The 70,514-nt window shown below is 37.6% G+C and overlaps 1 protein-coding gene across 1 annotated transcript; it reads left to right on the forward strand.

The window, feature by feature from the left end:
* The first annotated feature begins 12,757 nt into the window (after positions 1-12,757).
* On the forward strand, positions 12,758-60,747 carry LOC145769110 (myosin-binding protein C, cardiac-type-like). Its single transcript, XM_082580707.1, has 35 exons — positions 12,758-12,857; positions 18,563-18,711; positions 18,826-18,974; positions 19,286-19,411; positions 20,548-20,712; positions 22,350-22,522; positions 23,167-23,350; positions 26,320-26,411; positions 26,945-27,086; positions 28,232-28,356; positions 28,763-28,899; positions 33,036-33,171; positions 33,590-33,704; positions 34,619-34,800; positions 35,698-35,823; positions 36,091-36,287; positions 36,772-36,906; positions 37,435-37,579; positions 38,064-38,218; positions 38,443-38,590; positions 38,781-38,933; positions 39,654-39,806; positions 45,185-45,340; positions 46,048-46,194; positions 46,593-46,669; positions 47,062-47,181; positions 47,714-47,956; positions 48,190-48,364; positions 48,514-48,614; positions 51,149-51,341; positions 51,508-51,640; positions 52,772-52,932; positions 54,731-54,881; positions 55,692-55,809; positions 59,012-60,747. The coding sequence occupies exons 1-35, from the start codon at positions 12,758-12,760 to the stop codon at positions 59,072-59,074; spliced, it is 5,025 nt and encodes a 1,674-aa protein (XP_082436833.1). The 3' UTR covers positions 59,075-60,747.
* The last annotated feature ends 9,767 nt before the right edge of the window (positions 60,748-70,514 follow it).

Consider the following 70,514-nt stretch of genomic DNA (forward strand, 5'->3'; position numbering starts at 1 on the left):
CATTTTGATGCTTTTTATTTTCCCTGAAGAAGTTCAATACTCCTTTGTGATGTCATAGTCGTGTTTGTTTTCCCTTAATCACACCATTGTGCTGTCATAGACGTTTTTAAAAGAAGTATGGTTGCACTTATCCATCCAAATTGAACTACTGTAGTTTTCAGGACTTTGAGACTTTAGCACTTTTCTGTTTTTGCAAAACTTTTGCCAAACTTTTCATCAATCTTTCCTCTACCCAATAAAAAAAAAAAAAAAAAATTAAAGTTACTCATCATGGTTTTATTGGTGCGTAACGACAAGAGGTCAATTCTCACTCTTTTTTACTCCAGCGTAGTTCCCAAATAAAATAAGTTTTCATCTTTGATGTTTGTTTTGTATCTTTATCCTGCATTGCGGTAGCCTAATGTGGGTAAAACTTTATTCTTGTCAGGAAAAGTATTATGAAGCATTTATTCACTGTGTGAACACTGAGCAGTGCTGAAAAACTCCACTTTAAAGTGAAATGTTCTTCATTCATGGTTAGTAGTTACTAGCAATAGTTAACATGGGTGGTGGGCATTTGAAAGGAACATTAACCTAAACCTTTTCTGACAAATTCGCTTACTTTTGACAGCTAAAAATATCAGTGATAAGATCTCTTGCATTATGTCACAAATGATCTGCAGGAAGCCAGGGCCGGATTTAGCTGATGGGGGGCCCGGGGCACTTTTAGATCGGGGGGCCCCCCTGCAAAAAAATTTTTCGCGCCTACGGCGCGAAAAACTGCCTCTGCGTCTACAGTAGCATCAATCCAGCACTACACAGCATTTTGCAGAAACTTCAAAGGCTGAAAGGAAGAAAAAATAACACATAACACAACATTTTTTCCACGTAGGGGGGCCCTTCAAAAGTCGGGGGGCCCGGGGCACCTGCCCCCTCTGCCCCCCCCTAAATCCGGGCCTGCAGGAAGCATCAATGACAAAGTATCTAAGACCTTACAACACACGAAAAGAATACTTCTGTTTCAACATTTATAAAGCATATAGCCTACAATTTATACATCGTTGTTAAGCTATCAGTTAAAAAACATGTTTAAACAAGCTATTGGCAATAGCTTGCATTAGTAAATTAGGCTACCACAAACAAGGTAATGTGTGTTCTGAATACTGCCATCTTGTTTTTGCCAAAATTTCGTCAACCCATTGAGTGTGTACAAGAATAACCAGTAGGCCTACCGGTATACTAGCATCGTAGGCTACCTTCCATAAGGGCACTTCCATAAAAGGAAAAAAAATTAACTCATCTACATTATGTCATGTATCAAATTGCATTAATTCAATGTTTGTCAGGTCTACTGCCACAAACATGCCTGAGAATGAAAAAGAAAGTGAAACAACGTAGGCTATAGGGCTATGCAAAAAACATAGGCTATGCTGCTGCCAAGCACACACACTTTGGAATTTCAGCACACCAATAAAACCAATTTTACTAGTTTAATGTTTTTCAAGAGCACTATAATGAAACTAAGCTGCAAATTGCAAAAAATTTGCAACTTTTCCAGAAAAATATGAAAAAAAACAAAAAAAACAAAAAAAAACAAAAAACGCGTGTTTTTTTTGGCCCAAGTTTTTTTTGAAAAAAAACACGTTTTTTTAAAAAAAAACGGTTCGTTTTTTTTGCATTTACAACTCTAGTTATAATCCAGTGTTTGCAGTAGGGGAGACCCAGGAGAGTTGAGCCGATTTTTCTACTTTGGTAAATATCTATCGAAATTTATAGGTGACACAAATAATTTTGTTTGGTAAACTGAAGGGTAACCATTCACCTACATTCACAAAAAAGAAAATTAACTTAACATCATTGCATATATGTGTATTTTGTCAATGAAATAACAAAATCAGTTGGCTCAACTCTCCCGCCGATCGAGGAGAGTTGATCATAGTCTCAAGGTGAGTTGAGCCATTGCCTACCAAAACCATATAAACACAAAAGATCTAATACAAAATAAATTATCCAATATTATTCAGTACACAGTGTTACAATGTCACTTGTTAGATTTATTTTTTTCACTATTTAATTCAAAATGGTCGTGTTGCGGTAACATTATCCGCCATCAATGACGGACCCCAACAGTTTTTTGGTCTCAAAAGTAGTTTAACCCATTTCAAATTGCAACCCAAGCGCTTTTCCAGCCGTTTACGGTCATTCCAAGCGATAGGCTAGTGTAGAAGAGGAAGTGCCTCTTTGGAACATGTTTGACAGCAAAATGATTGAATCAATAATGATAATAAATACTGTTATCATTAATATCCAATTATCATGACGTCACACACGTTTCAAAAGGGAAATTTTGAGTTCACAATATTGCCCTCTGGCCCCCTGCTGTGAGCAAGTCTTTTGATCATTCACGATATTCTGGTCAATTGCAAGCTTTTAATAAATCTAATAACAAAAAACTGATTTTGATAATAAGTAAACCAATAGCCTAGTATTGAGGAGAGTTGAGCCATTGCCTACCTAAACTATGTAAAAGCCATGGCTCAACTCTCCTAGACACCAATGGCTCAACTCTCCTTATGTCACCTTGTTCGGTAAAACTTGCGAGTTTTATTAAAACAACGCTGCAAAGTTGATAATACTTATTATGATAAAAAGGCATCACATTGACAATATATTACACATCTTACAAGGAAACTATCTGCCACTACTTTGTGGCTATAAGCTGAAAGACTTGTAACTCAGCAATCCACTTTTAGATTTGATTTTCACATTGTACTACTTTAACAAGCTATACTAGATATAACTACAAAATTGATTGAGTCAAAATGGCAGTAATAATGCATATGTCACGCAGAGGAACCCAAATATTAGATTTTAATACTATAAATTGCATTTTTTGGGGGTGGATCAACCCTCCTTGCGGCTCAACTCTCCCGGGTCTCCCCTAATGGTTTTATACCGCCATCAAGGATTGACTGATTGATACATCGAAAAGTCGTGGTTTTCGATCTTAAATTTCGAAGAATTAACACCATAATTATTGTTAGTTTGGAATAACGAATCGGTTTTATCCAATCTATGTAAATTTGATAAACGTCGATCGCATCTCTTCAACTGGCAGTATGGAAACGTGATTGATTGATTGAATCTTTATCCTCGGACTGGGAAAGCTTCTTGCAGAGCTTAATCCTGGCAGTTTCGCATACTTGTAGAGGCTTTGAACCACTGGCGCAGGCCCAGTCACCGAGATTGACAGAGTGAAGTTTCTCATTGTTGAAGTCTTTGTTGCCGGGGAACTATTCCATAATTCCATCCATTAGATGCCGCTGAATGGAGAGCAGTCCTCGTGCGTTGCTCAAGCTCACACCCCGACAGTCGAACTAGCGCCGCTATTGATCTTGAAGTTTCTTCGTTCTAGAAGTTGACAATTAAGCCACAAGCGAGACATGTTTCAAAGTAAATCGAAGCTTAAAGGATGTTTAGGCCTATTGTTTACCAATAAACTATATTATGTATATGTGATCATTTTGCGATAACTGCATAACCTACTTTGTTGAATAATGTTGATTGCAAGTAGAGATGTAAATGCAAAAAAAACGAACCGTTTTTTTTTTAAAAAAACGTGTTTTTTTCAAAAAAAACTTGAGCCAAAAAAAACACTCGTTTTTTGGTTTTTTTTGTTTTTTTGTTTTTTTTCATATTTTTCTGGAAAAGTTGCAATTTTTTTGCAATTTACAGCTTAGTTTCATTATAGTGCTCTTGAAAAACATTAAATTACTAAAAATAGTTTTATTGGTGTGCTGAAATTCCTAAGTGTTTGTGTTTGGCAGCATATGTTCTTGCATAGTCCTATGAGGACCTATGTTGTTTCGCCTTCTTCTTCATTCTCTGGCATGTTTGTGGCAGTAGACCTGACAAACATTGAATTAATGAAATTTGATACATGACATAATGTAGATGAGTTAATTTCTTTTTCCTTTTATGGAAGTTAGCCTATGATGTTAGTATACTGTGGTACTGGTTATTCTTGTACACACTCAATGGGTTGACGAAATTTTGACAAAACAAGGTGGCAGTATTCAGTACACACATTTACCTTGTTTGTGGACGTGATAATTTACTAATGCAAGCTATTGCCAATAGCTTGTTTAAACATGTTTTGTAACTGATAGCTTGCCAACGATGTATATGCTTTATAAATGTTGAAACAGAAGTAGGCTATTCTTTTCGTGTGTTGTAAGATCTTGGATTGGACACTTCGTCATTGATGCTTCTTGCAGATTATTCGGGACATATAATGCAAGAGACCTTATCACTGATATTTTTAGCTGTCAAAAGTTAGTGCATTTGTCAGAAAAGGTTTAGGTTAATGTTCCTTTCAAATGCCCACCACCCATGTTGACTATTGCTAGTAACTACCATTCTACCAACCTTGAATGAAGAAGTTTTTCCTTTAAAGTGGAGTTTTTCAGCACTGCTCAGTGTTCACATAGTGAATAAATGCTTTATAATGCTTTTCCTGACAAGAATAAAGTTTTACCCATATTCCCACAATGCAGGATAAAGATACAAAACAAACATCAAAGATGAAAACTTATTTTATTTGAGAACTAGGCCTACTGTTTTTTGAGATAAAAAGAAATTGACCTCTTGTCGTTACGCACCAATAAAACCATGATGCAAACTTTAATTTTTTTTATTGGGCAGAGGAAAGATTGACGAAAAGTTAGGCAAAAACAAAAAAAGTGCTAAAGTCTCAAAGTTCTGCAAACTAGTTCAAATTGGATGGATTAAGTGCAACCAATAACCATACTTCTTTTAAACATGTCTATGACAGCACAATGGTGTGATTAAGGGAAAACAAACATGACTATGACGTCACAAAGGATTATTGAATCTCTTCAGGGAAAATAAAAAAACATCAAAACGTTTCCATCTTTCACTACATTTAAATGTGATTTGGGCTAAAAGTTGGGACTTTAGCACTACACTGCTTTTGCCAAACTTGTCATCAATCTTTCTTCTACCCAATTATTTTTTTTTTTAATTTACGCACCATGGTTTTATTGGTGCGTAACGACAAGAGGTTAATTTCTTTTTAGCTCAAAAAGTAGTAGCCAAAACTTGTTTTAATATTCATAAACAGATAGCCCACCCCATAAAACATGAGGGTAGAGCTAAAACTTATGTAAATATGTTGAGCGGTTCTTGAGATATGGCCGTTTTTCTATTGCTCCTTATCTATAAAGCCACTTAGTGGCTAAGGTTATTTCACTTATAACTCGAGAACCGCTTGTGTGATTTTCATCACGTTTGCACCAAATGCACATCAACTGGAACAATCTCTTGACGTTGTATTGGTAATGGTGTGGTGTGCTGGTGCAAAGTGCCTTTGTGAAGTAGAGAAACAGGACCCTGACCACCTGGTCTTAACGTAACATGCCCATTAACCAAAATCCCAGGTGGCTTCGAAACTGTACACGAGTGTGGTACTGCATTTAACAACTGGCTGAACCAAATTACAGACAATACTGGAGATGTGCCAACCATAGGACACTGTGTTACTATTTGAGACGATGAGAAACCTTTATGGCTCGTGTGTTGAGACTTGAGAGACATATTGTCTCATTTGAAAGATGTTATACGAGTTATGAGACTATTTTTTTGTTGAAAGAGACGCTATTGCAATGAGTTTACCCTAATTGCTGCATATTGTGACATTTAATAAAAAAATAGGTAAAAAAAACAAAAAAAACGAATAAAAAACAAAAAAAACGATAAAAAACAAAAAAAACCAGCTCGTTTTTTTTTAAAAACAAAAAAAACCGTTTTTTTACATCTCTAATTGCAAGTGACATTGTAATGTATTGTCTTTCTATTGTATTTTCTAAAAGTCAAATTGTTGTAAATTCTTATCAAGATGTCACTAAGGTTGTTGATTAGTTCTACATGAAATAACAATTAACTTTTTCATTCGAAACTACTTGTATTGCCAAAGTGTTGTAAACTTATTAAGATTTCAACATTAAATTTTTATAACACCATTGCAAAAATCGTTTAGTTAGGACACTTAAGGTACAATATGCCATGAGCTTCTTGCTTTTTATTTCCGCATATATTACCCCAAACAGGATAAGTTTTTAACCTCATAAGGCAATGGCCGTTTAATTCTTCCTCTTTCATACTCCCTCATAGCTCATTTCTTCCCTCTCATACGTTGTTATACTGAAACGAAATTTGATGTTTGATGCATGAATTTATAGCCCTCGTTCTCTGCCAATTCAATTATTTTATTAAACTATCGTTTAACTTTTTCATAAGCTTAACAGTTTTGGTGATGTAAGATGTGACAGTGTGACACTCTTGAGAAAAAGACTGCACTTTAGTTGTGCAGCGCCATCTACAGGTTGTAAAACTGCCTAAATTGTTACGTTTGGTTCCTTTTCTCTACTTACGATGTCGACTGCGTGGCCGATAAGAGTGACGTAGCTATTTTGCCATAGAAGGCATGGTGTTAGTGAAACAAACTGCAAATACTGAAAATCTATTTACAGTACTGTAGCCTATAGGATTGAGAATAGCCAACAGTAGCCTAGTTTAGTCAAACATAACCACAAAAAATGGAATTACACCATTTGGAATTTCAGCTACAGTAGGCTACTACTTTATGGGTAATTAGCCACAAGTTAAAGAACCACTAGCCTACTGCAGGCTGTATACTATAGTTTTTGCAATGCTGATTTAGCCTAAATCAATGGATTTCAAACAGAAAAAAAATGGTCAGGAACAAAATCATAGTGAACCACAACCTCAGTAATCTACAAGTTTGTGATATTTGATTATTTCTCTTAAAAGGTTATTAAAATATTCCGGCTTAATTCCTTAAGCGCTCAACTTTATGAATGAAAAAACGTTAGCTGAGGCTTTGGTTCGGCTCTTGGTGTGTGCGCTTGAGCAACGCATTTGAAAGACTACTCTCCATTCAACGGCAACTAGTGGATGGAATAATTCCACTGACAACAAGCGGAAGTCACTTTGTCAATCTTGGTAAATGGGCCTGCGTCAGTGATTCAAAATCTCTACAGAGATGCGAAACTGCGAAGAGTAACCGCTAAACGAAGTTTTCTCAGTCCGAAAATAAAATTCCTGCAAGCAACACTAAGCTATAAATTAAATTATAAAAAATGCACCATTTGTAGCAACAGTTATCGACGCGCCTTCATCCACAAATGGAAATAGGCCTACACGTAACGTGAGATGATCGATAAAACACGTAGGCTACACAAAAATTGCCTTCTCCTCAGCAGTAGTTAATCTAAAAAATATTTAAGGACACCAATTGTTTCAGACAAAACAGAAGATACGAAGAAAAAATAAACGGGATAAAAGTTTGTAAAGCAAAGATTTCCGTGTGAGGTCTAGGGGGGGGGGTGGATTTTTTCCAAGAAAATTTTAACTAATTTTATCACTGGTTTATTCTTTCGTATTTCATGAAGCTCAAGACGCACGGTTTGCATTTAACCATAATCATCAATCTAACTAGCCTACTACATTTATGTGGGTCTTACAGTGTTAGATTGGGGGATGATCGAGTAGCCTATTGAAACGTGGCTTGCTTCACCTCATACGATTACAAGAGACGAAAATAGCTTTGTTTAATTGTTTAGGCTTAATGTAGCCTACGAAAACTTAGCTGGATAGGCTAAGCATTATGTTTTTGTGTCAGGCATTTTTTAATTTTTAATAATCCCGCCATGAACAAATCCCTATCTTAAGAGGGTACCCTAAGCTGCGAATTTATAACATGGGTATGTTAAAATGTGTCTAGTAGGTGTTGCTGATGAAACTGCCTCCATTAAAAAATGTAGCATAGGCTAGCCCTAGATAGTTTTCTTTGCGACACGTAATACAATCAATAAGCAAAATTTATAATAAAATCTTCCAACTGTGCAAATTGATATACTGTACAGTAGGCTACGGTAAATAAAATCTGGAAAAACCTTTATAATCTTTATACTGTCAACCCCACTTTATCGGCCCACGGTTAATCGGACTACTCTCTTAATCACACCGTTTTTTCCTAGTCTAGAATTCAAATCGACTCTTCTATACAAATTCTCCCCTTAATCGGACCACCACCTCGCTGAAACGGACCACCTTCCCAGCAATAGGCTTTATGGTTAACATTCTTAGTTTTTGTGCAGGTGTTTTGCGAGATTACACGTCAAAAGTTGAGGTTGGGCATCTGCTTTGTTTTCACTAAGCTATATTAAGCTAGTCAGTGGCAAGATTGCTTGAAAGTGATATGTTTTACATTTCTAACCCAACCGCAATTAAAAAGTAGCCAATCTGTTTACAAGTTAAAACAAGCCCAAAATTATTCTAACATGTGAAGTTGTGCACAAATTAAAGTCAACAACGAAATTATTAGCCAGAAATGATATTTATTAGGTTTGTAAAATTTAGTTTGAAGTGAAACAAAAGGAAATCAAACACAACCCCCTCCTCGACAACGCCAAAAGACACTCCATCCTGGATTCATTATTGCAATGTCTATCGGTTCTTTACGGCATTTTGTTTTAATTGTAGATGGTGTTAGTTTAGTCTAACTCTAAAGCAGTGGCGTAGCCAGAAATTTTTTTTGGGGGGGGTAAATATTTCATAAATTCAAGAGAACAACAAAGTGTTTGATTTAAGACATCGCCACCTGATGTGCTGTGTCGTATCCTGGTGGGTTGAGCAAGGGAAGCAATAAAGCTGTTAGGGGCTTAGAGCGTGCCGAAGGCACGCGTATTCTAGGGGGTGCGGGGGTATGCTCCCCTGAATTTTTTTTTTGCAAAATTACACTCAAATAATGGATTATAGTGCTTTCTGGAAACACTTTTAGGGCAATATTTGCATGAAATTTATTAGCAGAAAAACAACTTTTAACTTATTAAAGGCAGCTCTTATACACAAACGGGCAAAAATTGCGTCTAAAATTAGAGAACACCAAAAACTCAGCTATACAAAAACTCAAAAACTACATAAAAACCCAACAGAGTAGGCTAAGCGATTCTGAAGTATTATCACATGACTCTGGAAAAGCGTAGGAACTCGTCGAAACGTCTTGAAGGCCTAAACTAAAAGTCACGTACGCCAAAAGCGAAGAAAACGTTTAAGATATGACCTTGAATTAATTGGAAAAACATAAACTAGCAATCTAACCCTAAATATAATTGTTTATCGTGACATGCAATTATATTTTAAGTCAAAATCGCAGGTTCCAGGAGTTAGGACCAATAGTGAAATGACACAATCGGCAAAAAGTCTGAATGTAACTTAGAATACTTCGTTCATTTATTTTTACAAAATTTATTAGTGTCTTTCTGTGTGTCTAGGATAAAACAAGTTCTAGGGGGTGTAAATTGCTAGGTGTTTTGGAAAACGATATAAATTTCTACAAATTTTATTATATTTTCAACAAAGGGCTAAACTTCGGAAAAATTTGGGGGAAGGGCCATGTCCCCTTTCGCCCCCCCCCCCCTCACCCCTCGGGCTACGCCAATGCTCTAAAGTAGCCTATGTTACTTTAGCCTAGTTTGTGCGGGTCAAGCAACGCAGTCACAAGGTCAGCTGCATTTGAAGGAGGAATGACAGCAAAACGAAAACGTTACAACACACAAAAATAGCAAAATTGGTTCACCCCACTTAATCGTATCAGTTGGCTTGGCCCCAATGTGGTTTGATTAAGTGGAGTAAACCAAATTCGCTATTTTTGTGTGTTGTAACGTTTTCGTTTTGCTGTCATCCCCCCTTCAAATACAGTTGACCTCCTTGTGTTTCTCTGTGACTGCGTTGCTTGACACACACAAAATAGGTTAAAGTAACATAGGCTACTTTAAAGCATTGGCGTAGCCAGGGGGAGCCAAGGGGGCCATGGCCCCTTTCGCCCCCAAACATAAAACATGACGTGGACAAAGGCTACAAACTGTTCAGCAAAACCTGCAAAAAACACTTTGTTAGTCAGTATGAAGAATTCAAGTCTTTACGAAACACAATACTGCAGAACTTAAAATAATAACTGTTGATAATCGACACACATGCCTGTAGAAATTTCAACTATCTGAAATAAATTTGTTTCTGTAAAAGTATGAGTAAAGGTAAAGGTCCCATTAGACTCAGTTATTGAGCTTTGGAGAAATAAGGTCTCGATTATAGGCTACTCTGCTTTCGGCATTAACGAAAGTAGGATGATCAGTTTCTTTATCTCGGCCGTCTTTCCTTCAGCAACTGTGCCCACTAAATTTATTACACCCTGTGCGGTATTTTTCAACAACCAGCTTGAGCCGAAAGTCGAATCAAGTTCGCATAATTGGAAAGCCAACACCTTATCCGCTGCGCCAACCCATCACTTTATACCGAACAGCATGAGTAAGCTAACCTACAAAAAATGTGAATTGTTGATTTTCATCGACTGGTATTTTTGACAGCCCATTCGCGCAATCTTACTGTCAACGAAAGAAAGCGAAATGCAATGTTGTTCAACATTTGTGCTGCATTGCAAACCACACAATCTGATTCAAAGAAAGAATATTATCTCTCATCTTTGGAACTTCTTTCTACAGAGCACATGCATCTGGCGCATAGTGATGACAAGGTCTCTAAATATAAAGATATATATCTCCAGAGATATTGGCGCATTGTATGAGCAGAATGCCACCGGGAAAGCATAGCCTACGACAAATGTTAAGGTTAGCCCAATGCCGCTGTCATCATCAGATATCAGCTTTGTGGGCCGAGTGAAATAGTTAGTTCAAGTAAGTTATAGGCTACTTAAACGTCTTCTTTTACAAAACAAAGTTTTCAATGCTTTGTGAGGAATAACTTCAAAAATAGATAACCGAAAAGCAGTTTTAGTGGTAACCAAAGGCTACTGCATTCACTTTTCACATAACCTTATTGAGGTAATGTTTTTTTTTCTTAAAAATGCAATATTGCTTCGATGCGCAATTTGTTTGATTTAAAATAACTTAATGACGTAAAAACGTTAGTTTTGCTTCCAAATTGTTAAAAGATTTGAGAAATTAAACGTAAGCTCATTCGTCAATGATACGAAAGCATGACGTCAACCAGACAAATGCGACCCTTGACTAATCGTAGCAAGCACCAAAGAAAGATTCCTTATTAGGGAGCAGAACGCCGGCTATCTCCTTTGGGATCGATCGTCGCGTCATGTTGGTGATGGCTTTGACGGGAGATGAAGCTATTGAGGCGTTTCAGAGTCAGGCAGGCCTCTCTTACCATTTGCTGGTTGAATGATTGGATTTATAAATAAATCCAAATTTTACCATTATTCAAGGCAACTTTTTTTGTGGAGACAGTTAGTTACTTGTTCTGACAGAAAGATAGTGTTGGATTCTTTACACAATAAAAGGATCTCAAACTCTAAGCTCTGTGCTCTTTTCTTTCAGGTTAAAATTGGATTGGTTTGAATCGTTATCCTCGAACTGACAAAGCTTTGATAGTTTATTCCTGGTAGTTTCGCTTACTTGTAGAGGCTTTTGACGCAGGGCCGGTTACCGCGATTGACAAAGTGAAGTTTCCGATTGTTAAAGTGTTGTTGCCAGGGAATTATTCCATCTATTAGGTGCTACTGAATGAAGAGCAGTCCTTAAAATGCGTTACTCAAGCGCACATCCCGAGAGTCGAACCAGCGCCGCTTGATCTTGAAGCTCCTTCGTGAAGCTTCACTAAATCACGCTCTAACCATCTGAGCTATCTGGGAAATTGTTTAGCAGAAACTCGTGAGCCCCGAGAGCCCAGCGGGTAAACATCCGCCGTTTTAAGAAAAAAGCGTCAAGACCAAGCAATTTGGTTCAACTTTTTGATTGTGCGCCTGAACAGTGGATTTCAAAGTCAATGGTTGAAAGCTTCTCAACTAAAGACAACAGCCAGAATAAAGCTTCAAAAAGTGTATTTGTTGGTCCAAGGATTACGATTCTCACAATCTTGTTATCAACACAAATCAACAACAAAGTTATAAGCATGTAGGCTATGTTTGGTAGGCATTTGCAGTCTAGAAAACCAAACAAAGTTAGCCTACATAATTGCTGCGATATTCAACTAAGAGTTCACGTATGGCTGGCTTGCTATGATTTTTAATGTAAAGTTTTGATTTGCAACTTCTATAGCAGGTAGCCTACAATATAAACTGCATTTTCTGCAACATCTTGATGTTTATCTAAAACTTTGGAGAATAGACCAAAATGATAAAGTCAAGTAGACAAAAATTAATGTTTGTCTTATCCAGGCTTACACCTGGTGGTTGAAGATTTAGAATAAGTGAACCGGAAGGCAAGGAAGCCAATCTTCGTGTCCACCTTCAGGCATGTCTTTAGGTGTCCTGCCACAGACACAACAGCATGCTCTGGAGCGGTGTCGAACCGGCGCCCTTTCGATTGCCTTTCCAGGGTTCTCACCACTCGGCTATGCAGCCGAGAAAAAAAAGTGTATGAACTAATGTTTCACTCAAACTCAACTGATAGTAACTTTTGTTTTTATGTTTTTGTGTAGCCTATCCAAATGTTTGCTTAATTGCATAGAACGAATAACGTAGCAGACTTAAATAAATTAAGGCCAATTAACCTGGAAGTCTTCTAAGAATTTTTTATTTGTTTACAATATGAGGAAACATTAACTTTGCTACATTTGTATTTTGTTGGCGATGACAGAGACCGAGCTTTAGGAAAAAAATTCATGGTTGAAAAGTGACTGAGCCGTTGAACACAGAAAATCAGAAATGACTGGAATATTAAAAGAATTCAAGAAGCCGAATGAAGCGGAAGGACAATCGTTTCCCAAGTTTTCCTCACCACCTAAGGATGGTGAAGGTAGTGAAGGTAAATGATCCAGTTGAGTTTAAGCTTTTGTGTCAGCGTAGCCTACCACTCAGTGGCGTATTCTCCAAGCATGCAAGGCATGCACTGTATGCCTTTCACTTGTACAAGTTTAATCAGGGGCTCCGAGAGTGGGGGAGGGAAGTTGGGCAACTTTCCTCCCTAGCATGTAGGGTAAAGGAAAAACGAGTTTTTGTCGTTTTGTCACTTTTGATAGGGGTCTATTTTTATTACTAGGCCTACAATAAAAATGTACCAACTTAAAAATAAACAAATTTTTGAATGAAATACGTAGTTCTAAGTATTTTTCGATTAATGTAGGTGCTACTTCAAATCAAAAACAAATCATTCTCGTATTAATTAAGGTAGGTTTATGTTAAACAGCTTCAAGACATAAAATCTGATTAAGCTATTACTGACTTTTGTATCACTGAACCGTTTCTATTGTTTTAATTTGAAAACTGGTGCTGCTTTGGCTACGTGTAGCCTGCTATTTTTTCTTGACCAACTTAACCTTGACTTCAAAAACTGCGTTGGCCAGGTAGCCTATATGATAATGGATAATGGATCTATATGATAGTGATAATGCTTTATGATAAGGGATCCAACATGTCTGGAAGAGGAAAGATGTTCATTGTTTATGCAAGATTAAAGGAAGTAAAATCTTCCTGTTTATTTTCTGTTTATGGATGTCACTGCGAAAATCTAGCTGGAGTTCATGGTGTGCAGTTGGGACTTGTGGAACAAATTTAGACAAGTTGTAGCCCACAATCATGATATTTTGGATGAGTCGGTACTTTTAAAAGAAAGCTAGACAGCAAATTTGAGCTGCAAACCGGAACGTACCACCCCATGATCTCTACTCAAAAAAATCATTGATTGCAACTTTCAAAACAATTTCCTAAAATATTTTCGTCGCTTTGAGAATTGTTTACGTAAATTGGTAGGCCTATCTCGAACGGCTGCGAGTTGAACACTTGGTTTTAGCACATAGAAATTTGTAAAAAATTGTTTACGCTCCAATATAACTCAAAACCTATCGAACAGCCTATGCACAACCTATTGTGCATCAAATCAGACTATGCAAAACCTTTAATTTTTGATGCTGTAATCCGTAATTTTGCATTGCAAAAAGCCCGGAATGGATTAAATGCTTTGTTGAGCTATTTTCATTGCCTGTAGACCTATTGTGTGCATACAATTGTTTCTCCATCTATGATAAAGTTACCAGCTACAACAATTTTGATTCGCATCTGAATGGAACCAATAGCCTAGTCTACTTGCACGCAAGTTTGTCATGGGAAGGAGACCATTGTCATCGACCCAACAACATTCAGGACGTCGATCACCTGATCAAGAATCGCCCAGCCACCAAAATCAGTGGCAGATATGGAGCAGTTGGCTACATGCATGAGGCAACATTTTTAAACACTGGTTGAAGCGCCAACTGCACCACATATGAGATGTGCACACCATAGCACTCTAGGCCTACAAGTTTTCTAGCTAAAATAGTGAGCAACAATGGCAATCTTGTCGTAAGTGTAGGCCTACTCGAGTGATCTTGGTTGATTTCATATAGATTATAGAAAGATGTTTTTTTCGTATGGAAACGTTTATTAAAATCTAAACTTTAAAGGAATTCAATTTTACGCTGAGGAAAGTCGGCCAAGTTCAGCGTAAGACACATGATGCAACGCAAGATAAAAATTTGTTGCTTTTCTTTTTGCTGAAAAAAAAAATTTTTTTTGGCGCCCATTTTTCGTAGGCTATTGTTTCCCGACTAGTCCTGATTTCTCCCGGAGGCCCTGATTATGATCAAAACAGAAATCTATGAGAAACAGCGAATTTATGCATGAAAATTGAAAATTTTAGTAGCAGAACCTCTTCGCTCTCTTAATTTCAATATTCAAAAACAACTGTTCGCTTTCAAAGTTTGACAACCATGCTGAAGCTCGCGGAGGAGAGCTTAGCATGGGTTGATTACAATTTGCCTATAAACCGCTCATTTACAACACTGTGGCGTAAATGGGATCAAAGCATGCGGATTTAAAATTGCATGCAAAACAAAAATCGCAATCTGGAGATATTCCCATTATGAAAGTTGTAAGTTATGGCTGACACTAGTAAGCTACCGTGTTTGTTCCTTTTTTGACAATGAAATTTTTAGACTATTCCAGTTTTAGGCTATAAACAAAAAACAGATAAAGGTGAGATTAAGTAAATAAAATAGTTAAATGTGGCGAAGATAGCCGGAAACAGAAAAATGCCCTCAGTTACAACGGGGATCAGGTGTGCTGAAGGGCATAGGCTACACCACGGCATAGCGCTTCATGTCCGCTTTCATGCAACGCAGGATAAAGATATAAAATCAAGACATTGGTTTCATGGTTTATTCCAAGCCTCATTTTTCGAAAAACGGCTCGAACAATTATATCACCTATCTGACTGCAATGCTTAGATTGCAAGAAAAGCTATAAAACCTAAGGCAATTTTTTATTTGGAACCATGACCCCAGACCTCCCTACAATGGGTATGATCGTATGACCCTCTTTCCATTGCATGACAATAAAAATCAACCCGGATACGCCACTACAGTACCACTGGTTTCCCCCGTATAAGCATATGATAAACTGTTTCTACAACCTATAGACCCGCTTGAATGTAAAACGGCTTATTTTGAAAGATTGTCATAGACTTAAAGGTGAAACGATAGCCCATTATTGCTTCATGGTGCGTTCATGCAACGTTACACCAGCTGCATAGGCTACTTATGGAGTTATAATTGGAAATTTTTTCAAGAATTGGAAAAGCTCCGCATTTCCACTAAGTTTTTGTACAATGTCTATAGTCTATGCAGGTCAGTAGCCTACATTGGTCAATGCGAATTTGTGACGTCCTTGCAACTTTAATGCGATTCTCGTAAAAGTGACAATCATCGTTTGAAAATCTTGTGTTGTATTATCAGTCAGTGCAATTAATAGAAAATTGAAACTTTTGATTATTCTAATGTTCAGCATTGTGGAGTCCACATAAGTTTACAAAGGTCTTTAAAAGACCAAACTCAGCCTCATTCAAGGGTGTCCAAACTCAAAATGCTTTGAGGGCCAAATATATAAGTTACGTGTGAAGTAACCCGAGGGCAGCAATTCCTAATTCGAAATCAATAAACAAAATAGCACTGTAAGAACGCAAAAAGAGATAGTAAGAATGTATAGATTGCAATAAAGGAAATAGTAGTAAAAATAAAAAGATAGAAAAACACTGGCCTAGACCTTGTAAGGTGGTTAAATTTACACGAACATGAAATCTTAAGATTATATGAATAGCAAACACTCAATGTAATTCTATATAGGATGCAGCATTATAACTACAGGAGGTACGGTATATTACAAAAATAATGTGTAATAACTACTGTAATACTACCTCCGGAAATAAATGGACAACTGCTCTTAAAATTAGTCTGTTGTCACCACTCAAGTTATTTATTCAATGTTACTCGTTTTCCAATCATACTCGTAGTTTGTCGAACTAAACAGAGGTTAATCAAAGTTCAAAACTTCCGTGCAGTGCAGTTGACTCTGGCGCATTGTCATTTAGGTTTTTAAGTGAAAAAGAGTGTACATTTTACAAAAATAACAATCCTCCTCTACTTGAAAAATGCTTAGACTTACTTTCGCAAGCGTGGACTACGATTGCCTGAGACCACCTTAATTTAAAGCTTATGCGTGACAGTGCGATTAAAGATCACATCACAATATCGTTTCAATAGGTCAATCGAAGTTGAAAGGCCTATCCAGAGGTACAGTAGGTCTTATTTAGTAGGCTACCAAACGAAAATCTTAGAAGTTCTGCATTCAGCGGATAATAGCCTAATCCCTCAAAACCAGACAAATGAATGCTTGGTGTTCGCTTGTTTGCTACTATACTCTGCTTATTCTAACTTCATTAATTTCTCGTATTTTGCTCATTTTTCACATCTAATGTGATCTGTTGTAATATTGAAATTGCAATGTCCAGAGGTATCGCTTGTCGCTTGTACACCTAACAGGCTGGGCCGGATTTAGAAAAGAAACGTCCTAGGCTATTTTCCATTTGAGGCCCCCAACCTCCACCCCAACAGCCATAGAGACGGTATTTCAAACAATGGTTCATACCATAGTTGAATCATCTGAATTAAATTAGTGATGGCAAAATATGCACGCAAGCAAAGATGTCGCTAGCATATTTTCGGGGGGTGGCAAATGAGCATAATTGCACATGTCAGTGAGCCCAGCAACGTGGGGGTCTGGAGGATCTCCCAGGAAGTTTTGAAAAAAAGGTCTAAAAATTGCACATTTTGAGAGTAGTCTACTTTCAACCCAAATCTATAGCAAAACTCTGTCAAATCATGCTGCAACAGAGGGTAAAAAGTTTATTTAGCCTAAGTTGCTGGTCACAGCGGTAAACCATAATCTCTTCGTGGGAAAATTGTAACATAAAGTTCCCGGATCCGTTTGTCTGCATGTAGTGACCGAAAAAGAAACACTCTTTGAAACGTCTATTCAATAAGTGTATTCTTGTAAAATTAGCCCGCGGCTATCGAAATCGAGATGCAACGCCTTACACCTCTAAAAACTGTCACTACGATACAGATTACTTGGATAAAAGACGGAAAATTTGTCCAGCTAGCAAGCACCAAATAAACCAGTTAAATGTGCGACCGACTTCCAACAAACAACTTCGAGAATGAATCAGAAAAATTTGTGATAACTCAAAGGCACGTCAGCAGTAGTGTGACGCAATATTTCATGTTTAAACAGGTTTCAAACTGAAACAAGTTTAAACAGGTTTGACACAAGTCTTACGAACGATGGTGCAATTTTGGCACATGTTTTAGGAATTTCCATGACGTAATATTCAGTAGACCTGAACGGTTTTTATATGACGTTTGATTAGGTGAACAATTGTCTGGAACAGTTGCATAAAACCAACACATCTGAAAAAATAAATAGTGGTACGGCAATTAGTTCAATATAGGCTAGGCTTCAATTTGTCAATAAATACCTTTGGCAAAAATACAGCAAGTAGGCTACTTTACTTATCCAATGTTCATATTAATTTAGAGGTGTAGGGTACTTGTTCGCTAGGGATTGCTGTTCTGTTTAGTTGCATCATTGCGAGACCTGACTCTCTATCAATCAATGGTTTATGCAAGTTGTTAATACAATGCAAAAGTGGCACATATTTTCATACTGACAGGAAGACAACGGAACGACCATATGATCTACAAGTCAATTGCCACCTGACAGAAGTGATAATTTTGTCATTTCAGATACACACAAAAATGTAACTGACACTGACAGTATATCAATATTTATTGGTTAATAGCCTAGCTTAAAAGTCTGTTGGTCGGTGCATATATGAAAATATTTTGATGAGGCAATTACTTCCTTTGACTACGCCCCTGCACGCAAGTGGTGAAATTAGATCACCAAAGGCTAACTAGCAAATTTAGAAAAACAAGTTTTGGTGGCACAAAGGCTCTCAACAATGCTTAGAGAGAATAAACAATGCAAAAGTTGTCTAAAGTATAAAAAGTTTAGTTGGGGCACCTTGAAACCTTATCTTGTAAGATCTACGTAGTGCTCTAGTTTAATCACTAAAGGGGGGTATGTGATGAGAAAGCTTTGTAACCACACCATAACTAGTAAAAAGTTTCTTGTTGACAGGTGTCCGGCTGGAGTTCCAGTGTACGATTGAGGGAGTACCTACTCCTAAGGTCGTTTGGAGAAAAGGTCAATGGCTTCAAATAGACGACGGGGGGCGCTATGACGTAAAGAGGGACCTGGAGACCGGTGTCTGCACCATGGCAATAAAAGTCGGTTGACAAATAAATTAAAAGTAATTACGGTATAAGGTTGTTGATTTGTTGTAGATGTAATCGAACGCAAGAAGTTAGCTGTAAAATTAGTTCTTGTTTCATTTGTCACAGACAACTCGGACCTCAGATCTCGGGAAGTACAAAGTTGTTGCAACTAACGACTTTGGTGAAGTGACCTGCCCATTTGCCGTCAAAATAAACAAATCCGACAAAAATCAAGCAGATAGTGTGAAGAATTTTAAAACCCAGCTCAAGCATCGGTATGTAAAGATTGTAAGCTAATTACTGTTGATCTATAATCACCAATCCGGTTTTTTAAATTGTTTTGTCTTGCTGACTATACATAGCCTAAATACATTAAAAAGTTGGTTTATTTTTAAAATAATGTTGAGGACCATAGTTAAAATATTTTTATTGCCGCACACTTTTCATTAAAATTTCAAAGAAGCACTTTTCAAATAAAATTATTTTTTTTTACTTTTACTCATACTATTGGACTCATAGCATTTGACTATAAATGCTTAATAAACTAATCTTCACAGCATGAAAGTGAAATAGAAATATTGTTTAGGGAAGTAAAGCAGAAACAAAAGAAAACACCAGAGGAATTGGAAAAAGAGGTCCTAGAAATTCTTAAGACCGCAGATCCTAAAGATTATGAGCGAATTTGCATGCAACACGGGTTTTATGATTTTAGGTACAGATCTCTTTTATTTTATCACTAAGAATATAAACCAGTTGAATAAATTAACTTGAATAATACTTAAACCATTTCCTTGTGTGCTAGCCTAGCCTACTGAGGCAATTCTCCCGGGACGAGTCGGGAAGAGTAAAACAAATGATTTTAAAGACTTTTTAAGTAATCGTATTTCTTCTTCTATTTTCCTTAAACCTCCAGACGTGTACGAAATAATAGAAGAAATACCTATATCATCTAAAATTGAATAAATCAACAGGGAGTAATGGTATCTCGCCTTATTTCCTTCGAATCTCTTCAAGCATCATAGCCTTGCCTCTACACATCCTTTTCGACCACACATTTTTGAATGGCATTTTTCAGATGTTCTCAAAATTGCTAAAGTCACTTCAATTTATAAATCTGGAAGCAAACTCTACAAACAAATCAAAAAATCACCTCTCTACCAAAATTGTAGTTTAGTTTTAATTCATTACTCGGCTCTTTTCAAAACTATAGCTTTAAAAAACGCAACGAAATTTACAACCTTACTACTCGAAACTCGACCAACCTAGATTACTATTATTATCGATACACAACCACTAAACTACAACGCTCTATGAAATACTCAGGTGCAAAAATTTGAGATAATATACCAGTTGAAATTCGCAAATTCTCCTTCACAACTTTTAAAGGAATACACAAAAAGAAAATTATTGACACATATCAGGCAAATGCTAAATTACAAATCAAATTTGCAATTGTAACATAGGCTACGTTGACCTACCTAAACTTTTAATTTCTTATCATCTTGGACAGCTGCTTCACTGTTATTCATTTATTTATCTCAATTAGCCAATTATAATTAATATCATTGATGAGTTTAGAGGTGGCTACTTGACTTGAAGACCTTGAATGGTCCCATCGAAGGCTCCGCTGCTGAGATGCTATTATCATTTTCTTTTCTTTTTTAATTGTAATCTTTTTAACAGTTTTACTGTAGCCTACATTGTGTTTTGATTTATTGTACATCTTTTTCGCAGCAGCCAATACACATCTATCTATCTAATTGGAGAGGCCGTAGCCCCTGCAGTCTTTATAGACAAGCCGCCATTGATTACAATATAGAACAGGACAAACAGATGATTTCATTTTAGATTGATTCTTCGTAAACTGGAGAAGCTGAAACGAGTCGACGCTCCCCAGGTTGAATTTGAGGCTGCGAGAGTCTTGAAGGAGCTGCGTCACGTGACCGTCAACGACGAAGGAACAGCTGTGTTTGAAATGCATATGGAAAACCTTTCTCCAGAGAAACATCTTATGTAAAACTTTTTATACTTTTTTTGCTTGATATTACTGCTTGTTATCTCGACCTGCTGGACATCACTGATTCTGCCAAAACACAGCATAAAATATTTGCATAAAAACTTCGTATTTGCAAATATAATAATAGCCTACCATAATCATCAATCATTTTATTTTTCTTCATTAACTCGTCCGGGACGAAAAAGATACTAACTACAAAAATTAATCTAAACCTACCAGTACGTTAATGAACGGGAAAAGGTGGCAAAACCTTGAAAGATTTAAAACGTGCCTAAATGAAAAATTATGTAGAAGGCTATATATCAGTAGGCTAGTTAGCACGGCCACAAAACCCAAAAAACAAATAGCAAAAAGTAAAACAAAAACAGAAAGAAGCACACATGTAGTAATGAATGACAGCCTAATGAAAAGTGTTGTGGATTGAATTTTCCAGTTCCAATATTGATGTGGATGAGCAGTCATAATAATAATAGGATGGAGAAAAAAAACGGACATAATAGAAACCCATCCTCAGGCAAAAGCCCCGTTTCGATGTGGCCCAGGAGAGCAGGTGTTGAGCTCTTTTTATGGTCAGACTGCACATCTCACAGTAGCCTAAGACGATTGAGGCTTGATATCCAGTTTCAGTTATTGTTTCTTGTCCTGGTGGGTGATGGAATGGATGAGCTGGTAGATGATGATATCCTGATGGTGTTACCGGTATTATCATCATAAATCAGTGCTTGCTGCTTATCTTGGCGAGACATGTTAAGGTCCGTACATTTGTTTACAAAAGCAAGGTTCTTCTTAGCGCAACAACTACTAAATATTGTTTTTGTTATGTATTATTTTAATCAGTGGTTGAATGCCTGTATAAATATGTAACATTGCAAAGATTAAGAAAAGGCATTCTTCGTCCGACTATAAAAATTTTCCAAAACCAAGATTTAGTCAGCATTCCAGCTTAAACAGTATTGATTTAACATAGATTTATGGGCTGTTCATTAATAATATCTTTGATTCACTGGTCATTAACCCTTAGGCGGTTGGGCTCTCTGGAGTCTTGCTCAGTTTGGGGGGGGGCTGTCGATTCTTCTTATGCTTTAGGAGTGATATCTCTGTTATTTTTTAAGGCACGGTTTCAAAATTTGGGATTCACTTTGTAAAACTATTCACGCAGAGCATATCGAAAAATTAAAACTATGTACATTTTAGAACTGCTTATATACGTTGAAATGTTGATGTGACTTATGACGTTTGAATTATTTGGTATTTTTTGATAGAGTAATGAAAAACATGCATTGCAATGTTGTGATTAAATTTTTTTTACATAATCTTTATTTAAATCATTTGATTAACGAGACATGGGCCAAATTAATTGCTTTCATCCAGCTGGTGGAAAAATTTTGAACAATAGAATATGAAATATTTCAGAGGATGTGCTGAGAAATGCCTTATATCTCTCAATTTATAACCTTTATTCGCTCAAAATTTGAGCTCAATAGAGGTGAATAAAAGTTAGGAAAAGTCAAGAAATCTCGTAGTCGCAGCCTCAGTGGTTTTAGAGATACAACTGTTGATACAAAAAAGTTGAATTGACAGCCCCCCCCCAACCTTCAAAGGGTTAAGTTTGATATTCACTCCAATCTTTCAGGTGGTTTAAAGATGGAGAGTTGCTCCCAATTCCAGGCAAAGAAAAGCGACATGAGCTCAGAAGAATAGGAAATGTCGTTCAATTGATCATTCGGAACGCAAACGCTGATGATGCAGGCACTTATACTCTTGACATTGGAGGCCAGAGATTTGATGCGATTCTTACGATTAAAGGTACGCCTTTCATCCTATCGTAAGTCAGGCATTATTAATATCTTAGTATTTTGAAATGGTTGACAAAAACAGGTAACCAATATGTTTGTAATTTTTAGCATTGTTTTAGCTAAATGTCCTCCAAAGGATTTCAATTAAAGTATCTTATTATAAACAAAATCTGTAATTTAAGAGATGAAAAGCTTTTTTCATCAAACCATAGTGAATGTTGTTCTTTTGCTTTAAAAATTTACCTAGAAGATTTAGAGTCCTATCTATTCTACAATGCAAGCTGTGTAGCCTACTGTATATTACGTGCCATCTTCTGTGGCTGTGTCTTTTATCCAATTGAAATGCTTGACTTGTAAACCACAAAAGTTACTTTACCCTAGCGAAGTTGTTATCGTACACTCATGAATTTCTTCAAACCCATACGACGGACCGTAGGCTACTTATATTTAACACTACAGTGTTTAAAGTTAACTTTTAGACCTTATGTCGCTGAAGAGCACAGCAGTGAAAGTAAAAGTGAAACCATGTAACTTGGTGGTCAGTTTTCAGCAAACATTATGAAGTTTTTATTATTTGAAATCTACAAAATCTGATTTTATAAATGTAAGCTTACAAATTCTTTCAACAGGTCTCACCAATCTTTCGTTTTTCAGAACAACTTTTAGAGTTTGGCACCAGACTTAAAAACCAAACAGGAAAAGTTAGAGGCCGTTGTGTTTTCGAGTGCTCAACCACCAGGCGAGGACAAAAAATTCAGTGGTTTAGGGATGGAAAACCTCTGCACCTTAGAGGTGGCACTGGACGGATGCAAGAAGTAACAGAGGCAAAATCACACAAGTACGACAAAACAGATGGCCTATCTTGTCCATGCATAATACTTTTAACTTGTTAATAAATTATACAGTACAAAGAGTTGATTGTAGAAGACAATTTGAATATTTAGAAGCAACACAGAAAACAACAATGAAACTTGCAAACATTGTTGCTTGATTATTTCTTTGTTGTTGATATTGCTCAATGCTCATCTTGCAAACAGTAAACTAAAACTGAGTGAGTCAGAAAACAACCACATAACATCAAAAATCCACCTATTCCACATTGATTGTAGTCAGAGCCGTGTTAACCACCCCCCGTAACCTACTCTCCGGCCGGGCGGCCACGTCTGATTAGGAGCCTTCTCATTTTAGTCTGTCTAATGTTTTTTTATTGTTTAAAAACTAAAAAATACTACAAAAGTTTGATGATTAATCAATAGCTAATTAAATCATGCAAGGCCGTATTTATTGCTTTTCAAACCATCGACTGAGGGCCTATTTCTAACTATGGCCCACTCATATTTAGTTTGTGCAGCGTTTTTCGACTTATAATTTTACACTTTTTTTTCAATTTTTGTAAATAAAGATTTCGCTTCCTTCGCTCGCTCAATCACATTTCGTTCATCTCGACGATATTGGGCAAGCAGTTGGGGATTAAAGGAGTGAAGAGTTTTTAGTGTTGGTCACAGCGGTAAACCATGATCTCTTCGTGGGAAAATTGTAACATAAGATTCTCGGATCCGTTCGTCTGTATGCAATGACCGAAAGAAACACTCTTCTGGTAACGTCTATTCAAGAACTGTATTTCTGTAAAAATAGCCTCAAAGCTGTCGAAATTGGGACGCCACACCGTACGCCTCTAAAAACTTGTCACTGCGATACAAACTACTTAAGTAAAAGACGGAAATTTTGTCCAGCTGGCAAGCACTAAGCAAAACAGTTAAATTTGCGACCAACTTCTTCAAGCAACAATTTTAAAATGAGAATAAATTACGATATTTCAAACGCACGTAAGCAGTTACTGTGACGTAATATTGATAGGCAATGATAAGTTATTCAAGCACCTGTTCAAGCCTGGCCCACACCTGCTCAAGTCTGGCTCACACCTGCTCAAGTTTGGCTTACACCTGTTCAAGTAATTAAAGATTTAACGATGATGTAATGTTATGCTGCAGCTAAAACGGTTGTGCAATTTAAGATTTAACAATGATGTAATCTTTGCTATTTTCTAGCAACAGTCCATGACGTAAGACGTCAGGTTTAGTAGACAACGGTTCTATGTGACGTTTGATATGAAAATTGTCCGTAACAAGTGTCTAAAAAAAGCTAACAAAATGATGCAATATTTCGAAGTTAACACTGCTCATTCAAATAGCCTAGTTAATTAGTAATAACTAAATGGAGAGATTTCAATGTGAATCGAGAAAGGTTATGAAGTAAAAATGTTATCTGTGAAGGTGGGCACACCTCCGGTAAAATTTTCGAAGCTTTTGCTTGCTGAAAGGCTACAACATACTAGGCTATACAAACTTTCATGAAATAAATTGTTGAAATTCTTTTGTTTTTTTTGAATAAAAAAATTTTTAAAATGACAGGCTAACTTCAATTTTAAACAAAACTGTTTCTCGGCAGCCGATTTGTAGCAAGAATTGACAGCGATAGACACCGTGTTTCGCCCATGAGGCTGGGCTCGTCAGTATCGCACCACTAATTCTGCCACAAAGGTATTCGACCACCGCTTTACCAGTCAGTTTAACTCTTATTTTTGTGGAAAGAAAAGAGCCAACAAAACCAGCAGGCGCCAGGGCAGAGGACATTGTAAAAGAAAGGGGCGTTCTTCCCGGCTATCAGCACAAGGCTGAGCACTCACTAGTACAGCGAGCAGTTGCGATTCGCTAACCATAACGGTGTGGCTTCCACGCTAGCCATTCAGACCATCCAATCAACAATATGTTTCTCGGCAGCCGATTTGTAGCAAGAAGCGGTGTCTATCGCTGTCAATTCTTGCTACAAATCGGCTGCCGAGAAACATATTGTTGATTGGATGGTCTGAATGGCTAGCGTGGAAGCTACACCGTTATGGTTAGCGAATCGCAACTGCTCGCTGTACTAGTGAGTGCTCAGCCTTGTGCTGATAGCCGGGAAGAACGCCCCTTTCTTCACAATTTAAACAAAACTTTTACCCTAATCCAATTTTAATTTGATGAATTCGGTTACATACAAATTGTGCATCTTGATAAAAAAAATATTGCTTCTAAAATGTGACCAATACAAGATTATATTTGTCAAAATTTGTTTGGAGGCAAGCCTCCCACACCCCTTTCCGTTTCATTTGTTTATACATTAAGTTTTGCACTACATTGTTCATTTATGTTATAAATTTTACTTTATTAAAATTTTGGTCCTTTTCTAACTTTTTTCTAGATTCCCTTCTGCATTGTCGGTATATAGTCCATTAACTATTTTTTTTTCTAGAAAATCGTAAAGTTGTTTACTCTTTGCTAAAAAGAAGATTGCAAATATTTTCTCACATTGAAAGAGCTTGCCTCCCTAAACGCTTTCTGGTCCTAATTTTAAGAACAATCACTAAACACAGAGGCCCACTAGTGAATTTCGGGGGGGGAATGGTGCTCACACGGCCCTGATTGCAGCCTATCCATGATTGGCTTAGTCCTCCATAGCCTTAGCCTATCGTCTCAAAATTTTTGTGTCATTTCTGGAAAGGTAGCCTACTGCATCGTCGTGAGGTTTTCCAATTCCTTGGACTTTGTATAAATTCCCAAAAAGGGAACATTCTTTTATCAATGTTATCAATCTGAAGTAGAGTGTTTTGGAATTAGTTGCAGCAATGTTTTATAAACGCAGTTAGGGAATTTTCTAGAATTTGATTTTCAAAACTATGAGATAATAAATCGGAAAAGGCTCAAAATAAAAGAAACTCCAGCATCCGTGATGGCAGAACTGTAACATTAATTTCTTTTTCTTTTGCAGGCTTATCATTTCGGAGCTAGATTTGAAAGATAGCGGAGTTTATTCAGCGCGTCTAGGAGATCTTGAAACATCCGCAGAACTTAAAGTTCAAAGTATGGTGTTGTAGAAACTTTTAAACAATATTAAGTAAGAAAATCAGGTCGAGATAACTTATGATCTCTGTTGTACTTGCAAACACTTTAGTAGCCTAAACTTTGACTATAATCAAAGAATATACCAATAAGTTACCTCATTGATGACATGTAGGCTACATCAATGATGTACAGTGACCATGTTTTGGGTATTCACTTTGTTTAGCAGGTTTTAAACACACACTAGGTTTGCAGTCTGCTCAGTAGCTATTCAGATCATAGCAAAGTAAACTGATGTGATATGACATAAAGAATCACAGTGCAAATCAGGCATGTGTTTAAATTTTTCTGAAAAATGTGAACTCTCAAAAAATACAGTCACTGCTGCACATAAAAGGCTACTTGTAAATTAATGTTTTGGTTATACCATGTATCGACAACTTTTTATTGTTTGTATGACTGTTGTATTAAGTAGTTGTGGCGCCGGGACCAGACAAGTTCAAACCTACAATCAATTTAGAATCTTCTCCGAGAGATAGTTTTTTCGTTTTTAGCTGCCCCCATTCGGTTTCGAAACCGACTTGTCAATACCGAGGTAAAAGAAAAGACATCGGCAACTTTTGAATGTTCCGTCAGTTCAAAAGACGTTCAACCCATATGGACAGTCAACGGAGAAAGAGTTTCTAGCACCGGACGGTAAAGCTCTACATAGGCTAATTGATTATTATGCTACAAGTCGGTAGCCTACCTAATTTCAACCGAGCAAATGGAAATTTGTTTTTAACTTGTGCCAACAGAGCTTGTAGCATTTCAGCGAATGACTGACGTTGACAAGCGAGAAAACTTTGCAGGTAGCCTAAGTACCAAATTTTTTTGAAACTTTTGATAAAACCCTTCTTAAAGTTTTGAATTGCTCAGTTTTGACCTGCTCAAACTGAACTTAGGCCTACCAAATGCTACAAACTTACTAAGTTGCGTTTTTCTGGCACTTTACTTCTGGACTCAAAGTTTGATGAGCTTTTGCTTGCCATGTTTCATCATTTGCTAAAGTTGTGGCAGCTGCATGATCTGATTGCTCACTTGATTTACGTGAAAAACGTAGGCCTACAGTGGGCTTTACTTGTTAAAGCATTCGATGCTGAGTAGTTTGACTTCATTCGTACGTAATTTCTGAGTTTTTTTACACTATATCAAACCGAATCCTGTACTGCCACGAGGCAGAACCGGAAGAGTTTTCCGAATTACTGTTGATTCACCGTGTTTAAGACCTACCCTACACAGGGATATCTAAAGAAGGGGATGCAAAGGCTCATAGTGATTGCCTTATTCTTATGACACTACCAGGGCTGTAATTTGTAGCGCGTGAAACGTAAAGGTTCTTTTCAAAATTGCAGAAAGTTTTGTAGTGCAGCTGGTACAATCAGCTACAGACGACAGTTATTAAATGTTATATAGAATATCTTTAAAGAATACCTGTTTGGAAAAACAGTTGAAAAGTTACTAGTAAGCTGCTTTTCTTAACAAAACCTTTGCAATAGGCTAGATGTAAAGCAAGTATACGGGTAGTTGAATTAACAAGTAGGCTGACCATGAGCATGTAATGAGTATCCAGTCCTATGCTAATAGCGCAATGCAGGTTATCATAACAAGATTTATTAAACTACTATCGCCGCCAATTGTCATTTTACGATAAAAAGACATTATTTACGATAAACAGAAGCCCTTTTACTGTCAGACGTATTAAAAGCCTTCGTATCCCCTTTTTTAATCCCTGCCCCTACCCTACCCTTCCTTAAGGATTTATCGTTTTCATTGAGATTGTATTTTTAAATTTTCCTAAGGTACATCATAAAGTCGGGAGATATTCACAGCCTTACAATAAAAAGAGTTGGACTTGCTGACAATAAAGCAGTTGTAAAAGTCAGTTTCGGGGAAACATTTTCGTCTGCTGATTTGCATGTAGTTGGTGAGTTGGTAAGAATTCGACAAGAAAATTAAGCAGAATTACCAAACTATTTTAAAACATGTTCCTGGTGAGACTTTATTTGTCTTACGCATAAAAGGGTTTGAAAAGAAAACACAGTTCTCGTAAGTTAGTTTTCAATTATTTTCATAAATATAATAATTTTAGTCTGCTGCAGAGCTCTGGTAAGCTACCATAGCCTACGTTCAAAGGGATATCGGTTCGACACGTATGTCCAATCAAGATAATTGCGGGTTTAGAAAAGAATTAAACACATGCTTGAACGTGGACATGAATATTGACTTTTTCTCCTCACAATCCATTTTTTCAAAATCTTCACCCACCGGGAATCAGGCTTGACACGACAAAAACCTTTGACTTTATTTCATTACAGCTGTTTCTGTTTCAGCAAAACCAATCAAGGTGGTCAGCAAGTTACATGATGTCAAATGTAGAGTTGGACAGCCGGTGAGCTTCACATGCGAGATCGATGATCCAGACGCAGATGCTACAGTTGAATGGTTCAAGGATGATAAACCAGTCAAGGTGGGTAGCCTACGGGTAAAGAGACATTTTAGGATCACCTGGCAATCTCTACGCGTATAAGCAATGTCATATTACATATCCCGCTATGATAGCTTAGTTGCATAGCGCATGACTTTGTGAACGAAGAAGCTTCAAGATCAAGCGGTGCTGGTTCGACTCTCGGGGTGTGCGCTTGAGCAACGCATTTCAGGACTGCTGTCCATTTAGCGGCACCTAATGGATGGAATAATTTCCCGGCAACAGCACTTCAACAATCGAAGAACTTCACTCTGTCAATCTCGGTAACCGGCCCAGCGTCAAAATCCTCTACAAGTATGCAAAACTATCAATAACCGGTCAAGGCTTTGTCAGTCCAAAGATAAAGATTCAAAACCAACCAAACCAACCATATTTTGCGTTACTAATTGAACAATTAAAGCCTGTATTTTGTTGCAAAAGAAGATATTTGTTTGGTTGCAGTTAAGAACAACCTTTGATAGTGTCAAGTTGCAACCTTAAACAAAATTCATTTCAAAAAAATAAACCCAAAAGCCATCTTCAATATTTAAATAGCAAAAAATAAATGCAAACATCCGATTTACGTTTTAGATTTTTTAAATAGCCTATATTTTACAGAGAATTTATTTTTTGAGTAGTTCTTGTGATTATACACCACAGGTTACAAAATTACAACCTGCCGATCAGATACGGCTGGACGCTTCGCACACCCGGCCTAGGGTGCATCATCTGACCTTTTTCGTTTAAATTTTGTTCTACAGTTGTCAGAAGTGTTCCTTTTGTCAAAGTAAACACACTTGTGAAGTTTTATGCGAAATGATTTGGATCTAGGGGTACCACATCGCAAATGAATTTTTGACATATAGACGTCAAGCGAAAAATGCGAAAAGCCTAGTTTCAGATGGCATGTCTGTGGTGCACATATGTACCGTTAGTCCAAAAGCGTCAAATCATTAATTTTAGGGTTTTTCTCTCTAAACTGCACACCTTTTGATCATTTTATTGCAAAAAAATATTCGCTGAACTTTATCTAAACTTTAACATTCACTGTTTTGGTCACAAAACACCAATAAATGCACATTGTTTTGCTGAATTTGCAAAATTCTGTATTTTCCGAATTGAAATAACACAGTTAAAAAAGGCACAGTTTCCTGCTCAACATAATATGCAGTATCCATTAAACATTGTTGTTCATTTCCTTCTTCCGTAAATTCGGACACTGCCGATAGCTGCATTCAACAGTCTGCAGAACAGTTGGGAATCTCTGTTCAGACTTTGCCGATGAAAGATAGTCGCATCCAAGCTTGACGCCGCCCCGTTCAGCTGCATCATTCACTACTCTCAGCTGCCTTACAACTGTGTAGCAAGCTGCATATGAAGGACAGCTGTCTCACTGAAGAACATCTTCGTCCATGAAACTTGTACAATGGCCAAGCTTTAGTGCTGCAAAAAGGAACCAGGAATCTTCATTGATTAGATCAGCCAACTTGGTGGCTGACAACATTGGAATCAACCTTGGTTTTCCAAAACCTTCTACAAATCTTTTTGATGGCTGTCTGAAACTTTTCATTTTCTTTAGTATTGCTCTTGCCATTGCTGCTTTCTCAGCTGGCAGTGTCTTGGTGCTGAAAAGGGCAGAGGGAGCAAGTTCTCCAGACAAGTACCATGTGTGTAGCACGAAATATTTGAGCGCTACCTCTGCTACCAGCTTGTCTTCTTCTTTGTATTGGTGTAAGACTTTAATAAAGCGCAAGTTGTTTGTTGGTGCGTTGACTTGGCACGGTGCTAAAAACCAGTACCAGCCATAGCACGACAAGATAAATTTGACAAGACGCTGAAACTTTGCAATTTGAATGTAATACACCATTTGCACGTCATGAACCAGTATGTCTGATAGAATGCAAAGGGATGAGTGATCAACCATGTCGAAGTCGGTGTTTTTGTGATAGCAAAATACTGGATGCACAGTTGCTTGGGCATGTGTCCAGTGAAAGCCCTGGATTTCATTTTGCACATGAAAAGAATAATTCTCTGAAAAGTCCATTGCAATCAAAACTTCACCTTCTTGCAAATTTTCTTTTCTGGACTTGTAATAATTTGATTGTGCTTTGGACACACAACTATGTGAAAGCAGTTAGACCAGCTTCTCAATCAAGGTTTCTATGAAATCTGAAACACTCGTGATCAACTGATCATCGTAACAATTTCTGCTCTATCAACTGTTGTCCACTGTTTAAAAGTGATGTCTTCATCATGATCCTCAAACAGCGAGTTAAGGTGGCTTCTCAAAACTTCTGAAGATGGACAGTGGTCACACTTGCAAAACATGCATTCTCTTGAGGTAATATCACAGACCATTAAAGAATGCAAGTCTGTAAGATTCTGCCAAATTTCCCGCCTCTATCAGTAACTTTGGGATTCTCATGAATTAGACAAACACAAACTGAATGGGTTCCGGAAGCTCCTGCCAAAACGCACCATTTTGGCCTTAATGTGCAAAATTTTGACAAACCAATCTTCATATCTGGTTGTCTCTTTTTAAACTCCTGATACAATTCACTTAGTGTCACCAAAACCAATCTGTTTTGTTGATAGCATTTTTTGCCCACAGACACTTTATCCTTTTGACCTGGAAGTAACCTACTAAATTCATCATTTTCATAGAACTTCAACACAGAATCCATAATCTCTTGAGGGAAAGCCCTTTGTCGACGTGGTTGAGGTTTTGGAAGATTGGTTTTGGTGACACTAAATGAGTTGTATCAGGAGTTGAAAAAGAGACAACCAGATATGAAGATTGGTTTGTCAAAATTTTGCACATTAAGGCCAAAATGGTGCGTTTTGGCAGGAGCTTCCAGAACCCATTCAGTTTGTGTTTGTCTAATTCATGAGAATCCCAATTTAACGTTGTAACTGTTGTATAAGACGTTGTAACCGGCCACGGAATTGGTTTTAACGTCTCCCCTCAGTCAGTTGTTTAAACTGTGCTACCCATCCTTCTTTCACTTTTAAAAATGCATGGTACACTTACTACAGCAAACTACCTCATTTCTACTCGATTATCCCACTTCATATTTGGAAGCTAGAAAGCCAAGGAAATTATCTTTCATTTAAGCCAAGTTGCAGAAAAATCGAAGTAGAGAGTTTTTTGCTATAAGCGATCAAAGTTTCGTCATGCATGACTGATCACAAAGAGTCATGTGTGAAACTAGCCACTTGGTGGCCTATAGTGATATAACAACAAACAAAAAATATATCTTTTCAGAACCTCCTTACTTTGGATAACTCATATGCATTGGAATTTTCAAGTTACCATTTGAAACACCTTCATAATAGCCTAATAGGTCAAACAAAATTTGCAGTTAATTTTTACGCATGAGCGATCACGAAAAGGGCCAATTTTCAATCATCGATATCTCAAAAAGTACTGAGCCGATTTTGGTAAAATTGGTATCACTTTTCTCAGAATTGCACAGAGTTTCTACATATGAAATTTTATAAAAATCTACGACATATGGTTCCACAACTGTACCAGTAGCCATGAAATGACCCCAAAATAACAAAAAATGACATAATTTAATCCAATTGTGGTACCCCTAGATGTTAATGAATTTTTCTGAAAAGTTGCACATCTTCAACAATCATAAAAAGGAACATTTTAATCCACTGCAGAAAATCAAAGAAAAAAATGAGGGGCAGATGATGCACCCTAACCCGGCCAGTCGAACTGTGCGAAGAAGTGTGATACACACTCATGCAGTATAATCCTGAATAAAAATCCAGTCAAAAGTTAACGCTGTGTGAAGTGTTTAACTATTGAAATTGCTGTGAAAGATTAAATACGTGTGACTTTGGAAGTAGCCTTCGTCGCATGTGATAAAATAATGATATTTTTCACAACGCATTTACCTGCAACAACCAAGCATGTTATTTGTGGCGTAGGCTACTGCTGAATAATTCACGCCCTCTTCTGAATCCCCCCGACAAGTTGCAGACTGTTCAATAAAATGGTTATTCGGCTGGCGAGTAAGCTATCTTTTCCCAGTCACCAGGCCCTTTCTCGAAAAAGTTTGGGCGACCTTTGCTGTCGGTTAATAAGTTTCTTATCTGCATCAACAACTTTCAGTTTATGATTTCAGGCTTCTTCTAAATACGAAATGACAAAAGTAAAAGGCAAATACACATTGAAACTGAAAAGCAGTTCGGTTGCGGATGAGGGAATTTACCAGTTCCAAATCAGGGGTGTCAGATCGGAAGCGACACTGGCATGCAGTGGTATGAAAGCTGTGTGGTTGTAGACATGCTTATGCAATTAGGTTTGCTCTTCAACGACACGTAGCCTATCGTGTGACGCAAACTTTATGTTTCTAGAATTTATGCATTGTATCTTACAATTTATAGTAGGCTACCATTAGACTATTCTGACCGGATAACAACATAACTTCAACAAACTTTCGAAAACACAATTTCTCAGCAACCGGATGCAGCAATGACAGCAATAAACAGACATTTCTGCCATTAAGCCGCCCTCTTCAGTATCGCACCACCATTGTTTGAGAAACGCAAACATCCCTGTATTAGTGGTGAGCCTACTAAGTCTAGTGCTGACAACCAAAATAAATTTTCCGCTTCTATATTCTGCAAGCAATGTTGATACGGTACTTAACTGAGCTTTTGTATTGTTTATTGTTAGATCCTCCTGTAGTTGACAAGGAATTCATGGAGAAATTGAAGAAAAATCCACTAAAATTTAAGGCAGGAACTAAAGCTAAAATCGAGGTTCCTTTCACTGGAAAAATGCCACATTCGTAAGATTATGAGTTTTTGGCTATAAATTACATCATTGCTTACATTACAGATCCTATTTTATCAATAAAAGTTGTCATAATAGTAGGCTAAAGCTTTTCAACATAGAAAGAACATGTAAGCTTTTGTAATGACAGGAGCTTCTTGTATTATTACCAAACGAAACGAATACATTGCATAAGTTTTCAATATATCTAAAATTTGCTTGATTTCAAATAAGTGTAGCCTTCTAACCTCACTTGAAGTGTTGTGCCGACTTCAGCGTAGGACTAATCAGTTTACGTGATTAACATGCTTCATCAATGTAAATTTATTGTGTTGTCTCTTGGGATATCAGACAGCTTGGAAGCTGGTTTTGCGTCCAGAAAATGAACAGCCAGAAGGTAAAAAAACGTCTTCCAAAAATGCTTTGTTCTTCGTATATACATTTGCTTTTAAAGCTTTGGTAGAAAGTTTGCTTTATTGAACCATCATACACAAACAAAACAAAGTAACCTTAGCAGGTTTAACATGTTGTATTACACAGAGATATGACATAATTAAAAAAAATCAACTCAAACGTTTTCGTTGTCGACACGTACGAGTGTCCTTATCAGGAATTACTTAAACTTGCAATATACCGTACATAAAATGAAGATTATAAGATAAATCTGACTATGCACTATGACTGTTACGACACTGCGGACTGAAAAGCGCCAACTGAACATTTGTATTTATGAAAACTTTGTTGTTAGTGACCACTCTAATAAGGTAGAATGGGTAAAGGAGAATGCACTTAGATTAAACTTTTTGCTTTTACAATACTCATCAAACGAACTTACATTCAAGTAAGTTAGGCTAATGTGTCTGTTCTTGTACAGTAGATTTTCTGGTCTCTCGCACCTTACTTATACAGATATTTCGATAATCTTTGCAGTGTTTGTTGGACAAATGGCAGAGTAACATTGGAAGAGCGAGGGCGGTTTGCTATGAGCAACACAGACAAGGTTGCCATATTGACGGTCGATGCTTGTAAAGTTACAGATGCAGGAACTTATGAACTGAAGATAATCAACGAAAACGGAGAAATGGATATCGAGCTTCCTGTACAAATTATGGGTTGGTTGTTTATGAGAATATAATTAAGTTAATTACGGCACCGTTCAGTGCAGGGATATGAAAGCAGTTGTTTCTGTGAATGCTTCTATGCTTCACTTTTATGTTTTCAAATCAAATTACATTAAAATTGCACCAGTTAGCGCAATTACAATCAAAGTCAGTTAGAAATTCCATAGAATATCAAATATAACTACCTCAATACAGTGCCATTATCAACTTATTATCCATGGTAAACATTGCATCAGCTTAAGCTAGTTTGATTGATTGTGAGAACTTTTAAGTTATCTTCAGACTGAGAAAGCTTCTTTGAGAGCTCAATCCTGGCAGTTTCGTTTACCGTACTCCAAAATGCTTTTGACGCAAGGCCAGTCACCGAGTTTGACAGAGTGAAGGTTTCGATAGTTATTGAAGTGTTGTGTGTACATTTTTCCATCCACTAGGTGCAGCTGAATGAAGAGCACTTCTGAACATGAGTTGCTAAAGCGCTCACCCCAAAACTGAACCAGCGCTGCTTGATATCGCCCTTTTTCGTGCGCAAAGTTAGGCAATGAACCAACTGAGCTATTGTAGGGCGGACGGAGATTGAAACGGAAGCCGTTTTTTCTATTGCTTCAACTTGCACATTCTTGGTCCAGTGGCACCACTATCTTCTGTTCTTTTCTCTTTTGCTACATGGACTCGACTTGAACTCGAAAGAAATTGAATGTTTTTTTATTGGCTAACCAAGATCTTTGCTATAATGACCTGACTGCCAACAAGGCGACAACATAATAAGCATTTGAACTTTGTGTTTGTTGGTAGGCTACTTTTTTTCAGCTGTAGTATTCAATCAGTCAGCTTACCGACATCTTTTACTCATTTCACCAGAAGTAAATTGTATTTGTTTGTATTTTTTAGCTAAGCCTCCTGCACCATCCGGTGAAATAGCAATCAGCGATATTGGGAAAGATTGTGCTAAATTGTCCTGGAATCCTCCAATCGACCATCATATTCCAGTAGAAGATTATCTAATTGAGGTCAAAGGTCAGAATGCAATTACAAGTTGTCTAAAAACGGAATATCACCTAAACAATTTTTGATCATAACTCTAGTTATTTAATGATCATCTTTAAGATAGCAAGCATATTAATGGATTGGGTTACTGACAACCAAGAGATTCGTGTTAAAATAGAATTACCTTGAACTTTCAAAGTTTAATATTTTGCATATGCGTAGTTATATTACAATACAAGCTACTTTGCTGTTTGTTAAATATATGATAGAAATGTTTTGTGATTAATTTTGTTGCAGATGACAAATCGGGAAAATGGAAGCCTCTCGCCAAAGTTCCCAGCAGCGCGACATCTTATGAAGTAAAAGGATTAAAAGAAGGCGAAAAATATCAGTTTAGAGTTAAATCTATGAATGAAGAAGGAACGAGTGAACCATTGGAATCTAAAGTCGTCACTCCTTTATCTCCAGACGAACCACCGGTAATAGATCCCAAGGTAAATCTATGAGATTATTATTGAAATAAGTCGCGTACATTTACATGAATTTTCATGTAAATCGGCTTTCCGAAAAAATACAGTTTATTGTTAAGTTATTGTTGAAGAAAGTAGCTAAATAGCTTTTTTTATTTATTTTTTTATTTCATTTCTGTTGGTTCGTCAGCTCAATGGGTTAGCAATAGCAAAAACTCTGTAGCCACGTTTATCACAAAATAGCTCTCGTCCTCATTTTTGCTTGGTATTTAGCATTGAGGAGATGGACTCAGCCAGGAATTTGGATTTAGCACAGCAATGTGGGTTAATTGGTTGCGCTTCTACGCCCGCAACTGCGCGGAAACTAGCCTATCTTTTGCAAGTGCTGAGAGCAAACTGTAGGCTATTTACAATAGATGACGAGAGACATCGTAAGAAAGCACACATCATTGTTATTGTTATCATTAAAGTCAAAAGAATGGTAAGCCATGTATTTTTTCACTTCAAGGTCATAGAAGAATTGGAAAAAAATCCTATTGTTGTAAAAGCAGGAGAAACAGCTAGAATCCGAGTACCGTGTAAGGGAAGTCCCCCTCCAAGCGCAACTTGGCATCATGATGGCGAGGAAGTGTTACCAGTCAAAGTGAGTTTGCTTAAGAGTAACTCCAACTTTCGTGTTCCATCAAAATTCACACTAGCTACGTTGACACAATGCATGTAGACGTTGAATCAATGTAAAAAAGACAAGTTTTTGCTGGCTGGTCAATCTTCCAAAAAAGTAATCTAAACTTATGTTGCCAGTAATGTATTTGCGGAAATGCAAAGTTGTACAATTAAACAACGAAAACTCCAAACTATTTTAAAACAATACTTAAAATTACAATTTTGGTTGAGAAAAGCCTGTTAAATCTACAGCAAACTGGTCCGCCCTATTAGCTCAGTTGGTAATAAGCGCTTAACTCCACGAACGAAGAAACTGCAAGATCAAGCAGAACTTGCTCGACTTTCGGGATATGTGCGCTTGGGCAAAACATTTCAAGGATTGCTCTCCATTCATTGGCTATCAAACAAACAAAACAATTTAAACAGCACCACGGCACTTAGCCTATCGTGGAGTAAAGGAACATTTGAAATCTATACTTAATGCAAATACATTGATATAAATTTCTAGCATCACAGAGCAACAAAGACTTCAAGCACAAACGAAGTTGTCTTAGAAATAAGGAAGTGTCAACTTTCTGACAGCGGCAACTACGAGGCTAGAATATTCAACAACGTTGGTGGTGTCGTCATAAATACAAAGATAGTTGTAAAAGGTATCATTGTTTCAAACCGATCATTGTTTGTTTGTTTTACTTTCAACAGTGTTTCAAATGATGCAGCTTAATTTCTGTTTATAACGTCTGTCAAATAAGTTTAACTAAACCACTCAGACAAAGAGTTACTTTACATTTGGATGTGTTTACTTTATAACCAACTTACAATAGATTTAGCATCCATCAATTAAGCATTAGCCTAAGTAGTAAGATATAATACCCAAGTAACAGAATTTCTAATAATTTGCATTCACTACTTTAGTTTCAAAAATGGTCGTATTTTCGAAACAATCTAATTTCTTAACATTGTATATTAAAACAAGCATCAATTTTTCTATATAATCAACATCTTGAACTTCTTTAGATATATAACGATAGGCTCTGTGCTGTACATATTTCTTCTTATTAGTTTAGGCATAGATTTACTTAACATACAAATAACCAATCAAAATGAAAACATTGAAGTGATGCATTTGGGTTTTAGACGTTTGCGACTTTAGTAAGACCTCCATCGTCTTTGATAACGTTACTCCCAATGAAGTGGGCATGTCTTGGTCGGCTCCGGAGCAAGATGGTGGAAGTCCAGTAGAAGAATACATCATTGAACGATCACTGGCTGGAAAAAATAAATGGGAAAAGGTGAAGAATTTTAAAAAATGTTTAAAAAATATCTTAGCTTTTTTTCACTATCGCCCTGTAAGCTCAAAGTAGCCTACAGGATACTATGTGAAAGCGCTATTCAGTGACACAATGGCTTGCCATGTGTCCCATTATCTTATATTGTAAACTGTCCATGAACATTGGACAAGTCAATTCTGAAGCAGTTCTCAAAAACAAAAAAACACCATGTATGCATTGACCAGGTGGGTGAATGTAAATCCGATGCAACCAAATTTACTTGCAAGAATTGTCAACCTGACATGACCTACACTTTCCGAGTAAAAGCGTTGAACAAGCAAGGTGCCAGTGAACCGGCAATTTCCGCCCCGATCAAGTGTGGTGCTGAAATGGGTGAGTTTTACATTTTTTTTAAAGATTTAGTTAGGAAAAAAGAGAATTCAGTTTTTGTGTCAAATTTTACCTTGTTAAAACTAAATAAATTTTTAAACTTTGTTTCAACTAATTTTGATATGAATCATGTCTTTGGACGCAAAACCGTTCTTATTAAAAAATATTTGTAAGCTGCATATTTTGGATTCAGTGAAACCTTCAATTGATCCAAAACTTCTGAAAGAATTGATTGATCATCCGATTCGGGTAAAAGCGGGTCAAACTGGAAGACTAAAGGTTCCAATTCAAGGGGGACAACCTCCCCCGACTATAACGTGGGTAAAAGACGGAGAGCCACTGAAAGGTAAGCTAAAATTCAACTTGGCTTTACAGGTATTGTTTTTTTGCTGTTGCTCAAGTTCTACCGATTAACTCAATTTATTTAATTCTAGAACGTTAATAATATTTTAAATCTAACTGAAACGCTTGTGTGCAATTGTGCATTCAATCGAAGTGCAGTAACATTTTCATTGTCACAATATGTCAGGCCTAGATCCCATAGATCGTAATGTTGATAAAACTTTGTTCCAGAATTTTACAATCCCATTTGCAGTTTGCACCCACAAAAATCTCTATTCTTTCCTTACATTCTCATTATTGATACTGTGATAATGACCACCTGGATGGTTTGTCACAATAGAATCAAAGTGCAAAATCCTCTTTCTTATTGTTAATAGTGTTAGATTTCACTTTCAAAAGCAGCCTTGCCCATCTTCACTTAATAACTTGCACACAGGCCTTCCTGCTTCGAGCCATCTTTTTCGAACTATCAGACTTTCAAGTTGCAATGAAATGTTTGTAATTCTAACCGCAAGCTTCTTCCATCTCCCAAGCGATCTAAGATAGCCTATATCTATCAGGTTATTCAGCTACCGGCCTATTGTTTTCGCTGTCATATCAGCTGACGGAAGTCTTGTTTTTCTACGTTCGCAACACATGTTGCATTGTATTGACTGAATATCTGGTTCCTTTAGTTGGATAAGTATTTGAATTTATTAGACAAAACTTATAAGTTTTTTCTCAGCTGACGGGAAACGCATCGTATGCAATCATAACGACGTTAAGAATGCAACTGCCATTTTGCATAAATGCCAAAAATCCGATAGTGGATTGTACAAGTGTAAAATTAAGAATGAAGCTGGAGAAATCGAGGTGCCACTTCAAGTTCAAGTTGTTGGTGAGTGATTTTGCGGTCGTTGTGCAGTTGTTATAAACCTGGCAAATGGCATATGGCCTCATGAGACCAATTCCATAGCTTACTGAAGTCTTAATTACACTGTCTGTTATTGTCGTTTAGTGCAGTGGTTCCCAACTCATGGGTCGCGACCCAAAGTTGGGTCGCTTGATAATTTTTTTGGGTCGCTTGTTTTTGAGACATATTGTATCTTGGGCGAAAAAAAATAACAATAAAAAAAATTTAAAACGTAAAGAGATCGATCACAAAACTGGAAAATATAAACACAAGTCATGAAGCGTTTCATGTCGAGACATCGGAAAGCTTTGTAGCATGATCGTAATGCAAGAAGTTTTAACAATTTTCGCTTTTATTATTGTTATTATTATTATTAAATGTAAACCCAACAAAAATTTCAGTCTCAAACACAAATTAACTTGACAAAGTTATGTGATATATATTGTAACGTGCACTATAGGGGAAGGTCTAGTTAGTTGAGCCAGAAATCGATTTTTCTGCAATAAAAATTTAACGACAAACTTTACCAAAAATCCGAATCCATCATGATAAATTTCAGTCTTATGCGGTTCTTGTGAACATGTTTGTGTTTGCGACTGACCCCGATTTATATCATTTATCGGCATTTTAAAATTGAAATTTAGCCGGCTCAAATGATACCCTAAATTTCACGGTTGAGCCACCCATTGTTCACGGTTGATCCACCATTATTTCACTTCCAAAAGATATCCCAAAACAGAGCTCAATCTGCATCAAACACAATAAACTCTCTCTTGAACATCTTGCAAATAAACAATCAAAAAAACTTTAAACTGTGTATTGTGTCTAGTGTCTTAAAATGAAAGAACAGTGAACACTGAACGAACAGAAATTTATATTTCTGAAAACACTGAGAATCATTGAATAGGAAACTTTGCACGAAGGTGTTTTTACCTTTCTGAAGCGATTTCGCGAGGTTTGTGAAGAAAACGAACATTAGCAACCAGTGGCGTTGCAATCGAGAAAAATATAAGGGGGGTAGTGCTAAAAAAAATACCCTCAAACTGGCGCATTACAAAAAAAACTACTCTTATGGAAGTTTAAGGGGGGCAGTGGACCGCCCCCGGCTAGGACACCAGTTTTACGCATCAATTACAGTACGGTACAACAAAATTAGGGCAGTACGTAAGGACCATCGGCTCATAAACTACATTCCTTATGATAAAGGCATGGCTCAACCGTGAACATTGCAAGTGGCTCAACTGTTAACATCGCCGCCATTTTCAAAATTCATGAAAAATTGCCAAGAACCAACTGGCTAATCAAGCAACGAGAACTACTAAAACAAAGAGTAAGTTACCCTCACCTATCCCAGTATTTCCATTAAGACAACGATGAAACATCGTAGGAAAACATAACACATTTCTTATTTTTTTCAAAACTACTTTTACCTACCATTTTACATTTAACTGCTTCACAATTTTTCTGCTTGTAGAAAATCCCTAAAACTACATGTGCTGATGGACTTCAAGTTTTTCCATATTTTTGGTATGAAACGGTTGACTAATCATGCACGACGTTGCGATAAAACCGGATGGATCAACCGTTACCCGGCTCAACCAACCAAACCTTCCCCTATGTCACGAACGCTATGTCGGACAAACTATGACAAAGTTTTCCACACGTTGGACCACGCATAGTCTGGTGTGGTAAAACCGGTAAAACGCATCAAAGATAAAGCCCCAAGTGCTGTATGGACTTATTGCTTTCTCCACAGAGAGGCCTTTGCTGCAAAAAAGCTGTCTCAAGAGCTGCACGAAGTGTTGAATGATGTGAAGTGTGTAAACTTCATCAAAACAAGTCCACTAAATCGGCATTTGTTTTCGTCTTTGTGGATTCTGATTATTATCAAGCATTGCTGTTGCACACAGAAGTGCGATAGTTGTCACGAGGTCGTGTCCTGAAGCGAGTTTGTAATTTGCGGGAGGAGATTGCTATCTTCCTGAGGCAACAGAACTGTGTGAGATTAGCCGAGAAGTTTTTGCAAGAAGATTTCAAGGCAAAAGTTGCTTACCTTGCCGATATATTTGACTCTCTGAATTCTCTAAATTTATATATGCAAGGCAACGGTTTTACGGTGATTGATCGCGCCTCAAAAGTTTCTGCTTAACACAAAAAACTCATATTCTGGAAAAGTTATGTCACCAGAGATGAGTAGGCCTACGATATATTTCCTCAGCTAACGCAATATATCTGTGGCAATGAAGTTGATATTAAGCAAACGATAATAATTAGACACCTGGAACAGTTTGCCAAAACGTTTGTGCACTACTATGGAGAATCTCTAGCACTTAATAACCAAAATGATTGGATAATTGATCTATTTTTGGAAAAGATCCGCCTCAACTTTCCATCCATGCTGCAGAACAGTTTATGGACATAACGACAGAACTAGCAAACCGTATTTCTTTTGCGTCCTTCAAAGTCAAATACTTCAAAGATTCTGCAAACATCCACTTTTGGGCTTCCATGTGCAAAGTGTATCCCACAGTTTCACAATTAGGGATTCAAAAACAGATTCCATTTGCAACAACTTGGCTTTGTAAGATTGGATTTAGCGCCATGTGTGTAGTGAAAACTGAACAGCGAAACCGGCTGGACGTTAAAGCCGACATGCGGCTATGCCTAAGCAAAATAACGCCTCGATTTCAAAAGCTCACTGACAGCAAGCCAGCACAGCTATCTCATTAGTGATTTGATAAACATATTATTTTCGGAAAAAGTTACTGCTTTTGTAGTGCTGTTTGTTTGCAACACAATCTTGTATGGCTTTTAAAATATTACGACAATTTGCTTGGGTCGCAAGACTTTACCGAACCGAATTTTTTTTTTAAATGGGTCGCCTTAAAAACGAGTTGGGAACCACTGGTTTAGTGAATTTATATTCAGTCTACACTTAAAGCATCAATCTCAAAGTAGATTAGCCACACCGGCTGCTAATACCATGAAGAAAATCAAATGTTTTATAATTGAAGTACCGCAAATGTTGTTTTTGAAGCTACAGTATTTATCTAACAAATAAAACCAATCAACAACACAATATTTCTAAGGTTTGCTGCAAAAAAATAAACAATAAATATTTCCGTTATGAAAAAAAAAACTACTCTTTTTAAGCATTTACAAGTAGGTTTTTTTTTGAAGCATAATAAATGCCTTCTTGTCGTTTGGTTTCATTTGCTTCAATGATTTAAAAAAATAACTCTCTACCGCAGTTGTTGGCTATATTTATCAAGTTGACATTTGATATTACAATAGACCTTTCCCGCAGCCAACCAATGAAGCGTGACGTTGAAAACAAACCACTTCAATAACTGAAATCGTAGCAGTAAAGCACAGTTTTTGAACGTTTTGATGGAACCATCGCTCATTTCAATCGTACATTTTGTACTAAAAGTACTTTTTTGACTGAGTATTACATTTAAGTTATTTGTTTTCAGAAAAAAATTGAATTTACTACAGGGCCTTAGCCCATGGGCCTAACTACCGCCGGCACAGCGCTATAGCCTACTGCACGGGACCACTAAACGAAAGGACCTCGCATTGATAAATTTTATTTCAAAAATATTTGAGTTAACAACTAAAGTAGGTAGCCTAAACGTATTATCATTTCATTTAGAATCTACACTTATATTTTTTTCGTGCAGCATTTCCGTTTATTAATTGACGTTTTTGTCCTAGCTTACCCTATGCTTTTGGTCACTCCAGGTTTCTGGCCACTTAATGTTTGGTTCGGCTTCTTTTATTCTTATGGAACTAATATATTGACACAGAATGAGACAGCATAGGCCTATGTATTTTTCGTAATTATTACTTTCTGTCGAAATAGGAATAATCACATCACAAGTTTGCAACACACACGCATTCATTTTAAATTGGACTACAGCGCAAGTGGAATCCCCAATACCATACTTTTTGGTTAGGCTAGAACAATTTTATTAAATTATTAGCCTTGTTGTCTAAAATTTTAGTAAACTTTTTAACATTATAAAACTCTAATTAAGTACAAACAATTTATAGTAATGTAGCAGCTGCATGGTTGAGTGGTGAAAACGTTTGCGCGACGTTCGCAAAGGACATCGGTTCGACACCGCTCCAGAGTTTGCGGCTGTGTCTCGGCAAAGACACTTAATGGCATGCTAAAATAAGGATAGCAGCTGACTCGACACTTAGGCTATTATCTCTTCGTTGCTTCTTATTGTGTTGCATTTGTGATCGCAGTGAAGGCTACGTACTCTATATGTTGTTGCAATGGAAGCAAAAAAACGTGATTAGGCTAGCTTATTATTGGACTTCATGTCAACTTTACTGGGTGGCTGATATGAAACTATGGGTAGGCTAAACAAACAAATAATTGAAATCTTCTGTGGTCGGAAAAAAAGATTAAAACGTAGCTTCGATTTCATATCTAAAGTAATCACCAAACTTCTGCGGAAATCCAGCTTTTATTGGATGAGTTTGGGCAAATGCTAAGTGTGTGCCCTTACGTCTTCATCAATAGGTTGACCCGTTGGGCAATTGAGCCAAAAAGCCGCCAAAACAAGGCATAAGCTTATAGTAACAATAAAGGTTTGTCAACAGCTGATTGTAGCAAGAATTGACAGCAATAGACAGTTAGACACCGGTGTTTCTGGTCTGCAGCTCGTACGAGCTTTATTACATAGGCTATGTCGTTTCTACGTTCTATAATTGCCAAAGCACAGAACCAAATGGAGGCCTCATAATTGGATCGGAGCTCCAACTGACGAAGTTGGGCTACGGCCTTGATTGAATGGCAGTCCAGCTTATTAGCCTACTTCAGTTGATTCATATTCAGTGCAAGTAGGCCATAAGTGAGTATGCTGCATTGCGTTCACAAGTAAAGAAGCAAAAAAGCTACAAACTGAAACCCACTTAGCCTACTTATTGTAGCAAATAAGACAATAATTTTCGCTTATTATTATAAAGACTTAGCTAAAGCAGAAAGAAATTTTAAGCCTATCAGAATTGCAGACCAACAGCGTTTTGCTTAGAGATTAACACACTACCGTACCAGCAGTTCCTTCAAGCGCCATAGCTTATGCGCAGTTACAAAAGCCCATTAAATAATTGGCTTATCATTTTGCTTGTTTTTCATATAAAAGTAACTTGAATAAAATTTAACAGTCAAATCCTTGTTTTTTAACGTTGATTCCATGTTTTTACGAAAATTCTGCTAACTACGCAACAAGTTATCAAGCATTCACAAGCAATTTGGTGCTTGCCAATGAAGCAGCCAACGTGATTGTTTTCAACGTCACGCTTCATTGCACAGAGCTGCGGGAAAGGTCTAATTGTTTTACAACCAGACGCACCTGAAGCACCGAAGGGACCAATTGAGATTTCTGAAGTGTCAGCCAAGGGTGTGACTTTGTCCTGGTCTCCGACGCAAGATGACGGTGGTAGTCCTGTAACTCACTACGTCGTTGAAAAAAAAGAAGAAGGGCGCAAAATATGGAGCTCAGGTAAGTCAATGCGCCACGGGCCTACAGTTTTACTTATTCCAGATATTTGTTTTTATAAAAACTCTTTGAACTAAAAACTGTAGCAATGCATTATTGCACAACTCTAGTTATGATAAAATTTACTAGGAAGTCAACAGTTGAGAATATATCTATTTTTGACGAACGCGATTCGTCCAAAAGTACAAATCCTCGTAGTTAACTGCATTCACCAGAATGTGCAAAAAAGGCCACAATTTTCAACGGTTTATTTCAGGGATATCTATAACTACCGGATTGGAAACTCTGTGGAACTGAAACTTTGTTAATCCTTCTGTAGTTGTTGTAGTTATGTGATGACCCTACTGATGTATAGCATTGAATAGAGGTTCCAATCCCATAGTGATAGATATCCTTGGTTTATTTAAATAAATTCTTGAACTGTATGGTCGAGTGGTCAGAAAGCTAATACTACGTTCGAAAGGACATTGGTTTTACATCAATCGAAAGCAGGCGCGTTTTGAAAAAAAAAACGTTTACTGACAGTTCTTGAAGGTGGGTGCATAAATAGACTTCTTTGTCTATCCGTCCACTTATTCTAAATCTTGACTGGTTATGCGTTAGCTTGGAGAGGGTACCACAAAAATTTATGATCTATGAAGCTGAAGTAGGCTAAGTAACAACTACGATTCTACAAGTGGATAAATTTCAAAACCTGATTTTGATTTTAGTTGGAAAAACTGCCAGTGGCAATGCAACAAATTATCGGGCACACGTACCTGCCGGAAAAACATACGAGTTTCGTGTCCGTGCTGTGTCCGAAATTGGAGAAAGTGAATCCAATGTGTCCAAAGCCGTTCTTGTGAAAGATCCTTACGGTATCACTAATGGTGTCCGACGTTTTTTTCGTAAACAGTTTTTCGTAAAATCAATTCTTCGTAAAGCAATTCTTCGTAAAGCAATTCTTCGGGCATGCACTAATAGTAATAGGCTACTATACGTTAAATACACTCTTCTACATATACTTCATGTGTACATCACACATTTAATCTGAAGAGCCAAAATAAAGTAAGACACAAGATACTATATAAAAGAAAGCCCTGGTAGGTATTGCTTAAACATGAAAACATGGACGTTATAAGGTAAAAAAAATTATTTCTCATAATCCCACGAGAAATCTAATCTTGGGTGTTCTAATTTTGAAATTGAAAAAGAAGTCTTTGGACTTGTATGTTATACAGATAGGCGATGTTTAAATTTTGATATCGCATTTTAGATCCACCTTCGCCTATCAGTGGAAACATAGAGATGGACTCAACTACGAACGACTCTATTAGCATCTGTTGGGACAAGGTAAGTTGTCAATGCGAGACTCCAAACTTCCCTTCAATAGATAATCACAAGAACGCTGTAGCTTACCCAGACACCGATTTAATCGATGTTTTTATCCAAGTTCCATTGGTTTTATTTACTTTTTTTTTTCTATCCAGCAAAGGAACAAAACGACTTCGTTGAACTTTGCGGAACAATCGCAACGTAAACAATATAATTATACCACATCTATCAACGGTGAAAACTAGACTTTGCGGTCATAAAATTACAAATGTTGAAATGAGCTTTTATGTTCCTGTGTGTTTTAATTCAGGAAAGGTTTTTTGTAATATTCCAAAGCTATAGACAATTAGTGAGATGGTCAGAATTAATCAAATCTTTAGCGATCCCTTCGAATATTTTTGTTCACTCAGGTAAACTCTGACGGAGGAAGTCCAGTTTTGGGATATATCATTGAGAAAAGAAAAAAAGGAACATCTACTTGGTCAAGATGCAATAACGCGGGAAACTTGTGCACGGATCTGAAATACAAGGTGACTTCTTGTTTTGTCTAGTCTTTGTGCGGCGACAATTGAAGGCAAAAAATAAATACAAGTTAATCATTTGTGCTGATAGCGAAGTAGTAGAAATTCTTTCCACATTCAAGTAGGGCGATTGCAGGTTTCCCTGTTTCTTGGAGAAAAATACACTAGTTTGGTCAAATAGGATACCGTATCTTTTTTGTCGCATTCAGGTTAATGCTGAGAATTTGAAATTTAAATTAAGTAGACGGAGAGGATTATAGGAAGCCAACAGTCGCGTACGATGACCATTTTTTGGGTGTTCACTTTTTTCAGCAGGCTTTAAACACACACTAGGTTTGTGAGTTCCTCAATGGCTGTTAATCATGTCAAAATATTATGATGTGATATTATTTGAAGAGTCATTGTGCAAATCAAGCATGTTTTTGAAACTTTCTAAAACAAGTGACCACTCAAAAAATGGTCACCGCACGCCACTGGAAGCCACTCTTCTTAAGTTTTATCGGTGGCAACAGACTGAAAAACTAACCATCGTTTTGTGCAGGCGAATAATCTACGAACAGACATCGAGTACGAGTTCCGCGTAATTGCTGTAAATGCTGCAGGGGAAAGTGATCCATCACGCCCTTCCAAGCCCATTCTGGCTTGCGATCCCGTAGCTCCTCCTGGAGATGTGAGCGGTTTAGAACTTATTGATTCCACGAATTCGACAATGACTTTCCAATGGAAAGGAACCGACCATCATGGAGGAGCAGATTTCCTTGGATACGACATAGAATTGCAAAAGGTTTGGAAATAACTAAAGCTACATTTCATTTAACTTCTTTGCTTTATTCTTTTCGTGAACACCACATTTAAGGACATTCACTTCTGATGAAAACGATATCATATGCTAAATGTTAGTTTTTCAAAGCATCTTTGCTCCTTGAATCTGATGTTAACTATCTGCATAGACAAGACGTAGCTTCTTTTGCATAAAATCTTTCAAGAAAAACGAAAAAATACTTTGCTTTTATTCAGGAGGGAAGTGACAAATGGATCAAATACAATGATAACCACATTACGGGGACTTCGTACACTGTTCGTGGACTAGAAAAAGGAGGGTCGTATTCTGTAAGAATGCGATCTGTCAATATGAGATCGTATAGCAGATGGTACAGATACAATGGAACTTTTATAGCTCAAGAATTCAATGGTAAATCATCAGTAAGAAATTTTTCCAAAAAGTATATTATACTGTACTTTCTTACATAGCCAGCTCAATATAGAAACTCAATGATTTCTCAAAAAAAGAAACTGAAGCGTTGCATAATACTGCTAATAGCCTACCTAATTACTTTTCAGTTGCTCCAGTCTTCAAGATGACATCAGAACTAGAAGCTGTAGTACGCGACGGATTTAACATCAATGCTGGAGGCACAATAAGAATCCATGTTCCATATCATGTAAGCATAATTCAATGAACTTCTTTTCCATTATCGTAGAATTGAATTTTACAAAGCTCTGGATTAACACTGTCACGTTGTATATAATAGGCAAGGCTGCAATCACAAATAGCGAACATTGGCTCCTATGTGTCCAGTCTTTTACTAACATAGTAAACTTCTCTAATGCTTTGTTATGATTGTTTCCAATGTCTTGTATCAGTGAGCCTTAGTCCTTCTCGTTGTTCATGTGACAGTGACTTTAGAAGTAATGCAGCAAAAAATTAATTGTTTAAGTATTATGCAAGCAGACGTTACCTGATGGTCAACCTTTTGAATACAACTTCTTAATTTGTGTCTTGGACCCAGGAATACGTAAAGAAGGGGATACGAAGGCTCACAGTGGTTGCCTTATTCTCACGACACTGTCAGGGCCGTAGTTTGTAACGAGTTAAAGATGGGCTGAAGTTTTTTTTGAATTGCAGAAAGCTTTGTAGTGCAGCTGGTATAGTCAGTTACAAAATAAGTTTGCAAATGTTACGTAGAGCATAGTTAAAGAATAATTGCGGCTGGCTGGCGGCGGCTGGAGGCGGCTGGCGGGTTCCGGCTGGGGAGCTGATGCGAAAACCCTTCGCACAGCTACCTTGGCCCTCGTCCATTCTACCGCTGAGTACTGCGCACCAGTGTGGTGCCGCAGCTCTCACACCCGCCACATTGACACCGCCATCAATGACGCACTACGCACTGTGACTGGATGCCTGCGTCCCACTCCAACGGACTGCCTTCCCATCCTTGCAGGCATCCAACCTGCTGAGATTCGCCGTAAAGGAGCCATGATTTCGATTGCTCGTCGCGCACTGGACCCCGACCACCTCCTCCACAGTACTTTCCAGCGCCTGCCTGGAGGGCAGCAGCGACTGAAATCAAGACGCCCGTTTGTGCCCGCCGCACGACAGCTTCTGAACAGCGTTGAAGATCTTGGAATAAGTGCGGCACACTGGACGGGCTACACATGGAGCATGGAGTGGCAAAGCAACACCTCCCGACTCCGTGATTTCCTACCCGACGTCGATCCCCACCCTCCGGGAATGTCCCTCGCAAGACTTGCGTGGGTCCGGCTTAACCGCCTACGAACCGGCGTCGGTCGCTTTCGTTCAGACATGTGCAAATGGGGCCTGGCTCCCTCACCGGGATGCGAGTGTGGCGCCACAGACCAGACAGTAGATCATGTCGTCCATGACTGCCCAATCCATCAACCACCACATGGAGCGCTTGGACTGAAGGCCCTGGATGACGAGACTGTCGAGTGGCTGATGACATCATGCCCAAACATATAGTCCAGAAGAACAGCTCATACGACGAAGAAGAAAGAATAATTGTTTCGAAAAACAGTTGAAAAGTTACCAGAAAGCTGTTTTTCGAAACAAATCCTTTGCAGTAGGCTAGATGTAAAGCAAGTATACCGGTAGTTGAATTAACAAATAACCATGAGCATGCAGTGAATATCCAGGTCGGATTCTACTAGCGCAATGCAGGTTATCATTACAAGATTCATTAAACTAGTATCGGTGCCAATTGTCATTTTACGATAAACAGAAGCCCTTCTATTGTCAGATGTAATAAAGCCCTTCGTATCCCATTCTTTAGATATCCCTGCTTGTGCCCACTTTTTATGACCACTCCAGGTCATCGATGTTTGTCAGGAATACACTTACTTGTTAGTAGAGAGCAGACGATCCACATTTTACCGGATTGTCTCGTCATCGGACAGCACTCATGCAGAAGGCAGAATGTGCGCCAGGCCTGACAGTTTTGTACCTTGACTTGTTTATCATGATCAAATTGAAGGGATTCGAAATGACAGAAAAAGGGCATTTTTATAATGACTTTGTTGAGCAAAGATATATTTATGTTACCTGTAGTTGTATTTGGTTTCATGTCCATTTTTGTTAAAACATAAACTTGAGTATGAGTTCTAATGTGTTAACATCCTCTGACAAGCCAGCAGATTTACAGGAGGCGACAAGCAATCAATCAAAACGAGTTGGAAGCAATGCAGTAACGACTAAGATTGTGCCATGGGTAAATGAGTTCACTATGGCAATATTTTGATGCAAACGCGGTACTGTATATCTGACGCGAAATGTAAGCAGGAGGCATATTTTTGACATGTAAATAACGGTACGAGAAACAAACAAAATGCAGACCAAGAATGATTTGGACAACAAACATCACTAAATGAACAATATTAAGTTATGAAAGTGCAGTACAAACAGCTTATGGTCGAGAACAATGGCGCATTGTACCCAATCCTCAATACGAGGAAAGAACTTGATGATGATGATGATGATGACGAGAAAGTGACTTTAGCGTTTTCTGTCAGTTCTGAAGGAGCTATTTACAACTACTGCATATTTTCTAAATGTTGTCAAGTCTTTTCCACCGACCAAAATTTTGAGAACAACGTTGATAAATTATCATAATTGTTAATCGTATTTGATTAAACAATGAAACACTGGAAGTGATAGTATTGTTTATTTGTCGTTCTTTTGTAGGCTCGCCCCAGGCCAACAATTTTATGGAGTAAAAATGGTCATGAACTTGAAGAGAGCGTAAATATAATTGAAGCTGACGGTGTGTCTCAACTCTTCATACGAAATGCAAGAGGATGTCACTCCGGAATGTACAAAGTTGTTCTTAAAAATGCATCGGGCGAGCAGTCGCTTTCTGTGAGGGTCAACGTGATAGGTAAGCTGATCAGCAGTGCTGCATTATTAGGCTTTTGCACTATATTCAGAGAATCGTCGCACGCTAAATAGGCCCACCTGCTTAATAATCCAAAATTCGTTGGTTCCCGAAGTTGGCTCAATAAGCGTGATATTCTCTATCACAAAAAATCTGCATTATTCTGCAGACGTCCCCTCACCACCCAAAGGTCCCCTCCAAGTGATTGTCAACGAGAACGACGTTGTTCTTCGATGGCAACCAGCTTCATGCGACCATGGAGACGTCGGTTATACAATACAAAAGCGAGAAGCTCGTGGAAGGTATTGTGATTGTAGCTGATTCAAAAATGTAGCTTTACATGTTGTTTTGGGAAAATTTTCGCTTGTTTTTGTACTCAGAAAATTCAATGGTAGATTTTGACCAAAGTCAATCTAAAGGTGTTGTCTGTTATGTGATGTGAACAAATACCTTCAATACATAAAGAACAATTTTTTTACACAAATTTAACGAGCAAAATAACGATCTGGAATATATAGCATGCAGTAGCCTGTACTTTCAAATCACAGGTAGCCTACGTCAGGTAATCGTAAATCCACGATTTCACATTCAAGATGTCAAACTAGAATTCAAGGTGCTTTGACCAACAACAAAATAAAGGACTTTATGATAGCTGTTTTCCACCAAAATCAAAAGTCTTTTCATATACAGTATAAGAATTTTCAAAGGGTTACATCGCTGTGACAGTACAGAAACGTGATCCACAATTAAGCGGGCAATACAGGGGCTGGAAGTTGAAATGATGAAGACTTTGCGATGGAGAGCCGGAGTCATGGATTTTAATGAAATCAATAATGAATGGTGTTTCCGTAGAATGCAACACATTTCATGGCTGGCAAAGAAAACAAATAAAGAAATTTTACACCAGGTGAACCAAACCAGAACTCTGTTAAAAAGTATGAAAACCAGACAATATAAATTTCTCGGTCATATAATAAGAAAGCAAAAAGTGGAGCATCTCTCTTTAACTGGTAAAATTTTTAGAAAGCGAGCACCTGTCAGACAAAGACAAACACATTTGAAGCAATTTAACGACAAGGCAGAAACAATCATCCATGCAACATACAATAGGAACATTTGGTCTAATTATTCATCTGAGGCCGTCGATGCCTGGTTCAGGCAAGGCAATTGAAGAAGAAGAATGAATACATTTGAGGGTCTTTTAAAACACTTGGATGTAACGAAAGTATAGTGTTCAAAACAGGTTGCGATGGTTTGGGCATGTTCACAGAAAGGAAAAGGAGCGTGGGGCAAGACATGGTGATTATAGGCATGACCAAAGGACTAGCTTGACCCAGAGTATTGAAATTAGTTCTGTCAGTTGCCACAAAAGGAACCCCTTGCTTACAAAGAAGAATTGTAGGCCTCATTTCATTCCTCATAATTTGTTTCAGAGATTGGTCTACAATTGCTCAAAATGTACGCCAGTGCTCGTATAAAATCACCGACCTTCACAAGCAACGTTCTTACTACCTTCGTGTTCAAGCCGAAAACAGCATCGGTAAGAGTGAACCGTTGCAGACCAAGGAAGTGGTTTACATCAAGCAACATGTTGGTAAGACATTGGATTTTCTGGTATCTTGGCAGCCTATTAGTTTTCTTAAAGCCGATACGTTTGCGTATGTGACGATATTTTCTTACCGCAAGACTTATTTTTATTTTTTATTTCCCACTGCCTTAGATTGCGTTCATGCTTCTACTTTAGTTGTTAACGTAATGGATGGTACATTTATTTCGAAGCCTGTAATAAACCCAAAGTGACAGGACATTTCAACTTCTGTAGCAGGGCTGCTCAACTAGCGGACCGCGGTCCGAATTCGAAACGTTTGGGTGTTGATGGTGGACCTCGGGCTTCTAAAAGAAAACCTCATTGCCACGTTTAGGCCCAGATTTCTACTGAGAGAAAGAAATTTTTTCTGTGATTACTCTAGTAGCTGGGAGGCAAAGCCCCCCAGACTCCCCAACACTTTTTCAAAAGTCCTAGTCGAGTAAAATTTTACCTAAGAAAAAAATGGTTCGATACTGGTAGGCTACTGATAGATAAACTTTCGTGGTTATTGTAATATTGGAAACGTGCCTTTAAACTTCTAATTTATTTGAGAACCTGCCTTTTAAGTTTGTACCTTGTGTTTCGCATTTTGCCTTACGCGTTTTCCATGACCTCTTGATTGGCCGCTGTTAAATACGCTTTCCTGACAGCGTTGTGCGATTCAAACTCGAGTTCCAACGATAAGTCAATCGTTTTAGTACCGCAGCTATGTGGGCGTTTGCGTTGCTAGTTTATGTTGAAGTCTGAGTACCGTACATGTTGAGATTCAAATAAAGTTATCTGCTTGTCTATGAGAGTTCATCCGAGATAGTTAGACGTTAAGACTTCCGCGAAACCTTACAGTTATGTGTAAAATAAGTTATTCATCAGAGAGGTAAAAATATTCAACTTGTCAAACTGGATCTTTGTTAACATTAATTGAGTTAGCCTGATCTATAGCTTACGTCTATTTCTGAGAACAGCCAGTGCTGTGTTAAGCCCTTTATGGGCCCCGGGGCCAAAACAATTTTGGGCTGCCTAAAGGAAAAAAATCTATGGTAATATAGTGTATATTTTCACTGAATTGATATGAAAAGGTGGTTTACTTTAATAGACTTTCCAACCAGTTTGGAAAACAACACAACACAAACATTCAACACAACACAAACAACACAACACAAACAACAAACAACACAACACAAACAACACACAAACAACACAACACAAACAACACAAACAGCTCGGCAGCCGTGGCCGAGTGGTTAGCGCGTTGGGCTCGTAGTCGAGAGCCTGCATGTTCGACTCCAGCCACCCGCACTTGCTGTTGTTTCTCTGGGCAAGAAACTTTACGATAATTGCCTCTACCCAGTGATCGATTTCGAGTAATGGGTAGTACCAAATTTAAGTCATAAGTAGAGTAGACAACCGGAAACAGACATTGTCGTCGGCTGCAGCGTGGGTCAGGTGTATGTCGGAAGGCGTACACCGATGCATAGCGCTCAAGTCCGCTTTCCCGCAATGCAGGATAAAGATAAACAAACAAACAAACAAATTGACCGAACCACACTCTAATCTGAATGAAAGTTTAAAAGATTACGATAAACATGTTGTTACCAAAACATAAAAATCTATTATTTGTGGACCCCTTGAGATGGTGGGCCCTTGGGCCGGGCCTCCTTTGCCTTCCCCCCCCTTGACACAGCACTGAAAACAGCGATGGGTTATCAAATATTGTAATGGGCACATTTATTCATTGTCAATCGACTTTGAAGTAATATGTTTTAGCTTTTCTAAAGTTTGCAAAATGTTGTTTCACCTCATGCAGAAAAAGTGAAGATAGAAGATGTACAATTTGATGAAAGAGATCTTAGGCAACCTCCAAAAGTAACGGTTCCTCTGAAACCACGAAGTGTGCCTGAAGGAGTAAAAGTAACTCTGAGTTGCTCTATTTCTGGAAAACCTCATCCTGTGACGAGGTAAGCCCTGCAGGTTTATTGCTATTTTTTTAGCCAGATCCAGTCAGAATGTACAGTAGAAATACTGCTCGTTAAGATGTTATGGTTTTATTTATTGTCGTTCTACAACAGCTAAGGTCTTTTAGCGACATGGCTCACTTATAATGTTTACGTGTTTACAGCAGGTTACGTTGTCATCATGTTTATGTTTACTCCGTATAATGTTTAATGTTTACAGCAGTATAATGTTTACATTATAATCCGTATACAATTTACATCCGTATAATGTTTACAGCAGGTTTACGTTGTCATCACATTATTACCCAATTTATTCTCACTGCGTTATGCAAGAAACAACACAATCGGAACCGTTTTTAAAGTCTTCGGTTTGACCCGAACTGGTATCGATCTCAGATCTACGAGTAGGCTACCAGAGCCGAAGGTGAAACCACTCGGCCACTGAGCTGGTTTAAAACCAAATCGTTCATGCTTTCACTATGCTACTGTACATAATACTTCAATAAACCGATTTCTTCTACGTTTATTCTCAAGAGACGCTCGTGTAACTTTGATTGAAAGACATGGCTGCATCCCATACTCGCGTTTTGCACATCAACGTCGCCTGTCTGACTCAGCTAACTTTTCTAGGTGGTGGCCTACACAGAAAATTTTGTTGACGTAGTTTATACGAATAAAAAATGTATCGCAACATATTGCACTTAAAAATTCTAAAACTTGTGGACATCGCCCTTACAGACTTTGCAGACAATTGACATTTTTATCCTTCAGTGTATTCTTCAAAGCTTTAAAGGCGATATTTTTCTGTTACAGGTGGTATAAAGACGATCGTGAAGTGACAGACGATAATCACTACTACAAAGAAAACGTGATCGGCTTATGTCGGTTAGTTTTAAGCCAGGCCAAGGTTTCGGATACAGGAGTTTATAAGGCAAGTTTTCTCTTGCAATTTTATACTATTTTGAAAATCCTTTGCTTGATTTCGAATGGAAAATATTGGCTTTCACATGCATGGTGGTTCACATGCAGATCTTCCGTTTTTTTTTTCGAATACGAAACATTTTAAGCCCAATGACTAAAAAGTTAGAAAATAATTGAGCATCACCACATTTCTTACAAAGTATCAGTCTAAACTTGTTGGCTGCATAGCTGAGTAGTGAAAGCCCTGGCGCGGCGTTCTAAAGGCAGGGCCGTTGACAGGATTTCTCGGGCCCGGTACCAATTTATTTTCAGGCCCCCTTCATCGACAATTATATGAATATAAAAGTTGTGTACAAACTTTTATTGATGTCGTTTAAGCGTGGTCATTTAACAAATCTTGCGCAATCTTAAAATTACTTGAACCGCAAAACTTACTATCTCTATCTAGCGGTTGCTTTTATGAACTTTTATTTGTCACATGGCGCTAGAGTGTTACTTCCCAATTCCATTGATGTTTCACTGGTCATTCCATGCTCACCAGAAGAGAATTTGCAGCACTCCAGACAGTCAGAAAGTTTTCAATTAGATTTTGGAAAGGTGTTTGGGCCTAGGTCAAACATTTGCTGATTGCTGCAATCTGAAAAGAGGTTTTGGTCTTATTTTCAGTGCAGAAATAGGAATAGCAATCTTCTTACCTATGCCATTTCAGTTTCTGAGTTTGAAGAAATATCCCAGCCAGCAAGCTCATGTGGAACTTATGTATTATTTTAATGGGCTTGTGGGTTCTATGTGGGTTTTTGTGTTTTTGCCATAAGTGCCCAATATGGGATTTTTTGCAAAATGTGATGCTAATATGACTAGGTGGAACATAAAACTTCCAATCTTCAAATGCGTGATCATATAGGCCTAAATGCCTTTTGATAAATTTAGCTACATAAGATTTTCGATCATTGGCTAAGCATGAAATATTGATAGGCTGCCCATATTTTTTATGGGCAGACCCATAAAGGGCAGACACATATAGAGCCAACAGCACCAAAAGGAAAAATGTATCCACAAAACTCGAATGAGAACTTTTATTTCAAAAAATAAAGAGCCCAAAATGTAGATACTTAACTAAACTATAAACGTTTTATAGAACTGAAGATGAAGGCAGAATAGTTTTCGAAACGTTTGTTTGCTGAACATGAATTTAGTATCAACTTTTATTTCATTATGTTATTCTGGGTTAGTAAACACAAAATAAATGCAAAACAAAAGCACTACTTTGCCAGTAAATTTGCTTTGACATCAGGCAGGCTGAATTGAAAGTGGGTTGCGAGTATCCTCAGAATGTGCATGGGTTTTAAAGGCATAGTAAATGAAATTTTCAAACGTGAATTAAGCATTAAAATACGTAAACTGAACATTCAAGAATACATTTCAAAAAGAATTACCGAAAAAAAATTGTTTTCAATGGCCACGGCAAGGCCCAAAGTTCAATGTTTCATTTATTTATTTATTTTTTCAAAATGACCAAAAAGTGCAAACACTGCTCGAGAATACGTCACTATCGACAGCAATAACAAAAGCCACGTTACCACTTATGTTTCAACATCAGATCTGATGTTTTGAGCAAACTGTCTGATGTTTTGACGTTGAAATCTGCTGTTTTGATGTACATACATACTTAGCCTACAGTTAAATCGCCCGCAGTAACAACTATTGCGAGATCAACTGATTGCTCGCCTATAGTGACGTAGACTGTACAGTCGCACGCTTCGCTGCTCACGCCAATTATCGTTTTGAAAGCTCTGACAAAAGCGGGCGCGGAATGCTGATCAGGCCGCAATGGGGCAAAATTATATTGAAAATCGTTTTATGGTAGCATGTTAAACACAAAGAAGGTGGAAAATCGCAAAGTCAGGTTTTTCCTTTACTATCCCTTTAAGTGGGCAGCCTACATTTGTATGTAAGTCTGTGGGTTTCATATAGGCAGCCCACAAGCGATACCCAAGAATAAGTATGGGCATTGGGCAGCCCATATTAGGTTTGTGGGATACATATGGGCAGCCACATTAATATGTGGGATAAATGTGAGCAACCCATTTGAAACCCATAAATAACTGACATGGGGCCCATAAATAACTCACATGGGGCAATTCACATGGGGCACGTATATCAGCCCATGCGGGGCCCCATATAGGGCCCATATGTGCTGGCTGACGGGAATTAGCCTGTTTATTTTGAATTCGTGTTTCGGGTAATATTCGTGGTTAGGGAAATCACTATACTAGACTAAATTCTTATTTTACTGTTTGGTGGCTGAAGTGGCTATTTTACCACCAGAAAGCTGAAATGGGCCCGGTACCCAGAAGGAGGCCCGGTACATACCATCTGAAGGCTGAAATGGCCGTTTTAACCTCTGATGGCAATTCATTAAAGATCTGATTATAATAAGATCTTGATAATGTTTGAAGTCGAGGGAAATTTTTTAAATCCAGGCCCCTTAAATACTTCGGGCCCGAGTCCAAAAGTACCACCTAGACCCCCCTGTCAACGCCCCTGTCTAAAGGTCGCTTGTTCGACACCACTCAAGAGCATGTGGCTGTGCCTTTTGGCACGAAACTTAAAGGCATGCCTGAAGGTGGACACGAAGACTGGCTTCCTTGGCTTTCCGTCCACTTAATCTAAATCTTCACTATCTGGGCGTAAGCCTGAATACGACTTAAAAATGTCTAAATTTGTTCGAAACACTTTATTTTTCAACAAAAATAAAACAAAGTTCTTCTCAAAAAGTGCACTTTGAAAAAAATCATTGAATCTGACCGCTCATGAATTTAAATAATTCACAAATTTTTTAGTTTTACTGTAAATTCTCAACAAAACAAAACCGAAAGATTTAAGAAACAAAATGTGGTAGCATAGGCTATATCAAGTTTTTGAAATGTTACAACTTACGACTTTTTGTTTTCGAAAAGCTTTAGTCTGAATTTTACATTAATAGTTGAAGTGTTTTATTGCAGTGCTTTTAGCCAGTACAAATCATTATAGCCAAATAGCTCAATCGCATTTGCAAGCGTTGACCGCCCACACACACACTACTTTGTCCAGTTCACATGTGTGAGCTTATCACTAAAGCGCCGTGCGGTCAATTCGATCGTTAATCGCCACGATAATTCATCATGAAGATATCCAAGCTGCAAATAAATCATTGGTTTCAATACTTTTAGGTTGTAGCAGAGAATTCGGTCGGAGAGGCTTCTTCCGCTGCCAACCTTCATGTATCAGGCTAAAAGATTGTGACTCAAATCCTGGTGCTGCCATTCTGAGCTTATGTAACATAGCCAAATTATCGGCTTGCCGTCCGAACAATCAGGCTCAACAAGTGACATCTGTGAAAGCATTTTATCGTTCGTTAACGCAAAGATACATTACATCAAATTTTGTACTGATGGAATGCATTATGTGGCTAAGAAATCAATGTAATCTTTCTGACAAATAAACTTCGTTGCATGTTTGTAGATCTTATGTACAAAGCCTCATTAAATTTGTTAGGTAGGGTTGCACAGTTGCATGCTTCAAAGTTTATAATCTGTGAGTTAATAGTATTCGTTGTTTGTTGTATATTTACAGTATCGGAAAAGAGTGACAAGCCAAAAGTGTTATACTATTTTGTGATGAACGCATGGTTCTTTAAACAAGCACAAAGTTGTACTTGCATTGCGTTGTAAATATTAAGCTATAGCAATTGCATGAAGTGTGAAAGACATCTTCATATGAGCTGTTCTGAACTGAAAAATCTTTTTTTGCTTGCTTGTTACTTGTATTATTACTTGCAATTGTTTATTGAGAGTTACATTCGGATAGTAGCTATATCAAATCCGCCTGCTCTGCTCAGTGTTCGTTCCTCCAAATAGACCTAAGTAATATCATTTAGGCCAAAGCAGTTATGGTACCTTTTTCATTTTACACGACCTACTGTTGTAGTCTGCAAGAATTAAATACTGTTTCTGTTTCTACTTATCATTAAATTTAAAGGAGAGTAAAATGTCACAAGAAAAGCCTTTATAAATGACGTCACTGATTTAATAAGTAGGCTATGGACATGACGTTTGGTTTGTGGCCTGAAATTTTAACGTAGCCTATTACACTTTATTTTTCAAAAAGTGTTATTAAAAACAAAGTAGCCTAGATCTAAAAAATTCCGAGTAAAAAGTTGGTGGTCAAATTAAAATAAGGCTAGAAAACTGATGTTCAAATGGTTTTTCAGAAATTTGTTAGCGTATTTGTTCGGTCGAGGAAGTGCATACCCGGGCGTTGAAGCCAGTCTTGGGAAAAACTCGGTGTAAAAATGTCTGCACTCACGTTGCAAAAATCATGTTTACAACAACGAAAGTGGTGTTTCAATTTATGAATAAATATTCTTATTATTTTCATTTCCCCTGTAAATTGATTGCTTCATCTCTTTACATAACGTCGTGGGTGATTTGAAAATACATAGGGCGCCATATGACGTGCAATCAAGATGATGCCAAGTGACAAGAATAAAGAAGATTGCAAAGATTAACTTTCTTGCCATGTATTCACTCTAAGCAACTTCATCCCAACCTACAGCGATAAGCCGGGATACGACAAAAGTAAACCATCTACCAGACTGAACCAGGAGCTTATCAAATATTGGCTGATTGCTTTATAGCCTATTGCAGGCTACTGAGGATTTTTGCCGTCGTTTTCTTTGAACAATGCTTTTTATGGTTATATATATGCTGTTGTAACATGTATCATCAGAAGCCTAGATTGTAATGCAATTTTCATTAATTGTACAGTAAGTTATAGGCTCCATCTGTTATTTTTGTTCATTTAGCTTATGGTGTTGAATATTGTTATCCACTTTTCATATTTGACTTGTTTTGTCAAAGACATGTAAATTTTGCACAAATGAGAAAATAGAACATGTGTATTTCTGCGTTGAAGTTGCTCCAAATTAAATTGCTCGGAAAAAAGTATCAAATGTGGTTTCCAAATGCGACACCTCAGTGTCATGTCTAGAGATGTAAAAAAACGGTTTTTTTTGTTTTTAAAAAAAACGAGCTCGTTTTTTTTGTTTTTTATCGTTTTTTTTGTTTTTTATTCGTTTTTTTTGTTTTTTTTGTTTTTTTTACCTATTTTGACATTAAATGTCACAATATGCAGCAATTAGGGTAAACTCATTGCAATAGCGTCTCTTTCAACAAAGAAACAGTCTCATAACTCGTATAACTTACTTTAAATGAGACTATATGTCTGGTATAGGCCTATTTTTTCATTGCAATTTTGTAGATCCCAAGTCTCGACACACGAGCCATAAAGATTTCTCACTGTCTCAAATAGCAGTAACAGTGTCCTATGGTTGGCACATCTCAAGTATTGTCTGTAATTTGGTCGAGCCAGTTGTTAAATGCAGTACCACACTCGTGTACAGTTTTGAAGCCACCTGGGATTTTGGTTAATGGGCATGTTAGGACCAGGTGGTCAGTGTCCTGTTTTTCTACTTAACAAAGGCACTTTTGACCAGCACTCCACACCTTTTCCAGTACAACGTCGAGGTTGTTCCAGTTGATGTGCATTTGGTGCCAACTTGATGAAAATCACACAAACGGTTCTCGAGTTATAAGTGAAGTAACCTTGGCCACTAGGTGGCTTCATAGATAAGGAGCAATAGAGAAATGGCAATATCTCAAGAACCGCTCAACATATTTGGATAAGATTTAGTTCTTATGAACATTAAAACAAGTTTTGGCAACTATTTTTTCAGATAAAAAGAAATTAACCTCTTGTCGTTATGCACCAATAAAACCATGATGCGTAACTTAAAAAAAAAAATGGTTTTTTAATTGGGTAGAGGAAAAATTGATGAAAAGTTTGGCAAAAGCAGTGTAGTGCTAAAGCCCCAACTTTTAGCCCAAATCACATTTAAATGTAGTGAAAGATGGAAAAATTTTGATGTTTTTTGTTTTCCCTGAAGAGGTTCAATACTCCATTGTGATGTCATAGTCATGTTTGTTTTCCCTTAATCACACCATTGTGCTGTCATAGACATTTTTAAAAGAAGTATGGTTGCACTTATCTATCCAAATTGAACTACTGTAGTTTTCAGGACTTTGAGACTTTAGCACTTTTCTGTTTTTGCCAAACTTTTCGTCAATCTTTCCTCTACCAAATAAAAAAAAAATTAAAGTTATGCATCATGGTTTTATTGGTGCATAACGACAAGAGGTCAATTTCTTATCTCAAAAAGTAGTTGGCCTACTTCCCAAATAAAATAAGTTTTCGTCTTTGATGTTTGCTTTGCATTTTTATCCTGCATTGCGGGAATATGGGTAAAACTTTATACTTGTCAGGAAAAGTATTATGAAGCATTTATTCACTATGTGCACACTGAGCAGTGCTGAAAAACTCCACTTTAAAGGGAAAATTTCTGCATTCAGGGTTGGTAGTTACTAGCAATAGTCAACATGGGTGGTGGGCATTTGAAAGGAACATTAAACCTTTTCTGACAAATGCACTTACTTTTGACAGCTAAAAATATCAGTGATAAGATCTCTTGCATTATGTCACAAATGATCTGCAAGAAGCATCAATGACAAAGTGTCTAAGACCTTACAAGTTACAACACACGAAAACAATACTTCTGTTTCAACATTTATAAAGCATATACATCGTTGTTAAAGGCATACTAAAGGAAAATTTCAAACCGGAATTAAGCATTAAAATGAGTAAACTGAACATTCAAGAATACATTTCAAAAACAATTACCGAAAAAAATTTGTTTTCAATGGCGCTGGCAAGGCCCAAAGTCCAGAGTTTCATTTATTTTCATTTTTTTCAAAATGACCAAAACGTTCAAACACTGCTCGAGAATACGTCATAAAGGCCAGCAATAACAAAAGCCACGTTACCAATCTGATGTTTTGAGCAAACTGTCTGCTGTTTTGATGTTAAAATGTGCTGTTTTGATGTAAATACATACATAGCCTACAGTCAAATCGCCGGCAGTAACAATTATTGCGTGATCGGTTGATTGCTAGCCTTTATGACGTAGACTGCACAGTCGCACGCTTCGTTGCTCAGGCTCAATCTCATTTTGAAAGCTCTGACAAAAGCACGCCCACAATGGTGGTCAGACCGCAATGGGGCAAAATTTTATTGAAAATCGTTTTATGGTAGCATGTTAAACACAAAGAACGTGGAAAATCGCCAAGTCAGGTTTTTCCTTTAGTACCCCTTTAAGCTATCAGTTAAAAAACATGTTTAAACAAGCTATTGGCAATAGCTTGCATTAGTAAATTACTACAAACAAGGTAATGTGTGTTCTGAATACTGCCATCTTGTTTTTGCCAAAATTTCGTCAACCCATTGAGTGTGTACAAGAATAACCAGTAGGCCTACCAGTATACTAACATCGTAGGCTACCTTCCATAAAGGGCACTTCCATAAAAGGAAAAAGAAATTAACTCATCTACATTATGTCATGTATCAAATTGCATTAATTCAATGTTTGTTAGGTCTACTGCCACAAACATGCCTGAGAATGAAAAAGAAAGTGAAACAACGTAGGCTATAGGGCTATGCAAAAAACATATGCTGCTGCCAAGCACACACACTTAGGAATTTCAGCACACCAATAAAACCAATTTTACTAGTTTAATGTTTTTCAAGAGCACTATAATGAAACTAAGCTGCAAATTGTAAAAAATTTGCAACTTTTCCAGAAAAATATGAAAAAAAACAAAAAAAACAAAAAAAACCAAAAAACGCGTGTTTTTTTTGGCCCAAGTTTTTTTTGAAAAAAAACACGTTTTTTTTAAAAAAAAACGGTTCGTTTTTTTTGCATTTACAACTCTAGTCATGTCACTTCCTTACCTGTGGTCACAGCGTTAAACCATAATATCTTCGTGGGGAAAGTTGTACAATAAAATTTCCGGATCCGTTCGTCTGTATGCGATGAACCCGAAAAAAAATACTCTTCTGAAACGTCTTTTTCAAGAATTGTATTTCAGCAAAAAAAACTCACCGGCTGTTGAAAATTAGTGCAACGCGTAAGCACTACGCAGTAGAAAACTTGTCACGTCACCACAATACAAATTATTGAGATAAAGACGAAAATTTCGTCTAGTTGGTCTAAGCACCAAGCAAACAGTTAAAAATTCGACCAACTTTTTAAAACGACAATTCTAAATGGCGAGACTGACTTGAGATGTTTCAAACACACGTAACCAGCTTCTGTGACGTAATAGTCCATAGGCTATATGCATTGTTATGCAATTTCACAGGTGTCGAAACTGTTTGTGCAATGTTATGCTAGTCGTACGAAGTATGTTGCAATCTCGGCTCATTTTTTAGCAATTTCCATGACGTAAGACGCCAGCTAGGTTAAGTAGACCATAACAGTTTTATGTGACGTTACACAGTAGGTAATTAGCATATATCATCATAACATAGCATCATGCTCTCTCGTGCCATTGTTCTTTGTATACCGGATACTTGTATCATTACTCAATGATGAGCTGATGGATGAGCATTGAGCATTATAGCTATATCTTATCTTAAAACTTAAAAAAAGGCCTTTCAGCAACAAAAGTGCCCTTTTTTCATAGTGCCCCCCCAGTCAAAAATCGTTCCAGCGTCCCTGTCTGGATTATTATTTGATATTGAGCATTTAACTTCAAGAGATTCATTTGAAAACAAAAAATATGGCTGTAATTTTAAAGATCCCACTGACATGGCAAACAGTTGACCAAATTTATCAAATTAAAACCGAAGTTCTCTGGAAAATTGAGTAGGCTAACAAAAAATTTCAAACGTTTTTTTTTTGGCACTTTCATTCGTCATTGCACATGACTAAGAAATTGTGATCCGAAAGCTAGTGACAAACCGCTACTACCACAGCGAACCGGCAGGATCAGGCTAAAACAAGTCGTTTGTGGCCTATTTACATTTGTGAACTATAAGCGTAATCATATCATGATCGCTACAAAGAATTATTTGAAAACTAGTTTTAATTTCAAACCGTCTTGCAACTCAAACTTCCACTGAAAAAAGTTTCAAATTTTTCTGAAAGCAAGCCCTCAGACTCCTGTCAAGCAATTTGCTTTTTCAGACTATAACTTACCTTTTGCATCGTCGGTTTTCTCTTAAATTTTTTTATTTTGTCGAAACTCTGGTGCCCATAGGCGTAGGAGCAAAGGGTAAAATCTCACTTCCAAACTTTTGAATTAGTCAGAAATTTAGGCAAGAACTTTCAGCATGTTTCAAAAATTTCAACTTATTTTGAATTTGTTGCTCAAGTAATCAAAATTAAACCAGACTATTGAGAGCAGTGCAGAATTTTTAATCAGGTGATTTATACTTTCTCGTAAAAAACATTCGGGCACACCGCACATTTAAGTATATTTGGGCAAGAATTGTTTCGCACCCCTAAAAACTAACCTTCTTTTGCGCCTATGCTGGTGCCACTTGCATTTTTTTTTATTTCACTACTTATGAGACTAAGTTTTATTATTGAGGGTGCTGTAGTTGAGGGTAAGCTTACTCTGACTGGTTGTGTATAACTTACGGCTCAGGCCACTACTCTAAGGCTGCAATGACGTCTCCGGAAAAAGTAGCCTATTTCTTCTTTTGTGGGAGACGACCAAGAAAACAGTTGATAGATCTTGGTCAATCGATAATAAGTTCACAAATGACTTTTCTTACTTTCAAAGAAATTGTTTAGATATTTCAAACACGACATAAACAATATAAACGTCCGCCTAAAAATTCTCTTCGGTAAACAAAGTCACGAAGCAATTTCATCTAAAATAAGCCGCTGACGTATGCACATTGGCATCAAGAGTGCAAAAGTGTCATTGTCTATCATCGCTGCGGAAAATCCATCGTTATTCTTTAGTCCACCACTGCCCTACATGGTTGCACACAAAACGGGAATGATTGTGGATCAGTAGGTTACTACAAAGAATAGTTTTAATAATTTTTTTAAGGTTTTCTAATAGCAGTGCAAATCCTAAAGGGGATAGGCCTAGGCCTAAAGCTTTTTTATTTTGGAATCTATTAAGCTGAAGCACTCATGTAGCCAGTAAGCTATAATGTTGGCAAGGGGTCCAGAAAAAGCTTTTGTACCCGAATTCTAAATCATTGTTGGGGTATGTAACCTTTCTAAGGGTCCCATATATTTAAAGAAACCACTGTATATTCTTCGGGCATAGAGCATTTTTCAAGGGTTTTGAAACCGTGGCTACGCCACTGGCCATTGATATCCCAGACGTCTTCATGATATCCCAGTATGGTTTTAGTTTAGACTATATCCATTTCTCTCTCACTGATCACTGCAATAGGCTTACAGAACACTATGCTACATTGGCATACCTGGGGTGGGGTAGCTGGATTGGGCCATGTATTTCGTATTGGCTTAGTCTATAAAACAACATTGTTACAGTAATTGCTTTGACAGAGCAATGCAAAACATATTAAATGCCTTAATCTACGTCGTTAACTACTAAAACATTTTTAAGGGGGGGGGGGGGGGCATGGCCCAATGGCCCCCCCCCCCCCCTGCGTACGCCAGTGCCTGCCTGACGTCTAGCGGTGCAGGTTACTGCAGTTTGAAGATTTTTTTCAGATGTTCAAACGTAAAAAAAACGCAAAATTTTGTGGGTTGTCAGCAGGCCGTAGCCAGCCGGGGGCCAGGGGGGGCCTCGCCCCCCCCCCCCTGAAAAAAATTTCGCCCCCCTGGCAAAATCCCAACATTCTTGAGCAACAGCTGCAATTATAATGATTTTGCCCGTTTTCCCGTTGCACAGCTCCAACTGGCCCAATTAACTACAATTGTTTTGTTTAGTTAACAGCTATGATGATTAAACAATTTCGCCCCCCCCCCCCCTAACTCCTCCTTTGGCAACCTCAACAGGTTCAATTCAACCAAGGCCAACACGTGTTAGGTTGGTAAAAAAATTGTCAGAAACTGTGTAAAATAAAAATGTTTTGGGAAAGAATGATAACCTAACAAAGAGGGAATGGATTTCCAGCAGGCCTACAAACCGGTACAAATTAGGCTATACTTAATTCTTACCATTCTTAAATACTTACCATACTTAATTCATACTTAATTCATACCCATTACTTACCGTACTTAATTCTAAGGGTCAGTGAAAACCAATCTGTGCAGTGATAAACCAAATTTGTGCAGTTAAGCAGTGTTTATTTTTTTTCTTCAATCCAATCAGTGTAAATAAATTTTGTTTCTAGTTTTCTGATCTGTGAAGTGTTCAACCTTGCAGCAGATATTGCTACATTTGAATCTAGCACTGCCGTTTGTGAGTGTGGATTCTCAGTGTTAACAAGGGCTGACGCTCCCACTAGACGGAGCATGTTACAACCAAGACAGGCAAACTTAGTGCTTATGGCCTTTGAACATTCTGTATCGAAATCTATCGATTTAGACTTGTTTGTGAGACGGCTTGCATCCAAACATCCGCGACTGCAATTGCAATAGACTAGCTCACGGTTGTATAGGCGGAATGTAATCATATATATCAAAATCCTCGGCACTAGCTTCTTCGAGCCAGTTAAAGTTTTTGCTCGTAACAAGTACCGCTATTTATACAACAAGTCAACAATTGCTTTGTTATGTTGGTCATTGTAATATGGTTGCCGTGATAAGAGACCAGTGTTGGTCTTAACCAGTGGCGTAGCCAAAGGGGGGGGGTTACAACTCCCCCCTTTGGCACGCGTGTGACGTCACGATATTGAGAATGATGCTTTAAGTCTCTTTATGCTTGAGCATGATGCTTTCAGTCTAAAAAAATTTGCCTGATTTTAAACAAAACTGCATTAAAAGAGCGAGTTGTGCCAATACCTAACATTCAAACATCTCAGCCAGGAATTAGCAACAAGAAAACATAGAGACTTAGCTTTACTTCCGAAAAATGCTGAAGAAAACATGATCTTATCCTTTTGCTATGCCACCTGACAGCACCATTTTACAGGAATATTCATACCCACATTTTTGTTGAAAATGCTCTCAGAATGCACCAAATTCAAAGTAATTTTTCAAAATTTTCTGGGGGAGGCCCCCCAGACCCCCCGTCGCTGGGTGTCGTCTTAGGCGAACACGCCGTCGGGCTTCGCCCGCTGGTCGTCAAAACCTACGCTACTGGTCTTAACACTAAACTGACATATTGCAATTTTTGTGGATACCGGTGTTTAAGAGGTTAAAATGCCAAAATCATTCAAATTTTTTCGCCCCCCCCTAACGAAAAGTTGGCCCCCCCTTGCTCTGCGGTCTGGCTACGGCCCTGGTTGTCAGAAAATTTAGTCATTTAAGGCATAAATGAGAAAAAATACACATAACTCTTAAACATATTTCGAAATACAACAACTTTCATGTTTTGATTTATTTTGGCAGTGATGTCACCGTTCTCAAAATACAGGAATTCAAACTTAAAGCCTTGCTTAAGCTAAATTCTGAAAAATACATCAATAAAGGGGTGGCAGTTAAGGGTTAAGGGCGGTAAGCACTTGACCACGCAGATATCCAATTCAACCACGAACCATCTAATCAGAAGCTACGCTGTTCATGACGTCATCACGGTTGCGTTTCTCGGAACAAAGGAAAAACTCAACTTCCCACATCTATTATTGCTCTTTTTTCGTCTGTAATTACCAAACAAAGTTCAAAGTAGGGAAGGTATGGACCCATGACCATACCTGACCCATGAACCACCCCTTTCCAAATTCGAATAAAACCTTATAGTAGATTTTTTATCAACTAAATAAGTTGCATTTAGTTCAATAGTATTTCTTGGAAAGTTCTGGATGGAATCTTTTAAAATTTTGCAAGTTAGAGGGTGGGGTGTGATTTTGAGGTGTTTTAGTAAAATTTCTCATTTGCGTTTGAAGCTTTACAGAAACTTAAATACAGCTAGCATCGAGATATAAAATTCAAAAATTGTAATGGGTTATATAGTGCAGGATTTAGTACAGTTCATTTAGACTTTACTTCATTCTAATTAAGTAAAGCTAAGATGGAACTTTGTCACCAACAGTTCTGACCGATGATCCACCAAAAGTGTTGTCCCTTGAACCACATAGTTCATGGGTTAGCACAATGCCTAATTGAAGGACAATAAACATGTTTCATTTATTTTTTATTTTAAAAATTATTGTCTATTATAAGTGGAGTGTAAAGTATTATAAAATGACTAGCGAAGCTGGTGATGCCTTATCAATTGTTTTTGTCCTCCCCCCACCACTTGCAGGAACGACAAAACAAACAGTTGACATTGAAAAGTTTTGAACCGACTTTTCGCAGTTTAATATTGCTTAATCTATTTCTGCAAACTGTTAGCAGTGTGCGCATTTGACAGTGTATTTATTGTATCATAAAAGTTTGCTCTAAACATCTTTAAGGTCAAACTTATCAGAGTGGTTCAAGGGTCCATACCCGTTGGTTCAAGGGTCCAAATGCGTTTGCACTCTTGAACCACTCTGATCACCGTCAATGTTGTCAAATAGTTTTGTTGATCCTATAATTATATGTGGTTGAATTTTTTACACAATATACTGAAGTGATCACACTATGTTGTGTGGAAGTTTCGTCATCATAGAGTGATTAGTTAACCAACTATAGCTTTTAATGTGAAAAAGTGGCTTATCAGTCCATGCCTTCCCTAATAATCAACTCTCTGGCTAAATGCTGGAATGGTCACAATTAGACGGACAGCGTAACATCTGATAGTTCGTGGTTGAACTGTATAATGGATATCAGCATGTGAAGTGCCTAAAAATTTTACTCTTATGCTCTAGTGTTTCCATTAAAAATATCGAAAAAAACCTTTAATCTTTTTCCACTTTGAATTGAAAAGTAACGGGTAGCTGAAGTATGACCGAGATAAAAGTAACGTCTCCCCACTTCCGCTCCAGTGTGAAAAAAGTAGCCTCGCTACTGCCGCTACTCCAACATAAATGCAGTGCCGCTCTCGCCATACCCAAAAAAGTAACGCGCAAGTCGAGGCCACAAAAAAGGACTGTAAATCTCTTTAACATAGTATTAAAAAATATTTTGTGTGAAATAAAGTATGCTAAACCCGCTAAAGTTACTATGTTTTATTTCTCTATGGTTCAACAAAGCAAACTCTCTACCAACGCTTTATTAAAAAAAGTCGGAGAAACAATCTCGTAGTAAATTGTTATGAAGTTTCAACCGGAAAAGACCAATTTCCAGCTTGAACAATTGCTCAACTCATACTGGGATCTTGCTACAACTATCATTGTTGGGACGGAAAATACGATGAAGTTTGTCACAGATTTTTTAAATCTTCTGCCTTTTTGAATTTTTGTAAATTTGCATTCTGAGATTTTTATGTGTTTGACATTCAAAGATTACAAAAAATAGTTTTTAATTACAGCAATAACAAACTACGCTTTTACACATTGTAGCTTTTAATTGGAGTGCTCTTCAATCATCGATCATGCCATGACTCCCGAAAACAAAAAAATCTTTTCCGGACAAGTTATCCTGTTACTTCTTTTTTCATCGTATGGATTGTCCAATTATGCTACGTCATAAAGCAATCTCGTTGTGCTACGTCAGCACTTACGAACAAGGCGCTTGTTCCAAACATTAAAACTACAGGTCGGAGTTATTCAACATTTACCGGGATCGGGCGCACGTTTGCTGTGGAACTGGAAAATTTTGGG

Source organism: Aplidium turbinatum, chromosome 1 (assembly GCF_918807975.1).
Source record: "Aplidium turbinatum chromosome 1, kaAplTurb1.1, whole genome shotgun sequence".
Lineage (NCBI taxonomy): Eukaryota > Metazoa > Chordata > Ascidiacea > Aplousobranchia > Polyclinidae > Aplidium > Aplidium turbinatum.

Bases quoted from the DNA above. Each gene is read 5' to 3' on its own strand.
- LOC145769110 (XM_082580707.1), top strand. From the start codon at position 12,758: ATGACTGGAATATTAAAAGAATTCAAGAAGCCGAATGAAGCGGAAGGA. The intron at 18,975-19,285 runs GTATGTAAAGAT...AATATTGTTTAG, and splicing joins AAAACCCAGCTCAAGCATCG to GGAAGTAAAGCAGAAACAAA. The intron at 33,172-33,589 runs GTATGAAAGCTG...GTTTATTGTTAG, and splicing joins AGCGACACTGGCATGCAGTG to ATCCTCCTGTAGTTGACAAG.